Genomic DNA, 60220 nt, shown 5'->3' on the forward strand with positions numbered 1-60220 from the left:
GTTCAAAAGTCGAGTAGCTCTATGAGGTTTATTACCTCCGAAAAATAACAATTCCTGGTGTCCAACCCCCAGCTTTCCATTCCCCAGAATAAACCATTTTCAAAACTTTTTTTAAAGATTTATTTATTTATTTGAAAGTCAGAGTTATGCAGAGAAGGAGAGGCAGAGAGAGAGAGGTTGTCCATCTGCTGGTTTACTCCCCAATTGGCCACAATGGCTGGAGCTGCGCCGATCCGAAGCTAGGAGCCAAGAGCTTCTTTTGGGTCTTCCACGTGGGTACAGGGGCCCAAGGACTTGGGCCATCTTCCATTGCTTTCCCAGGCCATAGCTAGGTCAGAAGTGGAGCAGCCAGGACTTGAACCAGCGCCCATGTGGGATGCCGGCACTGCAGGTGGTGGCTTTACCTGCTACACCACAGTGCCGGCCCTGGGTTCGATACTTTTAACTGTTTCTTTTGGCATTTGTCTCCAGTTCTTTAAATAATTTGTTTATAGAAACCTTTCCTTGCGTTTTGTATTTTAGGAATTATTGGCTGACTTATCAACATGTAATATGATGATGTGGTTCTTTCACCTGCCAACCTCCCCCCCCCCAATCCTTCTAGTACCGTTCTCAAGGGTTTTGGTTACATAACTCCTTGGTGTTTATATTATCAGGTCCATGGCAACATAAATTACTATGTAAAGGTAATTACTATGATTACCTTTCCTTCTCTTTCAATTTTTTTTCCTTAGAGTCAGCAGTCATCTCATCCTACCCCCGTTAGCTTATTTTTTATTACTTTTCCATGGCTCAACACTTCCACCAACTGTCTAAATCCATTTATATGCACAAATGTGTACATAATTGTAGTCATCCTCTGCAGCACTCTTGGAGTCTTTGGTGTGTCCTTCAGCTGCGAAACTGGGCCCTCCATTTTTTAAAAAAAGATTTATTTATTTGAAACGCAGAGTTACAGAGAGAGGTAGAACCAGAGAGAGGTCTTCCATCCATTTGTTCACTCCCCAAGTGACCACAACAGCCAGAGCTGAGCTGATCTAAAGCCAGGAGCCAGGAGCTTCCTCCAGGTCTCCCACACAGATGTAGTATTTGGGCCATTTTCCACTGCTTTCCCAGACCATAGCAGGGAACTGGATCGGAAGTGGAACAGCCAGGACTTGAACCAGTGTGCATATGGTATGCCTTCACTGCAGGCCGGGGCTTTAACCCACTGCGCTACAGTGCCAGCCTCTGGGCCTTCCATTTTTTTTTTTTGACAGCCAGAGTGAGTGGACAGTGAGAGAGAGAGATAGAGAGAAAGGTCTTCCTTTGCCGTTGGTTCACCCCCCAGTGGCTGCTGCGGCTGGTGCGCTGCGCCGATCTGAAGCCAGAAGCCAGGTGCTTCTCCTGGTCTCCCATGTGGGTGCAGGGCCCAAGGAGTTGGGCCATCCTCCGCTGCCTTCCTGGGCCACAGCAGAGAGCTGGACTGGAAGAGGAGCAACTGGGACAGAATCCAGCGCCCCGACCAGTACTAGAACCCGGGGTGCCGGCGCCGCAGGCAGAGGATTAGCCTATTGAGCTGCGGCGCAGGCCTGGGCCTTCCATTTTTAAGTTTTATTTACACATTTATTTATTTGAGAGACAGAGAGAGAAAGAGATACAGACAGACAGGCCTCCCACCTACTGGTTCACTCTCAAATGCCCACAACAGCCAGGGTTGGGCCGTGTGGAAGGCATGCACCTGGCGCTCCATCCAGGTCTCCCAGGTTGGTGTCGGGGACACGAGTACTTGAGCCACTATCGCTGCCTCCCAGGGTGCGCATTAGCAGGGTGCTAGAATCAGAAGCAGAGCTGGGACTTGAACTCAGGCACTCTGATATAGGATGTGGGTGTCCCACAGAGCATCTTAACTGCTGCTTAACTGCTGCACCAAATGCCAGCTGTGACATCTCCTTTTGCCAGATTGGAGATTATCTTTGCCTCTCTCTGGTCCTGGGTTCCCTGCTTGCGAAATCCCGTCTGCACCTTCTAGTTGGGGTACTCCCTGATTTTGGTGGCACACTTTCTCTGGTAGTTTCCAGAGGAAGAATGTAGAGGAGGCAAACTATGGCTTCTTTCAGGTCTGAAGATGTCTGCTCTTTAAATATTTATTTATTACTTGAAAGGCAGAGTTATGGAGAAAGAGGGAGTGACAGAGGGAGAGGTCTTCCATCCAATGGTTCACTCCCCAAATGGCTGCAATCACCAGGGCTAGGCCAGGCCTAAGTCAGGAGCCAGGAGCTTCATCCGGGTTTCCCAAATGGGTGCAGGGGCCATCTTCTGCTCTCCAGGGAGCTGAATCAGAAGTGGAGCAGCTAAGACTCGAACCGGCATTCATATGGTGTGCCAGTATCACAGGCAGTGGCTCAATGCACTGCACCACAGTGCTGGTCCCTGAAAATGTCTTTAGCCTAACCGGATAGTTGACAACTTGAGTGTAGAATTCTAGGTTGGAAAATTACTTTTCCCTTAGAAGTTCCAAGGCATTACTTCATTGTGCCCCTGTGGTTGCTGTTTGAAAAGTCTGAAGACATTCTGGGTTCTGATTCTTTGAATGTGACCAGTTTGTTTCTTCCCAACAGTCATTCTCTCAGCATATGGAAGGTATTATACAACTGTCTTCTGCATTTCCTCGATGCTATTGAGGAGTCAGCTTGTATTCTGGAAGTCATGGTTTTAAAGGTAATTGGCATTCTTTCTCTAGCTGCTCTTAAGCTCTTGTGTGGACCTATTTTTGTTTTTCCCACGTGGGATGTATTGGGCTACTTGAATTTGTGGATTTGTGTCTTTCACCAGTTCTCGAAAGTTCTTAGGGATTATCTCGTAAAATATTGCTCCTGGGGAAGGCATTTGGCTTAGAGTTTAAAATGATGCTTAAGACACCCACATCTAGGGCTGGCATTGTGGTATAGTGGTCAAAGTTGCTGCCTGAGCATCCCATATGGGCACTGGTTTGAGTCTGGCTACTGCACTGCTGATCCAGCTCCCTGCTAATGTGCCTAGGAAAACAGCAGAAGATGGCCCAAGTGCTTGGGCCCCTGCACCAGCATGAGAGATACAGAACAAGCTCCTGGCTCCTGGCTTTGGCCTGGCCCAGCCCTGGTCATTGTGGCCATTTGGATAGTGAACCAGCAGATGGAAGACCCCTCTCTCTGTCTCTTCCTCTTTCTCTCTTTCTCTAACTTCATTTTTCAAATAAAATAAATCTTTAAAAAATAAAATAAAAAGACACCCACATTCCACGTCAGACTGCTTGGGTTTGATCTCTCCCTCTAGCTCCTGAGTCCAGTTTCCTGCTAATGCAGACCCTGGGAGGCAACGGTGATGGCTCAAAGTAGTTTGGTTCCTGCCACACACGTGGGAGACCTAAGCTGAGTTCCTAGCTCCCAGCTTTAGCCTTAGCCCAACCCCAGCCATTACAGGCATTTGGTGAGTGAACCAGCAGATGGAAGCTCGCTCTCACACTCTAACAAATAGTAAATAAAGACATAAATAAATATGAGATTCTCTCTGCTGTCTCTGACACAGTAATTAGAGTTTTGTTATACCTTCTCATGCTTTTTCAAATTTTTGGTTTCTTTGTGCCCCTTTGCTGCATTCTGGGCATGTAGTCCATTTCTGTTTCTTTTTTCTTTTCTCTTTTTTTTTGACAGGCAGAGTTAGACAGTGAGAGAGAGAGAGAGAGAGAGAGAGAGAGAGAAAGGTCTTCATTCCATTGGTTCACTCCCAAAATGGCCACTACAGCCGGAGCTGCGTCGATCCAAAGCCAGGAGCCAGGTGCTTCCTCCTGGTCTCCCATGCAGGTGCAGGGGCCAAGCACTTGGGCCATCCTCCACTGCACTCCTGGGCCACAGCAGAGAGCTGGACTGGAAGAGGAGCAACTGGGACTAGAACTCAGTGCCCATATGGGATGCTGGCACCGCAGGCAGAGGATTAACGAAGTGAGCCACGGCGCCGGCCCCCTCTGTTGAACATTTTAAAACTTTCTAAAATGCTGAAATCTAGCATATGTATACAAAGGTGCAGAAAACATCAACATGTATTTTTTTAAAGGATGAGTTTTTTTTTAAAATATTTATTTTGAAAGAGTTATATGCAGAGAGAAGGAGAGGCAGAGAGAGAAATGTCGTCCATCCACTGGTTCACTCCCCAGTTGGCCACAGCGGCTGGAGCTGTGCTGATCCGAAGCCAAGAGCCAGGAGCTTCTTCCTGGTCTCCTATGTGGGTGCAGGGGCCCAAGGACTCGGGCCATCTTCTGCTGCTTTCCCAGGTCACAGCAGAGAGCTGGATCAGAAGTGGAGCAGCCAGGACTTGAACCGGCGCCCATATGGGATGCCGGCACTGCAAACAGTGTCTTTATACGCTACACCACAGCACATCAACATGTATTTTAAGGACTAATGAGGGCTGGCTCGGTGGTGCAGTAGTTTAATCCTCTACCTGCGGTGCCAGCATCCCATATGGGTGCCAGTTCTAGTCCTGGCTGCACCTCTTCCAATCCAGCTCTCTGCTATGGCTTAGGAAAGCAATGGAAGATGGCCCAAGTGCCTGGGCCCCTGCACCCACGTGGGAGACTCAGGGGAAGCTCCTGGCTCCTGGCTTCGAGCTCCAGCCATCTCGGCCAACTGGAAAGTGAACCAGTGGTTGGAAGACCTTTCTCTCTGTCTCTCCCTCTCACTGTCTGTAACTCAACCTCTCAGATAAATAATTTTTTTTAAAAAAAGGACAAATGAGAAGGTGAGCACACATTTAACTACTACTAAGCCCAGGTGTCCCAGCCTCCACATGTCCCCTCCCTCCAGCCACACCCTCTCTCTTCCCCCTTGTGGGAACCACCATGCTGACATGTATGCTGCTAATGTGCATACCTTTGTGTAGCTTTGCTACCTGCGAAGGCATCTGTTTGTAATACTATTTAGCATTCCTTGCTCTTGAAATTTATATAAAAGAAATCACGTGGCTTTGTTTTTCTGTGTTTGGTTTATTTTGTCCAGTGTTATGATTATAAAATTCATTCATGTTTTTTCAAGATTTATTTTATTTATTTGAAAGAGTTACAGAGATGTAGACACACAGAGAGAGAGGTCTTCCATCAGCTGGATCACTCCCCAAATGGCCACAACAACTGAGCTGAGCCAATCCGAAGCCAGGAGCCAGGAGTTTCTTTCAGGTCTCCCACGTGGGTGCAGGGGCCCAAGCACTTGGGCCATCTTCCACTGCTTTCCCGGACACATTAGCAGGAAGCTGGATCTTAAGTGGAGCAGCTGGGAGTTGAATCGGTGCCCATATGGGATGCTGGCACTGCAAGCCAGGGCTTTAAACTGCTGCACCACAGCGCCAGCTCCCATTAATGTTTTTTCGAATCTGTTGTTTATTTTCATGGCTGAATAGTAGTGCATTGTTGAATATATTACGCATTCTAATCTTGATGGAGTGGTGAGTTGCTTCCAGTAATGGTTATTGGAACATTAGTGTACCTGTCTCCAGGGGATATTGCCTACAGATGCAATTTCTGGGCCCTTCCACATGCATGTATTCGACTTTGGAATACAATCAAATGCTTTCCCAAAACAGTGGCACCCGTCTACTCTCCCAACCAGTCATGATTGAGAGTTTCTATTGCTCCACATCATTGCCAACATTTATTATTGTTCGCCTAAGTTTTGCAAAGTGTGTAGTGGTATCACATTGTATTTTTTAAGTCAAGGTGTAATTTACATACAATAAAATACACATAACAAAGTTATCTACTTGTATTACCAAGCAAGCACTTTTGAGTTGCCACTGTAAAAGTATTTTCTAATGGCACATCATCGTGAAGGTACTTATACATTCTTTTTTTTTTTTAAGAATACCCATTTATTGATTTTTTTCTAAAGATTTTATTTATTTGAGTGGTAGAGTTACAGACAGAGAGAGGGAGAGACAAAGAGAGAGAGAGAGAGGTCTTCCATCCACTGGTTCACTCCCCAAATGGCTGCAATGGCCAAAGCTGTGCTGATCTGAAGCCAGGAACCAGGAGCTTCTTCCTGGTCTCCCATGGAGGTGCAGGGCCCAAGGACTTGGGCCATCCTCCACTGCTGTCACAGGCCACAGCAGAGAGCTGGATCGGAAGAGGAGCAGCTAGGACTAGAACCAGCACCCATATGGGATGGGATGTATGGGATGCCAGCTCCACAGGCAGAGGCTTAGCCTGCTATGCCACAGTGTCAGCTCCCAAGAGCACTCATACTTTCACAGTAGAAACAGAAAGAGGCTCCACCTGGTTGGCCTATGTTTCTCTCTTCAAGTACCCTGCCTTCCCTCTACCCTGCCTGTGGGTCCCAGCTCCCTTTGGAGGTAAGTGGACAGGGCCTCAGAGGGGTTTATGGACTTGCTCAGGTCTCAGTAGTGGAGCCTGGATTTGAACTTGGCTCTGTCTCAAAGGCATTGCTATCCCTCACTATGTTAGAAACACAGTCTTTTGTGCTACAGTAGCATTTTCCTCTGAGGCAGGAATGAGTCTGGCTGGCCTCCATACCACATGGTGTGTGCTCAGGAAAAATGCATTGAATGCATGATTGGAATGGATGATGCTATAAGCATGCAGATCTCTCTGCCTACTCTTCTGTCTCCCTGGGAGTAACAATATGGCAAGCCAAAAAGGCTCATGGGAATGCATGTGTTCTCTATTTTTAGAAAACATTTATGTATTTATTTATTTGAAAGAGTTACAGAGAGGGAGAGAGAAAGGTCTTCCATTTGCTGGTTCACTCCCCAGTTGGCCGCCATGGGAAGGACTGAGCCAGGTGGAAGCCAGGAGCCAGGAGCTTCCTCCAGGTCTCCCATGTGAGTGGCAGGGGCCCAAGTACGTGGGCCATCTTCCACTGCTTTTCCCAGGCCATAGCAGGGAACTGGAGCAGCTGGGAAATGAACTGGCGTCCACATGGGTTGCTGGTGTCACATGTGACAGCCTCATCTGCAGCATCGGCCGCTGTGTTCTCTGTTTTGTAAGAACAGTTCTTTATAGATGACACCCAAGATTGGTAGTTCTTAGAAGAGAGAATGGGGGGAGAGGGCCAGGAACAGGCTGGGCAGATGTGGAGGGGAGTCTGGCCATCTGTGGGGCACATGGTCAGGTGCACCCATAGAGGAAGGAGTCAGTGCTGAAATGGAGGGGAGGGGGGGTCCACAAGATGAACTCCACTTCCCCAGGCTGTGCTGTGCTGTCTTGAAAGCACCCATGGTGCACACGTGTGTCAGTGTTTATGTGTAAGGCTTTCTGTGGAGCGAAGGGAACACATGCGATTCTCCTACTGTTTGCAGCTTGCAGAACACCTACTTGGGTTTCTTGTTTCCCAATGCAGACAGAGTATACCAAGAGCCCAAGCACAACCCTCCCATCCAGCGTGTCTTCCTGCAGGTCCCTGTCATCCAGCGAGGATGGCCCCAGTGGTCACTCCAGCCTCTTGAACAAGGAGCTTGCCCGAAACTTGCAGGAGAGCGTCAAGCACCGCATCCTCTACCTGTCAGAGCAGCTGCGGGTGGAGAAGACCAGTCGGGATGAGAACACCATGGGCTACCTCAAGCTGGTGTCCAGAGCTGACCGGCACCAGGCCCCGTACATCCGGCAGGCCTTTGAGAAGGTGAACCAGCGCACCTCTGCCACCATCGCGCAGATCGAGCGAAGGCTCCGTCAGTGTCACCAGCAGCTGCGGGAGCTGGAGGAAGGCTGCAGGCCCAAGGACTCAGTGCTGAAGGCAGAGGGCAAGCTGGGCAACAGCTGTGAGTCCCCGACGCAGGACAGGAAGGAGAGCTTGGCCGCCAGCCTGCAGGATGGTGCGGAGAGCTGCTTTGCAGGCTCCCAGCCGGGGAAGTTCCCAGAGCCAAGGTGTGGGGCCCAGCATCGGAACTTGCTGTTGCACCAAGCCAAGGAAGAGCTGAAAGAAGTCAAGCAGCTCCCCTCTAGCCTGCAGGTGTCCTGTCAGAGCCTGAAGCACAAGTATCTGATGGACCTGCAGTTGTCTCTGGAGTCCCTGCAGGAGGAGAAATGCAGGTGAGGCAAGCCTTTCTCACACCGTGGTGTGGGGGACTAAGAGCAGGTGAGGGACAACCCCCAGGCCTCCGCTGTGGGACAGTGGGAGGGAGCGGGCTGCAGAGGCAGGGTGAGGGCACGTGGGAAGGACAGGTTCATGCTTCTGTTAGCCACTTGGCCCTGTGCTGGGCCTGCACCTGCCTTGCCCCTTGCTGGCAAATAAGGATGCAGCTGGGTGGGCCCTGCCAAGGCAGTAAGACAGCAGCTGCCCTTGACCACAGTAGGACAAGTCTGCAGCACCTGGTCCTAGTTAGGGACCTGCTGTGTTCTGGTGCTGTCTGCTGGGAAGCTCTGCCTGCCCCATCTCTCAGCCGTATGCCTCACTGAGCCAGGGCACGAGGTGGAGTATTGGATACTCTTGTCAAAAATGACTGCCTTCTGGTGAATGCTTTCTCTCCACCTCGAAGTGGCTTCATTTTATTCCCCTTACAGCAAGACTAGGGCCCACCGATTAGAAAAAGTGGAGGCATACTTGATCTCTCAGGGGACCCTCCCTACTCCTCTCGGGATCCTTCCTGAGGGCCCCGCGGCCCATCTCGCCACCATCTAGGCATCCTCCCGACAGCCCAGCCAGGGCGGGTGGTGCGGGCGAACCAGCGCTCCTGCCTTGTGCATGAACATGAGAGCTCTGCAGTCCTTTTAGTGTCTACATGTATGCGGACACCTCAGTAAGCTCATGGTGCTGTGGCCTGTGTAGACTGGGCCTCTGCCTGTGGCGCCAGCACCCACGTGGGCACCGGTTCCTGTCCTGGCTCCTCCTCCTCTAGCCCAGCTCCCTGCTAATGACCTGGGGGAGCTGTGTGGGAGTGGCCCGGATGCTTGGGCCCCTGCACCCACATGGAGGACCCAGAAGAGGCTCCTGGCTCCTGGCTTTAGATCAGCCTGGCTTCAGCCATTGCAGCCATTTTGGGGGTGAACCAGTGGATGGAAGACCTCTCTTTCTCTGTCTCTCCCTCTCTCTGTGGCTCTGCCTTTCAGATAAGTGAATAAAATTTTAAAAAAGTTCATGGAAATGGAATTAACAGGCAAGTGTATTCGGGTACAAAAAGTTGTGAAATCTAGCCCTACTTTTTTTTCGTAATATGCACTTTTCCTAAAGATTTATTTTATTTATTTGAAAGGCAGAGTTACAGAGAGGCAGAGGCAGAGAGTGAGCGAGAGCGAGAGCGAGAGCGAGAGAGAGGTCTTCCATCTGCTACTTTACTCCCCAGATGGCTACAGCAGCTGGAGGTCTGCCGATCTGAAGTCAGGAGCCAGGAGCCTCCTCCTGGTCTCCCACATGGGTGCAGGGGCCCAAAGACTTGGGCCAGCTTCTACTGCTTTCCCAGGCCATAGCAGAGAGCTGGATGGGAAGTGAAGCAGCTGGGACTCAACCTGGCACCCATATAGGATGCCGGCACTGCAGGCAGTGGCTTTACCCACTACGCCACAGCACCGGCCCCCTTCATGAACTTTTTTTTTTTTTTGACAGGCAGAGTGGACAGTGAGAGAGAGAGACAGAGAGAAAGGTCTTCCTTTTGCCGTTGGTTCACCCTCCAATGGCCGCCGCGGTAGGCGCGCTGCGGCCAGCGCACCGCGCCGATCCGATGGCAGGAGCCAGGGGCTTATCCTGGTCTCCCATGGGGTACAGGGCCCAAGCACTTGGGCCATCCTCCTCTGCACTCCCTGGCCACAGCAGAGAGCTGGCCTGGAAGAGGGGCAACCGGGACAGGATCGGTGCCCCGACCGGGACTAGAACCCGGTGTGCCGGCGCCGCAAGGCGGAGGATTAGCCTAGTAAGCCGCGGCGCCGGCCATCTTCATGAACTTTTTGAAGACTCCTTGTTTATATGGGTTTCCAAATTTTTAGATCAAAATAAACTTTTTTAGTTCAGTCTTCCATGAGCTTTCTTTTTAAATCATGTTTATTAGGCAATAGTTTGTAATTTATAAAAAATATTATACTGGGGTCAGCACTGTGGCTTAATGGGTAAAGCCGCTGCCTGCAGTGCCAGCATCCCATATGGGTACTAGTTTGAGTCTCGGCTGCTCCACTTCCGATGCAACTCTCTGCTATGGTGTGGGAAAGCAATAGAAGATGGCCCAAGTCCTGCAACCGCGTGGGGAACCCAGAGGATACTCCTGGCTCCTGGCTTCGGTTCATCTCAGCTCCAGCCGTTGTGGCAACTTGGGGAGTGAACCAGCAGATGGAAGACCTCTCTCTTTCTCTCTACCTCTGCCTCTCTGTAACTCTGCCTTTCAAGTGAATAAATAAATCTTTAAAAATAAAAAAATAAAAAATTACCCTGACATACACAAACTTTCCTGAAAATGGTAATTAAAAACAACTGCTACTACCCCCTCACGTTCAATCTAGATTGGTTTAATCTTGAAGTGTAATCTGATAATAATGAGCACCAGGCCGGCGCCGTGGCTTAACAGGCTAATCCTCCGGCTTGCGGCGCCGGCACACTGGGTTCTAGTTCCAGTTGGGGCGCTGGATTCTATCCCGGTTGCCCCTCTTCCAGGCCAGCTCTCTGCTGTGGCCCGGGAGGGCAGTGGAGAATGGCCCAAGTGCTTGGGCCCTGCACCCGCATGGGAGACCAGGAGAAGCACCTGGCTCCTGGCTTCGGATCAGCGCGATGCGCCGGCTGCAGCAGCTGTCCACGGCAAAAGGAAGACCTTTCTCTCTGTCTCTCACTATCCACTCTGCCTGTCAAAAAAAAAAAAAAAAAAAAAAAAAAAAAAAAAAAAAAAAAAAAGAACACCAAAGCTTCAAGTCCTGGACAAGATGAAATATTTGTAAGCCTTCTGGATACTCGGATTGATTGATATTAATAAGGGAACCAGTTTTTGATGTTGTAAAAGAAATGTGTTCATCTCCAATGGCAATTTTAAGCTCCTGCCAGCCCACTCAGTCAGCAGGGGGCTGCAAAGCAACATCTTCTTTGGTCATTTTACCATCATCAATTATTCTCTTCAGCTCCTCCATCTCCCTTTTCTGTACCTAAGCCTCTTTTCCAATCGTGACGTAATTTTTGTAATTTGTTACTGCTGGCATATCTCAGTTTCCTGTTGGGTCGGAACTCAACCTCCAGGAACGCGTGGCCAAACCTGTCCTTGTGATGTACATAGTGGCATAGAGAAGTCACTCTCCATGGCTGGTAAAAAGCAACCAAGAATGAACTTTAGAGCAAACCATACCGCTACAGTCTGCATCCAGCGCTGATGTTTAGCCATGAACTTTCTTTTTTTTTTTTTTTTTTTTGATTTTTGACAGGCAGAGTGGACAGTAGAGGGAGACAGAGAGAAAGGTCTTCCTTTTTGCCATTGGTTCACCCTCCAATGGCCGCCGCAGCTGGCGCGCTGCAGCCAGCGCACCGCGCTGATCCGAAGCCAGGAGCCAGGTGCTTATTCTGGTCTCCAATAGGGTGCAGGGCCCAAGGACTTGGGCCATCCTGCACTGCACTCCCTGGCCACAGCAGAGAGCTGGCCTGGAAGAGGGGCAACCGGGACAGGATCGGTGCCCCGACCGGGACTAGAACCCGGTGTGCTGGCGCCGCAAGGTGGAGGATTAGCCTGTTAAGCCACGGCGCCGACCGAACTTTCTTTTTAATATTTATTTATTTGACGGAGGGAGGGAGGGGAGGAGGGAGAGAGAGAGAGAGAGAGAGAGCGCTTCCCAGTTTGCCAGTTTACTCCAGAAATGCTGGGGGGCTGGGACTGAGTCAGGCCAAACCTGGGAGCTAGGAACTCAACCTAGGTCTCCCATGTAGGTGACAGGAACCCAATTACTTCAGCCGTCATGGCTGCTTCCCAGGGTCTGCATAGGAGGAAACAAGTCAGAGCTAGGAATCAAACCCGGGAACCCTGATGTGGGATGCATGCGTCTTAAGCCATGTCCTAAATGCTAGACTAAACTACACCTGCCCCATCCATGAACTTTTTGAAGTACCCACATATGTAGAATTTGAGTTACTTTTAGGTGGGCTGCAGAATCACCTCTTAACAGTTCCATGTCGTCCCACCTCTTATAGTCCACAGTGGGGTTTAAATTTCAACATGTTTTGGTGGGGATATTCAAACCACATCAGCCCCAAACTGTTGGGAGTCCTAGCTCCCAGTACCTGGGAATGTCATTTATAATATAAGACATCACGTGGAAACAGGGCTGTGGCAGAGGGATGAGCGGCACTGACACGCAGTCATGCTGCAGCCAGGTGGGCCCCGACTCCAGCAGCACTGGTGTCTCAGGAGAAGGGGGCTCTGGACGGCCGTGTGCGTCAGGAGGAAGGCCATAGAACACGAGGGCCGGGAGCGCCGGGAGCGCCGGGAGCCAGCGAGGCCCAGAGCACGTTCACCTCGCAGTCCCCAAGGGGCCCGCCCTGCCGCCCCTGGTTCCCGGACCCCTAGCTGCTGGGAAGGCTGTGGGGTCTCTGGCCTGTTGTTCCCGCAGCCCCTGGACACTCCTGAATTCACCTTGGCCTTGGGCTCTTCTCATCTCTCCTTGAATGGTCTGCCCAAACTACCGTGCTCCATCACGACCTCTCCACTTACTGTTCTGTGAACATTTTTATTGAGGTGCGTTTGCTTACAGTGAAATTCCTTGTAAGCGTGGCTATGCGATATAATGAGCTTTTACCAGAGCCATACTGGGCAAGTCAGATCCCAATAAAGAGCTTCTCTCCCCAGAAAGTTCCCTCATGTACTCTTCCTGTCTTTGCTTCTTCCACTCAGTGTACTTGCTTGGAGATTCATCCAAGTTTCAGAATGTGTGCAGGGCCCACTCAAGAACCGAAAGTTACTTACCCATGAGTTCGCTCCAACTGGAGCTATTGTGAAAGAAGCAGCTGTGAACACTCTTGCATGAGTCTCTAAACATCCGCTTTCCTGTGTGGAGTTGTTGCCTACTAGGCTGAGTGTATGCTTTAGTGTTAAAGAATCTGATAGACCGCTTGTCCAGAGTGGGTATGAAACATCCAGTTGCTGCCCACACTTTCCAGTGTTCAGGGTGGTCAGTTCTTTAGATTTCAGCCTTTCAAGTTCAGCCACAACTTGGTGAACTTAAACTCTAAAATTCTGTCACGCTAACCCACGTTTTCTTAACCTGAGCACTGTAGACATTTTAAACTAAATGATTGTGGTGGGGACTTCCTGTGCATTGGAGGATTAGCCGTGGCCCTGGTCTCTACCCACTGGATGCCAGTAGCACCCTACATTCGTTTCCTACTGCTGCCATTGCAAGTGATCCTCAACTTGGTGGCTGAAAACAGCAGAAATGTAGTCTTTCACAGTTCTGCAGGCCGGAAATCTGGAATCAGTGTCACAGGAGACTCAAGGGGAAAATCCATTCCTTTTCTTGTTCCGCTTCTGCTGGTTACTGCATCCCTTAGTTTGTGGCCACGATCATTCCAATCTTTTTTTTTTAACTTATACACATTAATAAGGATTTAAAAAAAAAATTTGTTGGGACCGGCGCCATGGCTCATTTGGTTAATCCTCCGCCTGTGGCGCCGGCATCCCATATGGGCGCCGGGTTCTGGTCCCGGTTGTTCCTCTTCCAGTCCAGCTCTCTGCTGTGGCCCAGGAAGGCAGTGGAGGATGGCCCAGGTCCTTGGGCCCTGCACCCGCATGGGAGACCAGGAGGAAGCACCTGACTCCTGGCTTCGGATCAGCGCAGCGCCAGCCATAGCGGCTATTTGGGGGTGAACCAATGGGAGGAAGACCTTTCTCTGTCTCTGTCTCTCACTGTCTATACTCTACCTGTCAAATAAAAAAATATTTGTTTACTTGAAAAAAAGAGTTGTAGGGGAGGGGAGATTGAGAGAGAGAGCGAGAGCGAGAGCGAGAGCGAGAGCGAGAGAGAGAGAGAGAGCCATTTCTGCTGCTTTCCCGGGACATTCGCAGGGAGCTGCATCAGAAGTGGAGTAGCCAGGACTCGAACTGGTGACCAAATGAGATGCTGGCACTGCAAGCGGTGGCATAACTAGCCATGCCACAGTGCCGGCCCCTCTAATAATTTTTTTGTAAAGATTTATTTATTTATTTGAAAGGCAGAGTTACACAGAGAGAAGGAGAGGCAGAGAGAGAGAGAGAGAGAGAGAGAGAGAGAGAGAGTCAGAGTCTTCCATCTGCTGGTTCACTCCCCAAATGGCCGCAATGGAAAAAGCTGGGCCAGACCAAAGCCAGGAACCAGGAGCTTCTTCCAGGTCACCCACGCGGGTGCAGGGGCCCAAGCATGGGCCATCTTCTGCTTTCACAGGCCACAGCAGAGAGCTGGATCAGCAGTGGAGCAGCCAAGATTTGAACCGACGCCCATATGGGATGCTGGCACAGCAGGTGGCGGCTTTACCCGATATGCCACAGTGTCAACCTCTTTTTTAAAGATTTATTTATTTATTTGGTAGACAAAATTACAGAGAGGGGAAGAGACAGAAAGAGAGAGATCTTCCATTTGCTGATTCATTCCCCAAATGGCCATGGTAACTGGGGCTGGGCCAGTCCAAGCCAGGAGCTTGGAACGCCATCAGTATCTCTCACATGGGTGGTAGGGACTCAACCACTAGGATCATGTTCAGCTGTTTTCCCATGTGCATTAGCAGGGAGCTGGATAGGAAGTAGAGCAGCCTGGACTCCAAACAGAGCACATACAGAATGCTGGCATCACAGGCAGTGCTTAAACTGTTCCCCCATGATGCAGGCCCCATCATTTCAATATTCAAGGCCACCATCTTCAACTCTCTCTTTGCTCTGTCTAAACATGGTCTTCTTTCTGTGTGTCTAGTCTCCACCACCCCCCACCCCCTCTCATAAGAATACATGTGATTGGGGCTAGCACTGTGGTGTAGCAGGTTAAGTTGCTATCTGCATTGCCAGCCTCCGGATATAGGTGGTAGTTTGGGTCCCAGCTGCTCCACTTCCTATCCAGTTCCCTACTAATGGCCTGGGAAAGCAGCAGAGGATGGCCCAAGTCCTTGGGCCCCTGTGTCCATGTGGGAGACCCGGATGAGGCTTTTGGCTCTTGGCTTCGACCTGACCTAGTCCTGGCTATTTCAGCCATCTGAGGAGTGAACCAACTGATGGAAGATCTCCCTCTCGGTCTCTGTCTCTCCTTCTCTCTCTGAAACTCTAACTTTCAAATAAATAAATAAATCTTTAAAAAAAGAAATATGTGTGATTGCATTTATTTTAATAGACAATTTTTTTCTTTTTAAAAATTATTTGAGAGGCAGAGCTACAAACAGAGAGAGAGACAGACAGAAAGATCTTCCATCTGCTGGTTTACTCCTCAAATGGCCACAGTGGCCAGAGCTGGCTGATCTGAAGCCAGGAGCCAGGAGCCAGGAGCTTTTTCTGGGTCTCCCACATGGGTGCAGGGGCCCAAGGACTTGGGCCATCTTCTGCTGCCTTCCCAGTCCATAAGCAGAGAGCCAGATTGGAAGAGGAGCAGCTAAACACAAACTGGAGCCCATATAGGATGCTGGCGCCGAAGGTGGAGGCTGAAACTAACACACTAGTGATTGCATTTAGCCCCGACAAGGGTAATCCAGAATAATCTCTACAATTCTGTACCCTTTACCTGATCACTTGTGGAAAATCCTTTCTTTGCCATATAAAGTAACATTCACAGTTTCCAGGGATTAGGACGTGGTTATCCTTTGGGGGGGCGGTGCATGTATTAGCCTACCATGTCCTACCTTTGGTCTGTGACAACCAGAGCTGTCTCCAGTCATTGTCAAATGTCCTTTGAGGGGTAGTTCATCAACAGTTGAGAAGCACTGTCCTAGCTCCGTGAAACTAGTGCCTGCAACGTGACGGCCACATCACTGATGACCAGTGATGTTGAGCTCCCTCTAATGTGCTTATTGAGATCCCCAGCCACTCTATCCCTTCCTTCCCTACTTTCTCTTTCCTGGTGCTACTCACCACCTAAAGCGATCTCCATTGTGCACATATTCATTTGCATTGTCTTGTTCTCATAAAAATGTTAGACCATTCAGGGCAGCTACCTTGTTTGAGTCACTGCCAAAAACTTTTTGGTATATGATGGCTGTTCTGTGAGTACCTGCTTCCTGGATGAATCGCAGTGCTTTATTCCTCCCTCAAGCTGACCTAGGTCTCTCTCTGGGCCTGCCACCCCATCCCCAACATGTGCCAACACCACATCTGCTGTGTCTTGGGAATATCAGGGCAAGACCAGGAGGGCTGATTTTGGATTGAGGGCTGGCCCAGCCTCCTCTCCCCGAGGTGTTTCCTGAATGGCCTTAGACGATGGGCCTCCAGTTTGTAATTCTCAGTTTCCACATATGGAAGCTGGAGGGAATATTGATCCTCTTATTGGTGGAACTGTTTGGATAATTAAATTAATCAATTCTTGTGTTTGAGCCCCAAGCAGATGCTCATGAAACTGAATTCGTAACTTTTTTCTGCTTCCTATCTGCAAACTAAGTCCTGAGAGGTTGAAAAAGAAAAATCGTTAATGGTTCTTGATGAATTCAGCAACAGAGTCCCCCAGGTTGAGGAGCTGAAGGCTTTGGCCAAGTTCTTGACCTGATCCTGCCTTCCTCTTCTTTCTCTCAGGCAACACCTGTTGAGTTCCTTATCTTTGCCCCCTTCTCTTCTCCACTAGCATTATGATTCCTCCACCCACCTCATTACTTGGGTTCCTTGTCGTTTTCCAGAAGCTTCTGTAGGCCCGTCTCCACTTAGCTGACAATCTTCTACCATGTCTCCTTCACAAACTGCTGGCAGAGGTTCTGAGACAAGAAGCTGCTCAAGTCACAAAGCAGCTTGCTTTTTGTCAGGGGCTGGGGGACAGGAGAATAGGGAGCTGCTGCTTAATCTGTGCAGGGTTTTCTTTTGGGTTGATGAAAGTGTCTGAGTACTAAGTAGTGGTGGCTGTATCACATTGTGAATATGCTAAGTGCCACTTGTCCACTTTTTTTTTTTGACAGGCAGAGTTAGACAGACAGAGACAGAGAGAAAGGTCTTCCTTTTTCCATTGGTTCACTCCAAAATGGCCGCTACGACCAGTGTGCTGCGGCCGGCGCGCTGTGCCGATCTGAAGCCAGGAGCTAGGTGCTTCTTCCTGGTCTCCCATGTGCGTGCAGGGCCCAAGCACTTGGGCCATCCTCCACTGCACTCTGGGCCACAGCAGAGAGGTGGCCTGGAAGAGGAGCAACCGGGACAGAATCCGGCGTCCCAACCGGGATTAGAACCCGGGGTGCTGGCCTAGTGAGCCACAGCGCTGGCCACTTGTTCACTTTTAAATGGCGAGTTTTATGTGATATGAATTTCCCCCAATAAAGTAAGTTAATTAAATTTGAAAAGAAACTGCTGAAGTACCAAGTGGACAAAAACTTCGTCCTTGCTTTGTATTTCTGGCTGTATTCACAGATCATGTCCATATTGGATCTAAGTTCCCATCAGGCCAAAATTACCCTCAAGTGACCACGACGGGTCTCTGCTTTGCTTTCCCTCCTGGATGCCAGGTCCTTGGGAGCATACAGGTTCTAGTTCCTCTGTGCTAGGAATGCTCTGGAATGATTTGCTTGAAGACAAGATTTGAATAGCAGAGGCTTCACTGTGACTCTGGGAGCTCTTGGCCCTGGATATCCAGTATTGGACTAACTGTCCTCAAGGTGCCCTCAAAGGCCCCTGTGGAAGGCTCATTTCTTCCAGGATGTCAGCCCCTGCAGCTCAAAGCACCCTGTGTCTTTGGATCTCTGAGGAGGCCTTTCCTAGGGTCTGAGCTGCTGTCTGTACTTGTTCCTCTCTTTCCTGTTTTATTGAGGCAAAAGGCAGGTATCCTATCAGTTCATCTGTAAATATTTCAGTGTGGATCTGAAATCAGGATCTTTTTGTCAATGCAACCTAAATGCCACACATAAATGTTTTGAGAACAGTTCTTTACTATTCAATATCCAGCTAGTGTTACCTTATTGCCTCCTGTATGCATACATTCCCTTTTATTTCTAAAGGGTAATTTTGCTGGGTATAGAGTTCTAGGTTAGTACTTACTTCTTTGCAATAAACATTTTGAAAGAAACATTCCCTTCTGATTTCCTTTGCACCTGTTGAAAAGGTGCTGCCAGGCTTCTTTGCCACTTCTTTGAGCATTATCTACCTTACTTCCTCTGGTTCCTGTAGAGATTTTCTTTCTCTTTAGTGGTTAGTGGTTTTGCTATGGTGATACCAACTGTGATCTTTCCATTCATCCTGAGTGGGGTTTACATAGCTCTTTGGATTTGTGGCTTGATGTCTTTAATTACTTTAGGAAATTCACTGAAGTTCAAGAATTGGAATCTTTACAAATATTGCTCCTACTCTATTATCTCTCCCCTTCTAAGACTTCAGTTACATGATGTCAGATCTTCTCAGTCTATCTCCATTTATTCTGGCTTGCTGGCTGTGTTTTCCAGCCTTTTGTCTTCATTCTGAATATTTGCTTCTGAACCATCAGCTTCAGAGTCAAGAAAACTATTTGCCTGGGTCTAATCTGCTCTTAAGCCCATGCCACAATGACAGCCCCTCTACATCTTCCCTCTTGCCAAAAAAAAAAAAAATCAAGAAATCGTTCTATGGGGCAGGTATTTAGCCTAGTGATTAGGATGCTGGCTAAGACACCCATGTCCCACATTGGGAGTACCTGGGATCTACACCCAGCTCCAGTGTCCTGCTAATGTGTACCTGAAAGGCAGTGATGATGGCTCATGTAATTGGATCCCTGTCACCCACGTGGCAGACCTTCTAGGCTCCTGGCTTTGGCCTGGGCCAGGATCAGTTGTTGCAGGCATTTAGGGAGTGAACCAGCAGATGGGAGCTTTCTCTGTGTCTGTCTCTCTCAAATAAACAAATACAATTTAAATATGTTTTTTAAGTTAAAGCAACCAAAAGGGGGCTGGCACTGTGGCGTAGTGTGTTAGGCCACTGCCTGCAGTGCCAGCATCCCATATGGGCACCAGTTCAAGTCCCGGCTGCTCCACTTCTGACCCAGCTCTCTGCTATGGCCTGGGACAGCAGCAGAAGATGGCCCAAGTGCTTGGGCCCCTGCACCCGCATGGGAGACCTGGAGGAAGCTCCTGGTTTCTGGCTTCAGATCGGTGCAGCTCCAGGCATTGCGGCCAATTGGGGAGTGAACCAGCAAATGGAAGACCTCTCTCTCTCTCTCTCTCTGCCTCTCCTTCTCTTTGTGTGTAACTCTGACTTTCAAATAAATAAATAAATATTTTTTTGACAGGCAGAGTGGACAGTGAGAGAGAGACAGAGAGAAAGGTCTTCCTTTTGCCATTGGTTTACCCTCCAATGGTCGGCGCTGCCGGCACGCTGCGGCAGGTGCACCACACTGATCCAAAGGCAGGAGCCAGGTGCTTCTCCTGGTCTCCCATGGGGTTCAGGGCCCAAGCACTTGGGCCATCCTCCACTGCACTCCCTGGCCACAGCAGAGAGCTGGACAGGAAGAGGAGCAACCGGGATAGAATCCAGCACCCCGACCAGGACTAGAACCCTGTGTGCTGGTGCCGCAGGCGGAGGATTAGCCTAGTGAGCCGTGGCGCCGGCCTAATAAGTAAATCTTAAAAAAAAGCAACCAAAAGAACTGTTTCAAGACTCTGCGTCCACCTCCAGCCATTGTTCTCTGCTCCCTATGCCCCATCCCTTCCTTGGCTCTGGCACAGACTGTGGAAGGCATCCATGTTAGGAATACACTTAACCCCGCCAGAGTTTTCCAAATTGTTGATCCTTCCTTTAAAAATAAAACAAAACAAAAACACTGGGGCTGGTGTTGTAGTGTACCAAGTAAAGCTGCCACCTGCAGTGCCAGCATCCCATATGGGCACTGGTTCAAGTTCTGGCTGCTCCACTTCTGATCCAGCTCTCTGCTAATGCACTTGGGAAAGCAGTGGAAGATGGCCCAAGTGCTTGGGCGTCTGAACCTGCATGGGAGACCTGAGTGGAGTTCCAGGCTCCTGGCTTCAGCCTGGCACAGCCCTGGCCACTGCTGCCACTTGGGGAGTGAACCAGCAGGTGGAAGATCTCTTTCTCTCTCTCTCTCTCTCTCTCTCTCTCTCTCTCTCTCTCTCTCTAACTCTGCCTTCCAAGTAAATAAATCAATCTTTAAAAATAAATAAATAAATAAACGTTGCTCATCCTGAGCTTCTGTGGCACCACTGTCCCCTGGCTTTCCTCTCAGGCTCTTGCTGGTTTATCCTCCTCCACTTGACCTTCATATGTGTGTGTGTGTGCCTCAGCCTAGGCCTTTTCCACAGTTTATACCCTTTCCCTAGGGGAACTACCTGTCCATCTCTATCTGCCACTCAGCAAGTCCGTGCTCTACACGTACTATCTGCTTAATACCAAAACAAACATAATGGGTTGATGGTGTTATCATTACTGCTGTTTTGTTAATTCTCTGGAGCGCAGGCTAAATGACATGTTCAAGCAGGTGCCAGAGAGGAGACTTAAACCTGGGGCAACTTGATTCAGAACCAGTGCACTGACTCATTTCCCTTCCATCTACAAGTTTCCTCTTGGCCTCGTGTTCTTCCCTGGACCCTGTGGTTCTCACCTTCAACCTCTCTGACTTCAAGGAGAAAGTAGGGGGAGGCAGTTTCCCAGCACCCCTCATCACCACCACCCAGAATATTTCTCTTTCTTTGGGTCACAGCTTTCATTCCCTGTCACCCTCTTCGGGGACGTTGGAAGTGCTCTCTCTGTCATATGTCTGCCATCCTAGGTGGTTTCTTGGAGTCTTTCTTTCTATGATTAAACATGGTCTTCCCTTCCCAGTCAGACTTTTGTGGAGTTCTTTCCAACTCCTGTCTCCCACTCCACAGGGCTTGCTCACCCCAAGTTCCTGAATGGATTTCATCTCGACAGTCAGTTGTCACTCTGCTTCCCTTACTTTGCTTGACTGTCCAGTTATATTTGATACTGTTCACCATTCTACCTTCAAACATTTGTTACCTTGACTCCCAGGCGGCCCCACTGTTCTGGTGATTTCCTATCACTTGGGCTTTTCCTTGGGTGGCTCAACGCTACTCCCTGGTGCCCCCACTTGCACGTCTGTTCAGGTGAGCTCGCCCATCTCAGAATACCTGCCTGTACCTGTGCTCCTCGAGCCCTCCTGTGCGCATGCCTCCGTCTTCACTTCTCCTCCAGGTTGCCAGCCGTTACGTTCTAGCTTAACTTACTGAAAACCAGTTCTCAGAGATGATCAAGAATATACTGCCAGGGCTGGTGTTGTGGTGCAGTGGGTTCAGCTGCTCCTTGGGACACCTACATCCCATATCACAGTGCCTGGGATCGAGTTCCACGTCTGCTTCCAATCCAGTTTCCTGCTAATACACCAGGGAGGCTGTAGATAATGTCTCTAGTACCTGGGTCCCTGCCACCCACATGGGAGACCTGCATGGAGTTCCTGACTCTTGGTTTCAGCTTGGCCCAGCCCTGGCTGTTTGCGGCCATTTGTGGTGTGAACCAGCAGATGGAAGATTTCCAATCTCTCTCTCCCTCCCTCCCTCCCTTACTCTGTGACTCCCTAAATGCCTGCAACAACTGGCACTGGGCCAGGTGAAAACCTGGAGCTTGGGACTCAATCAAAATCTCCCTTTAAGAAAAAGAATTTACTCCTTTGAAAAAACAGTGAAGTTTAGGACAAGCTGTATGGGAGAGAGTGATCTTAACAGCTTGGGGATATTTGGATATTTGGGGATGTTTTAGTTCACATATAAACATTTTCCAGAGTGTTTCATTTGCCTCTGTGGCTAGAGGTATTGGACAGACAGCGGTCCTCGATCAAAGAAGTGAGAGGGAGGAGTCAGCCATGTTGGAGGGGAAGGACCCAGGGGGCGGAGAGGAGGGGAGGCTGAGGAATGTCTATGAAAATATCGTTGATGAACATCTTTTTTTTTTAAAGATTTATTTATTTATTTGAAAGTGTTACACAGAGAGAGAAGGAGAGGCAGAGACAGATAGATAGATAGAGCTCCCCCATCCACTGGCTCACTCCCCAAATGGTCACAATGACCGGAGCTGCACCGATCCGAAGCCAGGAGCCAGGAGCTTCCTCCGGGTCTCCCATGCTGGTGCAGGGGCCCAAGGACTTGGGCCATCTCTACTGCTTCCCAGACCATAGCAGAGAGCTGGATCGGAAATGGAGCAGCCGGGACTCGCCCATATGGTATGCCGGCACTGCAGGTGGCGGCTTTACCTGCTATACCACAGCACCGGCCCAGATGAACATCTTCTTACTCAATAATCTATTCAGGAATACAGTAATATATTCTTAGATTGGTGCACAACCTATTCTTTGACTACATGAGGAACATTGTCATGAAAATGCACGTGGGCAGAGTCTGTGTGGTGAACATTCTCGGGGCGAGGTCCTTTGTGTTAATGGAAAGACAGTATCGAAGAGTCTGTTTGCGTCCTGGACACCCTGCTGCCTCCCTGTGTCTGTGAGCGGTAGCCCAGGCCCACTTCTCGACAGGGACTCAGGGCAGAGAAAAAGGACACAGTTCTTGCATTGCTATTTGGAAGTGGCTTTTCATGTGTTGGTTTTCCACAAATAAGCGGTGAGCTTATTAGCTAAGTAGGGGACCTCTCCACAGCTTTGTCAGGCAAATCCTGGAAACAGGACTGAAGGGAGGCCCTGGCTTGTCCTCCCTGCCTCTGTGTGAGTACCACCCACGCTGCACCCTCCTCCTGGGCTTCCCTGCCATTCCGTGGGCTCCAAGGCTCCCTGCCTTCCCTCTTTTGCAGTGCCCCGCCCCCCACCAGCTGGTGTCAGACGTGTCTGACCGCTGCCCTAAATGATGGTGCCAGAGACCCCCCCCCCCCAGCCTGGCCCCTGTCCTTCTGACCCGTCCTTCACTGTCCCCAAATATGAATGTGCAAAAGAGTGTGTAGATGATGAAACATTCCAAGCCCCAGCTTTCCCAAGCTTCACATTTGCCAGAGCTTCTATTTCTTAAAGAAATAAGACTGCAGAAGATTCGGTTGAAACTGTTTACTGCTCCCTAACCTCATCTCTGTCCACCACACTGTCTTCACTTGGGTGCTTATATTTTTCATACATTTTTTAAAGATTTATTTATTTATTTGAAAGTCAGAGTCACACAGAGAGAGAAGGAGAGGCAGAGAGAGAGCGGTCTTCCATTCGCTGGTTCACTCCCCAATTGGCTGCAATGGCCGGAGCTGCACCGATCTGAAGCCAGGAGCCAGGAGCCTCCTCCAGGTCTCCCACATGGGTGCAGGGACCCAAGGACTTGGGCCATCCTCTACTGCTTTCCCAGGCCATAGCAGAGAGCTGGATCAGAAGTGGAGCAGTTGGGACTTGAAGCGGTGCCCATGTGGGATACCGGCACTGCAGGTGGCAGCTTTACCAGCTACAGCACAGCACTGGCCCCTTTTTCACACATTTTAAAAAATAATTTTATTAGTCATATATTTCTATGCACAACAAGTGATGATGTTTTGCTTGTGTTTTTTTTTTCACAACTCTGTTGAGATATAATTTACATGTCACAATGTGCTCAACATTAGCTGCATTTCACTGATCTTTATTAAATTTACGGAGTTGTGCAATCATTTCCACAATTCAACTTTTTTGTCCTGCTTCAACCATCACCATTATCTAATCCCACAAGATGTTTACCGTTCCCAGAAGAAACCCTGGCCCCAGCCCCTGGCACCCACTCGTCTGCTCGTGGCTCTACAGAGGGGCCCCTTCTACATTCCGCATGCGCGGAGTCGTGCACTGTGTGGCCCTCTGTAAGTGCATGCTGAACTCTGCTGCTGCATGTTTGTGGAATTCCATAGCAGACACAGATAGTTTAGATTCTCCCTTCTACACCTGCTTTTTGTAAAACTCGTACTAAACAGTAAGTACATAGAAAATATGCCTGAATATGGGTGTGTGTGTGTGTGTGCATGTGGCTGATGGGAGTTTGGGGGACTCCTAGGAGACCCCGGAGGAGGGGGCAGGCCATGCCTGGCCCCAGGGACAGAGGGGGAAGGCGGCATCACACCGTAGTCTAGTGAGGGACGCTCCTGCCGGCGTGGGCTCTGGGCAAGGTACTGAGGGAGGAGCGCTTTCTCTTTTGTTTCTAAGACGAGCAGTGCTGGAAGAACAGGTGAATGAGCACCTGCAGGGGTACCTGGATGAGATTTACCACCTCAAGCAGAACCTGGCCGCCACTGAAGAGAAGATGGCCTATTTGTCCTATGAGAGAGCCAAGGAGATATGGGTGAGATTGTGGGGTGGGCTGCAGGCGCCCTCTGAGGCCAGTGAGAATGATGGAAGAATGAGCGGACCTCTTCTGATAGCCCAGACTGAGGCCAGAGCCACATCCTCCCGCCATCCCCTCTCGAGAGTTCCAGGGCAACACACACTGTTGCCGCAGGGCAGGCAGCGCCCAGCCTCCACCGTGCTCCACTCCGTACCATTCAGCTCAGCTGCTTTGGGAACTTGGGCTGGGCAGGTCTCACAGTCCAGAGCTTTTGCTGGAGCCCAGCCCAGAGTTTGTGACTCCAAGACCTGGGATGGGGACAGAATGCCCGCCTATTATCTGGCTTCCCGCCACCCCACCCCCTGCCAGCCCCATAGCCGTGGGGAGCAGGTCCTCCGGGTCGGGAGACAAGGGATGCTGGCCTCTCAAAGCAGCTCTGAGTCTCCCTGTCTGTCCAAAAAGAGCCAGCGCAGCCGTGCTGCTTGCGCACGCACACACACACACACACACCTGCCACTAGCTCCATTGAGTGGCTGCGCGTTCTGTGCTGCCTTGTGCTAAGCAGCTGCGTTTTTGTCGCCTGCAGGAAGTCATGGAAACTTTCAAGAGCCGAATCTCCAGACTGGAAGCTCTGGAGCGAGTCACTCAGCTGGAGATGACGGAGAACCTCCGAAGCCGCCCCAGGGAGTTTCTGTTCATCTTCATGAGCCTGCTCCTCACGCTGGCCACTGTCCTCCTGGTCCTCGTCTCCACCGTGTGTGCCTGCCCCTTGTCCCTGGTCAACTCCCGCCTGCGCACGTGCACCATCCTCGTCCTGCTCGGGCTCGGGGCGCTGGTGTGGCAGAAGCGGCACGCCATCCCCACCACGGCCTGGCAGGCGTGGATGCCCTCCAGGTGGAGACTGGATGCCAAGGACTCCAAGCCCCCGCCAGGTGGATCTTAAGGGGCCAGGAGCGCCTCCTGCCTGAGAATGCCAAGGCCCTCCCTCCTTGTGGGTGATGAGGCTCCAGTGAGCACGGCCACCCCAGCCACTCAGATTCCATAGCCGCCAGCCCGGTGAGATGGAGGCACGTGCCCACGCCCCACCCCCCGCGCTCCGGTTTGCCTCAGTCCTTCCACGCGCCCTGTAGTCCTGAGGCTTGGGCAAGATTAAAGTCCGTAACGCGCCGCTCTCGTCTCTGGCCCTCTCGAGACCCCGCACCTGAGCACGGCGAGGCCCAGGCAGCCCCGAAGTGCAGTGGCAATGTGGGAGACGTTTTCGGTTTTAGCAAAGAGAAATTACATTTGTTTCACGGGGATGGAGAAGAAGGAGGGGACAGGTGGCCAAAGCCCCGGTGGGTGTGGCAGGTGGGAGGCAGATGTCACGCAGGTGACACTGAAGAGACAGATGACGCCTCTGTTCTGGAGGCGCTGGAGAGCTCAGAGCTATCCTCGACCTTCTTTCCAAAGAGTTGCAAGATGCAGTTTCGAAACTGGGGGGACAGAAAACAGCGTTCAGCAGGGCAGGGAAGGCCGGGACGTTGTGCTACAGGTCAGGCTCCCGCATGCCCGAGTGTCCCCCTGCTGACGTCACACCTTCCTGCTCCCGTCCAGAGCTCTATGAGGGGATGGAGCAAAGCTCCGGCTGTTCCTTGCACATGGTCAGTGTCCATGCTGGTCATCTCATTTAGCGATGCAGATGGTGACTAGTGTGGGTTGAAAAATGGGTCACCCGAAAAGAAAGGTCCGAGTCTTGACCACTGGAGCCCGTGGATGTGTCCTCATTTGGAAATACGAGGGCACTTCAAAAAGTTCATGGAAAATGGAATTAAAAGGTAAGTTTATTTTGGTGCAAAAAGTTTCATACCCCTGGCAGTCGTTTGCAGGGTACACACTTTTCCATGCAGCTTTTGAAGTCCCTTCACTCTGCGGGTGTATGAAGACGTGCAGCAAGGGAAGGTCGGGCCACCGCTAGAGGGAAGAGGAGCAGCTGCACTCAGGCAGAGAGGGAGGCTGAAGGCAGGGATTATCGGGGTACACCTTCGAGTCCAGCAATGGCAAGAATTGCCGGCAGCCAGCAGAAGCCAGGACGAGGCAGGGAACCTGGGGGAGCAGGTGTTGCTGTTGTTTGAAGCCACCCAGTCTGCGGTGGCTTGTTATACGGCAGCCCCAGGACACTTGTACAGGGACCAACAGTGGTGTCAGCTGTGGGACCCACGTGTACAGTGAGTCACCTCGGCGATACACGGCAAGAGGCTCAGAGGCATTGCACCTCAAAGGAGTGTGATTGCCATCTTGTTTCTGGTGCCGGAGTTTTGGCACGAGGTGAGGACTGGGTAAACAGCACTCGAGCCACCTGCCTCCGGTACCAGCGGGGGCTCTGCTCTTTGCTGGTTGACTGCTAGACATCTGGGCCATCTGAATTTCTCAATGTGTATCTTGTATCATCACAAACTAACCACAATGTTTTCAGGACCCAGACCATAGGTGTTGCCTACATATTTTGGGCCTATTCTCAAATATCTCCTACTCCCTCTATCATCAGAATTCTCCAACGACAATAAAGAATTGTTAGCACTAATAACAGTAGGAAAGTTGGCGGCAGCTAAGGCTGAGGAATGTGTTCACCAAAGTCAGCCAGCATCGCCTTCCTGGGCACCCACGGTGTGCCAGACCCTGCCCCAGGGGGTAGAGCAGGGAACAAGAGCCGAGTTCTCCGAGCCTCGGCCAGAATGCACAGCAGATGCTGAGAGAAAACTTCGGAAGGCCTCCCAGTGCAGAGGTTCGCCTAGGAGAGGGGGCTTCGGGAGGGAGAAGGGAAAGAATCAGGTAGACCATGCTTGACAAGATAGCTTTGGTTTCCAGCCAGTGACGCCAGACCTAAAAAGACACCCTTGCCACAGACAGGAAATGGGTACGGGTATGTCAACTACATAGTTCCCAGGAATCAGGGGCAGGACTGGTCCTGCCTACGCTGTTTGGAAATCGCCAGGATGAATGCATGCCTGAGGAACTCCTCAGCCCTCCCAGCTGCTTGGGCAAGTGGGAGCCAGGGTGGGGCAGCCATCAGATGGATGAGCAGAGGGCAGTGGGTTGGGAGGGGTCTGGTGAAATGGGAGGCCCCTGGGGGGCGTCTGCACCTTAACGAAGTGTCCATAGTCAGGAGGTGATGAGCCTCGTGAGGTCACCCAGAACCTACCAGGAGAGTCCCGAAGTCATGGGCGACTCGCTGAGGCCCAAATGCAGGCTAATGATGGTTCCTGTCGGACGGGATCTCGGGCGAGACCACAGTGCCTGCCTGCTGAGCTGACCTGTGGCCATGTGAAAGCCCTTTCTTGACCAGCATAGGCAAGAAGGGACTGTTTTTGTTCTTATAGAAGAACAGACTCAAAAAATTAAGAGTTTGAAAACAGGAAGAAGGTGGTTGAGAGAAGCGTGGAGTCTGTAAACTCTGGAGGATGAGCCCAGGGTACACGCAGACCTGCACACTAAATCCTAGAGCGTGTGTACTCCAGGGGAGCCCCTGGAGCCCCAGAGCAGAGCTCTCCAGCACCAACAGCAGGGAGGTGCACAACACACAGATGTGCTGGGCTGGGATCACCACAGGGTTCCAGATGGCATGCCCAAGCCTTCAGCTAACGGCTGGGGCTGGGTCGCCTTTTCCTGGTGGTTATCAGGCTCCCCCAGATGTTCTGTGGGCTCCTTGTTGGAGATGCGATTCCAAGTGGGAGCCAACCCTGGATTCTTCCAGGCTCTATAATCAAGTTCCATCTCCTGATGGCATTACTTACCTGCCGATTCATGAAGACGTAGATAATGGGGTTGTAGATGGTGGCACTTTTGGCAAAGTAGGATGGTATGGCAGCCACCAGAGGGTGGAAAGAGTAGCCAGGGTGGGCAGTAGCAAAGCATGCGAAGAAGGCGTAGGGGCCCCAGCAGAGGCAGTATGCACAGACCATCACCACCACCATGCGGGTCACCTCCTTCTCAGCCTTCTGGGTGGACTCAGATTCTTTCTGTTGCTTAGCCACCTGGAGAAAGCAGGGACAGTGAGTGGAGCCGTCATCCAGGGCTCTTGTCTGAAGGGACTCCACGCTGCCATCGCTTGGGCAGTGAGGTCAGAGAGGTGGCAAGAGCAGGGCAGCCCAGGAAGAGGGAGTCCTGGGGAGGAGCAGCCAGCGGTCAGCCCCACCCTGACTCAGGTCACAGCCTGCCCCAGGCAGCCGCAGTGGCCCTCAAGGACTGCCTGCCAGCTTTGAGTGGCAAGCAGCTGGCCTGGCCTGAGACTCCCCCTAGACCTGGGCTCAGGGCTGAGCGTGGAGGCCTAAATGGATCACTGGAGAAAGGGCTACGAATGAGAGAGGGGACAAGATGGGAAATGGGGGGCGGGGGTGGCAAGAGCAGTTGGGGTTTCTGGCTCCTCCAGAGAGCAGGCAGGCAGTCCCGGCCCTTCCCATCCTGTGAGCTGAAGACAGGGGACCTGGGGCTGGAACTACCACCGCAGCCAGAAGTGCGGAGTGCGTCCTCGAGGGAACTGCCTGGCCATCACTGGCACTGGGCATTTTCTTCCAGGCGCGGAATCCTCGTATCTGAGGAGCCGCAGGGACTGGCTGGGGACAGGAGAGCACCCTGGGTGAGCCCTTGGGCCAGCCTGGACAGCCCGCCAGGCACGGCTGAGGCCAGTGGGGCACGGGGCTCACCGTGCGGATGGCCATCCACACTTGCAGGTAGCACAGCACGATGACGCTGAGTGGGATGATGCAGCATGTGACCATGAGCACCATCATGTAGGACTGCACGCCGGGGTACGAGGTGCCGCTGAACACGTCCGGGCCGCATGAGGTCTTCAGGCCGTAGGGCCAGTACCTGGCGGGGGGCGGGGGGAGTCAGCAGCCCAGGGCCCCCGACCCAGCGTGTCACTCACGTGGATGGGGTTTGGCTTTGTTTCTTAATGGAGGTGGATTCATATTACATGAATTCCCCGTATGAAAGTGGACAGCTCCGTGGGATCCAGGCCACTGCCAGTGTTGTGTAACCTCCACGTCTACATCCAGAAAGAAAACCCTCGGGCAGCATCTTGGTAAATCCTGGCCCAGGTAAAGGCCTCACGCCTCCCCTGTACAGTTTCCGTGATGACATTCAGTGCGCTCACAATGCTGTGTGGCTGTGACCATGATCTGCTTCCCAGAAGCGTGGAAGCTTCCCCAGGAAAGGGCAGCCTCTCTCCTAACACCGCTCATTCATGTCGTTGTCATATCAGACAGCAAAATGCATTGTCTTCAGCCCGGCCCTCAAACGTGAGCCCTTTGCTTGGAACTTGGTGGTTCTCTGCAAACAAGCAGCTTGGCTAAGATACCGTGCACCTGCAGGCCCACGCATACTTCTAACTGGAGCAGCCTCTGAAAGGGGGGCCCAAAGTGTGCAAGGAGCAGGCCTGGCACAAGGCCGGTGAGAGGGTCCTGTGGTGCCCTGAGTTCCCTTCCGGCCACAACGATGGCCCGGGCTTGTGCTCAGAGGAAGCAGGGCGCATTTCTCTCTGTTGCAGCCAAGTGGAGTCAGACATTCACAGCCATTGCATGCTTTGAGGCCTTGGAGGCCCCGCAACAGGAACTGACGTGCCCAGAAGCCACCAAGTCTGACCGGCCCCGCTCCATCCCAAACCCTTGCATCCTTACCTGCTCCAACCGAAGATGGGAGGGGCCGTCCACACAGCAGCCCAGATCCAGGAGAAGGTGATGCCTGCGATGGCCAGCTTGGCATCGAATCTCACGTTGCCAAAGGGCTTGCAGACCACCAGCCACCTCTCCCAGGAAATGATGGCCAGGGACCAGAGCCCCGTGATCCCTGTGGGGGAGAGCACCCAGGCGAGGGCTTTCAGCTGAGACAAGGAGGACTGGCCCACCAGCATCACCTCTTCCTTCCCTGGCCAGGGGACAGCTTTCACGAGAGATGGCTGTCGCCACAGTGTTTTAGGGTTCAGGGTGATGAACAGGCCTCTCGGGTAGTTGATTTCTTTAACACCTGCTTGTGATTTTTCTTCCCCATCTCATCCTGCCTCTTCTGCCTGCTTCCTCCGTGAGCACTGACCCTAGTGGCCTAGTGTATTCCCCTCCGTTTTCCTACTTTCTTCTTCTGCCTCCCCTCCCCTTCCCTTGCCCCACACTGGAGTGTGTGTGCTTGACACCAGACTGTGGCTGCTGCCTCCAGCTCCCTGGGAGAAGCAGTGATGACGCAAGTACTTGAGTCCCTGCCACCGTCGGGAGACCTGGGCTGAGTTCCCAGCTCCCAGCTTCAGCCTGGCCCACACCTGGCCTTTGGTGGCATTTGGGAAGTAAACCACTAGATGGACGTGCTCTTTCAAATATTTAAGACTTGGGTAACCATCTTTCAGTATAATTGGCAGCCTTTGCAAGCTTATGGATCTCATTCTAAGCATTTACAGACAGGCTTCCCAGGAGGCCAAGGGCGTCCATGGCATCAAAATGGGTGCCGAAGAGGTGGGTGCTTGGTACCAGAGTGACCCAAGGGCGAACCATGAGCAGAGACAAAGCAGAGACAGGGGTCGGCACTGTGGTGTAGCAAGTGAGGCCAATGCCTGCGGTGCCAGCGTTCCACGTGGGCACCGGTTTGAGTCCCAGCTCCTTCACTTCCGATTCAGCTCTCTGCTGTGACCTGGGAGGGCAGTGGAGGATAGCCTGAGCCCTTGGGCCCCTGCACCCACATGGGAGACCCGGAGGAGGCTACTGGTTCCTGGCTTCAGATCAGCGCAGCTCCAGCCATTGCGGCCATTTGGGGAGTGAACCAGCAGATGGAGGTCTCTCTCTCTCTCTCTCTCTCTCTCTCTCTCTCTCTCTCTCTCTCTCTCTTTCTCCCTCTCTCTGCCTCTCCTCTTTCTGGTTAGCTCTGGCCTTCAAATAAATAAATACACCTTTTTAAAAAAAAACAGAGACAGTCTTGGGGGGGACGTGGGGGCCACTTTGGGGAGGAACTTTGTCTGGCCTTCCCCAGTCACTGCACTTGTGTACTGTGGCCAGCAACATCTTCCCCACGACAGGCAGTTCGATGGAGGGAGAGGCCAGTAAGAGTGGCGAGGAGGTGGCGCCAGATGGCATGGCTAGGGTTGCAGTGGCTCTCCCACCTCCAGCCACCTCCTCTCCAGACAAAGTGCCAGCTCCTGAGCATGGCGCCCGAGGCCTCCGAGACCTGGGCCCGCCTGCCTTGCTCAGCTCACTTGCACGCTGCTCCCCTCCTCTGCTTCCCTGGCCGCCACTCGCTCCTGGCCTCTCCTCGGCCGTCCTTTCTGAGAGGACTGATGGCGGTCCCGTGCGGCCACTCCCTGTGTATGCAAGGCCTGGCGTGCTGAGCAGATTCGTGGCGCACAGAAGCATCAATGATGGGGCTGGAGAGAGGGATCCAGACTCTGTTTCAGAATCTGGAACTCTCTACTGGGAATTGCATCTTTCCCCCAGGGGGAGCTGACACAGGTGAGCTGAGAGCGTGTGCATCCCAGATTTGGGGGCAGGGGGTACACATCCTGCCAGAGCCCTAGAGTCCTCCCCTCTCATACTGCTCTGGGATTGTCTGGCTGTGTATGTGTCTCCTCCCATGCCAATCACACAGCCCCAAACTAGCCATGGGACTCCGGGGGTTGGGGGGAGTGGACTCCAGCAACACATGTGCAGCAAGTCGTGCCCACAGAAGCCTCCAGAACCCTGCAAGCCCATCTTGCCGCCCCTCTGGTGACCTTGGCCCAGCTTCACCTTGTAGATCGCACACGCACAGCAGACACACCTCATCCAAGCCTGGGCCCCCAGCAGCTTACCACACAAGGACACAGTGTAGCCCTCCACAACACACAGAGGGTGGCCCAGCACAAAGTAGCCAAAGAACTGGTTCACCACACTGATGGTGCTGGCGATGAGAGTCTCCGCTAGGTCAGCCACTGCCAAGTTCACCAGGATCCAGTTCAGAGGGTGACGCAGCTTCTTGAACCTCATGGTGGCTACCAGCACCAGCCCGTTTGTGAAGACAGATGCAATGACCACGAGGATCATCCAGGCACTGGTGAGATGGTACACCCACCGGGGAGCAATGTGGTAATTCGGGCCTTCGAAGGGGCCTGGAGGCAGGAGGCACAGGGTAGAGAGGGGAGCCAGGCCACAGCGTCACTCACCGGCCCTAGATCTCGATCCCATCTTTCCATGCCCCCTCCCAGGCTTCTGCACCCTGCTGCCGCTCCCCTCACCTTGGCAAGCAGCCCATTCCCTGAAGCCAGGGGCCGGTGCCTGGGGGGTCCCCCGCACTGGCACCTTGAACTTAACGGATGACTCAGGCTTCTGGTCCTGCACGTCTTCCTATTGTGGGAACTTTGGCCAGTGTCTTGGGTCCCTTCCATAGATGAGGTTAGCAGCGGCCTTCCTGAAGCCTTGCCAGCTTCCCCAGGCTCTTGGCTTGCTTCCTCCCAGGAGCCGACACAGTGAGAAGTCAGTGCCCGTGGCCGGGCAGAGAGTCCTCTCCAGACCCCAGCTGTGCCGCACCTAACTCGCAGCCTCCAGAACAGTGACAAATGAGCTCACCGTTTGAAAGCTACCCCGTCTAGGGCCATTTCTTTTTTTTCTTTCTTCTTTTTTTTTTTTTTTTAATTTTTTTGACAGGCAGAGTGGACAGTGAGAGAGAGAGAGACAGAGAGAAAGGTCTTCCTTTTGCCGTTGGTTCACCCTCCAATGGCCGCCGCGGTTGGCGCGCTGCGGCTGGCGCACCGCGCCGATCCGATGGCAGGAGCCAGGGGCTTATCCTGGTCTCCCATGGGGTGCAGGACCCAAGCACTTGGGCCATCCTCCACTGCACTCCCTGGCCACAGCAGAGAGCTGGCCTGGAAGAGGGACAACCGGGACAGAATCCGGTGCCCCAACCGGGACTAGAACCCGGTGTGCCGGCGCCGCAAGGCGGAGGATTAGCCTAGTGAGCCGCGGCACCGGCCGGGCCATTTCTTATTGCAGCCCGCACTATGACCCGGGAGGCCAACTCCTCTTCTTCACAGAGAGCGGTCAGCGTATAGCAGGTGCACAGAGAATGAGTGGATTGCGTATGCCCCCGAGTTCAGATCCTGGAGTTGTACTCTGCAGGCCTCACCGTGTGAGCAGATTTGGAGGCGGAGATACGCACACGGTACGGGCCACGGGACAAGAACGGCAGACATGCTTCCCCGAGCCAAGGAATGCCATGGATCAGCGGAAGCATGGAAGCTGAAGACCGCTGTGGCACGCATTCTCCCTGTGAGCCCCTGAAGGAAGCGCCCTGTCGCCACCTTGACCCCAGACAGCGGGCCCCATACTTGAGAGCCAAGACCTTCCTCTTGTGTGAGGCAGCTGGTATGTGGTGCTGTGTCATGGCAGCCCCCGGAAACCCATGTAGCACAAAGGACGGCTAATGCATCTTGTCATGACACAGTGGCTGTCAACCCATTGTGTTGAAAGGAACTTTCTTGCCACTGCTTGAAAGGGCTGCAAACCCCAGGCTCTGCTGCCTTATAGCACGGTCTCATGGCAAAACCTCAATGCTAACTAACTTAAGAAAAGCAGGGCCGGCGCTGTGGCTTAACAGGCTAATCCTCCGCCTTGCGGCGCCAGCCCACCAGGTTCTAGTCCCGGTCGGGGCGCCGGATTCTATCCCAGTTGCCCCTCTTCCAGGCCAGCTCTCTGCTGTGGCCCAGGAGGGCAGTGGAGGATGGCCCAAGTCCTTGGGCCCTGCACCCCCATGGGAGACCAGGAGAAGCACCTGGCTCCTGGCTTCGGATCAGCGAGATGCGCCGGCCGCAGTGGCCATTGGAGGGTGAACCAATGGCAAAAGGAAGACCTTTCTCTCTGTCTCTCTCTCTCTCTCACTATCCACTCGGCCTGTCTAAATAAATAAATAAATAAAATTAAAAAAAAAAAAGAAAAGCAGATTTCCTATGGCTAGGAGGGAGGTATAAATATTAGCCCAGTGCAGCTGGACCCTGTGATGCCATTCATCCCTCCCAGAACCCTGCACAGGATCTGTGTGAGCAGTAGGGACAGTGAGTTGACAAGTCAAGACTGTGCGTCTCAGCCTCTGTTGCAGACAGGACAGAGCGAATCAATGGGGCTGCTAATGGACCCCAGGTCAGAGAAACCCCAAGCCCCAGGCAGATCTTCCCCGGCAGGTGCAGTAGTTCCTATGTGAGCTGGGCAGCTGAGAGCAGCACTTTGGAGCACTCCCATTTCTAGGCAAGTGCGAGGTGGAGGGGGGGCCAGGAGCTTCCAGCATAGCGACCAGAGGAGCTGTCCCAGCCTGGTGCCCTCCTCTTAAGACCCTGGCTGGGACGCTCACATCCTGTCCCAGAGTGCCTGAGTTTGAGTCTTCGCTCGGCTCTGCTCCCGATCACAGCTCCCTGCTAATGTGCACCCTGGGAGGCAGCAGGTGAGGGCTTAAGTGATTGGGATTCTGCTACCCACGTGGGGAACCTAGATTGAAATCCAAGATCCTGGCCGGCGCCATGGCTTAACAGGCTAATCCTCTGCCGGCACACCGGGTTCTAGTCCCGGTTGGGGCGCCGGATTCTGTCCCGGTTGCCCCTCTTCCAGGCCAGCTCTCTGCTATGGCCCGGGAAGGCAGTGGAGGATGGCCCAAGTGCTTGGGTCCTGCACCCACATGGGAGACCAGGAGAAGCACTTGGCTCCTGGCTTCGGATCAGCGCGATGTGCTGGCTGCAGCGGCCATTGGAGGGTGAACCAGCGGCAAAAAGGAAGACCTTTCTCTGTGTCTCTCTCTCTCTCACTATCCACTCTGCCTATCAAAAAAAAAAAAAAAAAGAAAGAAAGAAAGAAATCCAAGCTCCTGTGTTGGCCTGGCCCAACAGTAACTGTAGTGGGCATTTGGGAAGTGAAGCAGCAGATAGGGATGTACTTGCTCTCTCTCTCTCTCCTTCCCTCCCTTCTTCTCAAATAAATCAAAATAAATAAATAAAGTTAAACATATAAAAGGAGGAAGGAGTGTAGGGAAGGGTGGGCAGAGAATCTAGAATTCTTTCTAGATTATAATTTGGAGCCCTGTATATATTTTGTTACATAATTATGAAGCAAAATTAAATAGAAAGAACAATCCCTGAAAATAAAAAATAAAAACAAATGGACTTAAATGTATTTCTATTCAGAGGGACTACCCTAAGGGACTTGTAAGCACATTGGTTGGACTACACAGCCTAGGATCCTATAAAAATGTTGTGCTGTGGTGATCACATTCGTGGCGGTAGTGTTGGTATCATTATTTTGAGACGTGTGTGTTGAGATAAATTATATGATATTCTCTTTCACTCTACCCAAAGCCCTGGAAAACAGGCGATCTTGCCAAAACACAGCCTGCCTTCGAGCGGGCCTTCAGATCAACTAGCAACCTACAGAAAACTAACAATGAACAAGGTCTGAGGAGCCATGCGTGAAATGTGGGCCAGTCCAGGCACAAGTGACTTGTCTTCTTCAATCGCTCAATCAATCAATAGCAGGGCTAGTGTATGGCCAGCAGCAGGCCATATGACCACTGGCTCAAGTCCCAGCTGCTCCACTTCGGATCCAACTCCCTGCTAATGTGCCTTGGAAAGCGGCAGAAGCTGGTCCAAGCCAAGCCTTGGCTACCCATGTGGGAAACCCAGATGGTCAGGCTCCTGGCTTTGGCTTAGTCCAGCCCTGGTCGTTGTAGCCATTTGGGGAGTGAAGCAGTGAATGGAAGATCTCTGCCTGTCTCTACCAAGTTACAGAACAATGGTAATGAATGAGGTCAGTCTGTCTCTCTGTGTTTCTCTGCCTTCCCGATAAAATGAAAAGCAATGAATAAATGAGTCATTTCCTGAAGATGCCTTGCATTTGGTTCCAAGAATCAGGTGGAAAGGCTTAGCGGAGGGACGCTCAGTGATAGGCGCCAGAGTTCATTGCAACCTACTGTGGGAGATGCTTGAGGTTTTGCAAACAGAAACGCCAACTCTTGGCAAAAGGCATCTCATGCAGCGGTGAAACGGGGGGGTGGGGTGGGGGTGGTCCCTAGGGAGTGTGCTGCTCCCATTCCAGCAAGGAAAGCTGGGGCACTGCAGCGTGTCAGCCAGGTTGGCCCAAGCTGCTTGTTGCTAAGCAGCACTTGGCCCAGGCTGCACTCCGCCCTCCCCAAGAGATACTGCCAACTCAAGGAGCGAGTGTGGCTCTGAGGAGGGCCCCCCACCAGGTGCCAGGTGCCTGGGTGGAGGTGGGGGTGGGGGGCTGAGCAGCGTCCTGACCGGCAGCTCCCCATGGGGCAGACCCTGGGCTGTCCTGTTGAGCTTCCAGATTTCTGCTGGGCCTAAGTGCTCTCTCCCAGGGCCGCTCAAAATGGAGAGGCTGCCCTGGGCCCCAAGCGAGCCTCTTCGCCCCCACAGCTGTGCAGCCAACTGGGCACAGCTGGGCGAGATGACGGGTACAGTCTCATCCAACCTGAAGGCTCTGGAAATCGCTCACCCTCCACGGGGGCACACTCTCCTGCCTGTCAGGGTCTCAAGGTGAGTTGGTACAGGCAGGCGGATGGGACCAGGGTTCCATGCCATGGGCGCTCAGCACTGGTGGAGGGGTCCCAAAGACAGAGCTAACGGACTCTCCCTGGAACACAGGTTCTCCGAGGGCCTTGGAGCCCGTGTGGTTTGTATTTGGAAAGAACCCTCCCCCTTCATGTCATCACCAAACCTAAGGGAGACCCTCTCGGCTGCTGGGCTGTGCAGAAAAGACACTGCCCTGGCCTGCCTGCTCACCTCTGGTGGAGTTGCTGTTGGTGTAGGTAAAGATGCTCGCCTGGGTGCTGTCCTCATGGCTCTCCTGCGGCTGCCCGCCAGCCAGCATTTGGGGGCCCCACGGCTGGGTCATGGCTGTGCAGAGCCCTGTCCCTGCCACCGCCAGCCCTGGCACACTGCTGGGGGTCATGGCGCTTTATACCAGCCCGCGGGATCAGCCGGGGCCTCCTCACCTTAGAAGCTCCCAAACATGTCGCCATCTGATTGATCTCTTAATTGGGCTGGGACTTAGACCTCCTCCTCCTCCTCCCACCCGTTGCTTCCCTGCTCCTAAGGTCAGCCTGCAGGGGCAGCTCAGATGGATTTGCTGGGCACCAAACTTGGAAACTTCCCATTTGGTTCAGAGAGGTGCCTGTGGGAGCCACCATGGCCCTCGCTCCTGTCTGTGTCATCTGTCCCCTCCACCTCTCCAATGCCTGCTCTCGGGGGGGTTCAGGTCTGGAACGTGAGCCAGCTTGTAGGACACGCCAGCTCAATGGGCCCAAGGGTACAGTTGGTGGCCCTGGCGCTCCTCCCTCGGCTTCTTCCGGCCATCCCCTCATCCTGGCTCAGAGGAGCTGCAGCTGCTTCAGCCACCAGGGGGCTCATGCAGGCATCGCAGCAGCCCTGGGCAGCTCCTGGCAGCTCAAGTCTCCCTTGGTCTCCCGGACCGCCCCTTGGCAGAGGCACTGACGTGCTACGTGCGCAGTTCCGGAGCCTTAGCTCCATGCGATGAACTGACCAAGAACCCCTGATCTCCCTCCACAGTCCTTACTTAGGGAGCACATCCTCCCTCCTGGCGTCCACCTGCTCCCCTCTACTCAGAACCGAACTGCAGCTCCTTCTGGCTTTGCCTTTGCATTGGCCTGTGACACTCCACAGAGACAGGACGTGGGCTGGTGGCCTTTACGGCCACTTTGGCACTGTAGGCTCCACGCTCAAGGCTCCTAGCAATACAGCCTCTCCCACAGGCTCTGGGGAAGCCTTAGCTACCAAGCTGAAGGCTGGAGCCATGTGGAGCTCCAGCTTGGCTACCCAGAGCAAGAATGGCTCTTAGCATCGCTTGGTGCCTGCCATGTGCTGGGTGTCAGGTGAGGGGTTGCAGGTGCAGTGGAAGCAAAGTCTGGGCCATGCCCTGACAGAGCCCACCAGCAGCCATTGCTGTCCAAGCCCCCTCCCCCCAGTCCCTTCCGGTGCACCTAGCACTTCTCCAAATCCCAAAGAATCAAAAACAGGCATTCCAGGGGCCAGGGCTGTGGCATAGTGGGTAAGGCCGCCGCCTGCGATGCCAGCATTCCATGTGGGCACTGGGCTGAGTCCCGGCTGCTCCCCTTCCCATCCAGCTCTCTGCTATGGCCTGGGAAAGTGGAGGATGGCCCAGGTCCTTGGGCCCCTGCACCTGCATGGGAGATCCGGAGGAGGCTCCTGGCTCCTGACTTTGGATTGGCGCAGCTCTGGCCATTGCAGCCAACTGGGGAGAGAACCAGCGAATGGAAGACCACTCCCCCTCTGCTTCTCCTTCTCTCTCTGTGTAACTCTTTCAAATAAATAAATAAATCTTTAAAAAATAAATATTTTAAAAAACGGGCATTCCCACAAAAACATATGTGTAAATTTTCATGGTAGAATTCATCAAGATAGCCATAGGAGGCAACAACCCCAAAGCCCATCAACAGCCACAATGCGGTCTAGCCAAGGAACGAAGTGCTGGGCCACACTAGCGTGTGAATGAAGGGGAGAAACACCAAGCCACAGCCGATAGCACACCTGGTGTGACTCCACTGTACAGTGTCCAGAGCGGGCCAGTCCATACAGAGAGTGCGCTAGGGCTCGGCAGGCATGGGGAGCAGCTGCTTAATGGGTGACGAAAGCATTCGGAAATCACATTGTGATGATACAGTCACTGTGCAAAACAGTGTGCTGCTCTCCAGAGAAATGAAACACCCTGAGCCGGGCATCCAGGCTGGCAGCTGGGGCCACGGATGAGATGTCTGCGCTCCAAGTCAGAATGCCCAGGCTTTGTTGCCTGGCTCTGGCTCCGGGCTTCAGCTTCCTGTTGTTGCAGACCCTGGCTCTAGCAGTTGTGTTCCTGCCAACCATGTGGGGACCCAAATTGTCTTCCCAGCTCGCAGCTTTGGCTTGGCCCAGCCCTGGGTTGTTGTGGGCATTTGATAAATGAATTAGTGGATGGAAAATGCTCGCTCTCTCTCTTTCTCTTCCTCTCTCCCTCTCTCCCCCTCCCTCTCTCTTTCTCTTAAAATAATCTTAGAAATTTCTAATTAAACAGAATTACCATATGACCCAGCATTTCAACGTCTGAATATTTACCCAAATGAATTTTTAAAAAGGATTTATTTATTTATTTGAAAGGCAGAGATACTGGAAGGGAAGGGAAGGGAAGGGAAGGGAAGGGAAGGGAACCTTCAATCTGCTGGTTCACTCTCCCAATGGCCACCCTGGCTGAAGCAAGGAGCCAGGAATTTCTTCCGGGTCTCCCAGGTGGGTGCCAGAGCCCAAGCACTTGGGCCATCTTCTGCTACCTTCCCAGGGGCATTAGCAGGGAGCTGGATCAGAACTGGAGAGGGGCCAGTGCTATGGCGCAGCAGGTTAACACCTTGGCCTGAAGCGCCGGCATCCCATATGGGCACCGGTTCTAGTCCTGGCTGCTCCACTTCCGATCCAGCTCTCTGCTATGGCATGAGAAAGCAGTAGAAGATGGCCCAAGTCCTTGGGCCCCTGCACCCACGTGGGAGACCTGGAAGAAGCTCCTGGCTCCTGGTTTCAGATCGACGCAGCTCCAGCTGTTGCAGCCATCTGGGGAGTGAACCAGCACATGGAAGACCTCTCTCTGTCTCTACCTCTCTATGTATCTCTGTCTTTCAAATAAATAAAATAAAATCTTTAAAAAAAAAAAAGAACTGGAGCAGCTGGGACTCTAACTGGTGCCCACATGGGACGCCAGCACTGCAGGTGGAGCCTCAGCCTTCCACCTGCCACAGCACCAGCCCCTACCCAAATGACTGGGAAGCAGCATTTTGAAGAGTTACGCGTACACTCATGTTTACAGCAGAATCATTCCCAGCAACCGAGAGGCTGAAGCATCCCAAGTGCCCACCGATGAACAAATGGGTAAGATGTGGCAGAACACAGTGGCACACTATTCGGCCTTCAGAAGGAAGGGGCTTGGGACCCGTGCTCCAACATGGATGACCCTCAAAGACATGATGCTCAGTGGGAGAAACCAGGCACGGAAGAACAAATTGTGTCTGGCTCCCCTAGAGGAGTCACGTTCTTAGAAAGTAGAGTGGTAGGGGCCAGGGCTGATGGGATTGCAATCAGGGAAGATGAGAAAGTTCTGGAAAAGGATGCTGGCAATGGTTGCAGAACAAAGTGAATGTGCTGAACGCCCCTCAATTAGAATATTAGGTACAAATATTAAAAACTTCAAAGGCAAACGGCCAAACAGCTCCTTCCTTGTCCTGTATCGGTAGCAGTCACCAGCGGTTAAGGACAGAGCCCCCCGTCCGCTGGACAGAGCTGAGAGCTGAGTGAAGATGACAAGTCGCCGAAGAAGCCCTAATCAGCTCTCCTTCACCAAGTCCCTGAGCAGGAGTCGGCTTAGAGACTAATAGTGATGATGGCTGCGTGGCTCTGGGGAGAAAGCAAGTCCCGGTAAAGCCCTTCCTCTTATTGTCTTTCTGGGCCCAGGCACGTCCCCCTGCAGAAAGAGGCCCAGGGCAACCCTGGCCCTTGGGCCCCTGCTCTGAAGTTCCCCTGTGGCCACACTCTGCGGCCATGGCTGCCCGGAGGCTTGGGAAACGTTGGCTGTGCATCTTCTGGGCTCCCTTTGCACTGGCTGTGAGCCCCTGAGTCTCTCACAGTGGCTTACGTGGGACTAAGCCCAGCGTGGACACACAGTGCAGACTGCATGACAAGGCTGTCGCCCACCTACTGGAAATGCCCAGCCACGTGGCTCCCACCTCCCTCCACCAGGATCTTCGTGAGCTGACAGGGTGGCTACTATGCGTGTCCCCCCAGCCCCTTGCAAGGTAGACATCTGGTGGTCATCTTTCACCATGTCCAAGGCCATGGGCCTCACGTAGCAGCTGGGTTGATGGAACAAGGTCAAATCCCTGGAGTGCAACCTCAGGTCATTGTCACTTCTAAGTCCATAGTTCTCCCTCCTGCAGGGTCCTAGTGTGCTTTGCATGCCCGTCCCCAGCAGGGTTGAAGGAGAACCAGAGGGTTCCAGAATGCAAGACCCAGAAGTGGGCCTCCTCTGAGACACCCACCCTACTGGGTCCCTCCTTGTCCCGGGTCTGCCACGGACTGGCCAATGACCCTTCTCTCCTGGTGCCCGCTGCCTCTGTGTAGAGCGAGGAAGCAGTTCTGCCGGTGCTCTCCCCCAATGGGGGTCCAGCGGAGGAGCCGTGGGGAGTGTGCAGGAAGCCTCCCGCCTGCCCTTGTCTGGGGCCAGACACACATCCGCCCTAAGATGCTCAGGAAGGAGATGGGGGGGTGGCAGAGGCCAGCGAGGTGGCAGGTTCCGGACCGTCACTCCCCCCCACCTCCCTGCACAGCAGGGTGCTAATTGATGATTAGGGCTAACAGAAGATCAAGTCCCATTTTAGCCTAAAGCAGATTACTGCCCTAGAAAGTCGCCCAGCACCTGGAAGGGCACACGGCCCCCGCCCCCTCCCCCCAGTGGAAGCTTATTCCGGGGCCCACACTCTGGCAGGACGGTGGGGGAGGCAGGTGGGGCATCTAGAGAGGCGGGCCCAGAACAGGACTGGGGGGGGGGGCGCAATAGAGTCAGGGCTCCTCCCCTGCCCCAGCGGGACCAGCTCACTGGGAGGAGAGGGGCTGGCAAAAGACCAGGCCGCCAAGCCATGAGGACGCGCGGCGCCCTCGGCTCTGCCCTCGCTGGCAGGAGGCTGGGAGATTAGATGTCAGGCTAGTCTCTGGGCCGCCGCCGCCTAAGGGCCTTGGTGAGGGAGAGCTGATTAGGGCTTCTGGGGTTGCCTGTCACCTTCACTCAGCTCGCAGCTCCAGCCAGCGAGCAGGAGCTTTTGTCCTTAAGCGCCAGTGGTGCTATGGCCACAGGACAAGAGAGCAGTCACCAGCGCCCTCCGTCTCCATGTTCTGCTCCTCTGGGATTTGTAAACACTTGCCATATATATATCAAGTCGGAGTATTTTGTCACTTTTACGAATGTCTTGCTGTGTCCCATGTCACTCAGCTCAGAGCAACAACAGTCAGGATCTCTCCTCACCCCTGTGGCTCTTGGATGCCCCAGACTTGCCGATCTTCCCTCCGTGTTCTCAGTTTGGTCCGCTGTTCTAGCCCCCTGTATGAGTAAGCAAGCAGGGCTGGGTAGGATGGAGAAGGAGGAAAGGAGGCGGGATGTGGAGGTTAGGGTTCCAGGAGTGCTCATTTGCATAGGGCTTTACAGTGGGCCTTTCCAAGGAAGGATCCTTGAACAAAGACTTACAAGAGGGAGGGACGTAGGAAGGGAGCCAAGGCCCTGGGGCTGGAGTAGAGTGGGAACGGGTGTGCAGGGCAAAGAAAGCGTGGCGAGAATGGAGGTCACATCATCTGAATGAACGAGGGACAGCACTGTGTGGTGCGGTTTTGAGTGAAGCCTCGCGCGCTCTGACTTCGATTCAAATACATTCTCTCTGGGCATGGGTCTGAGCGTTGTCAGAATCAGGCGCTGCTCCAGGGGAGAGATCATGACAGTGCCCACTAGAGGGGGCGGAAGGTGCCGAGGGCCATGAGAAGGCATGGCCACAGGCGGTGCTGCTTTGCCCATTGCCTGAGGCTTGCACACACAAACAAAAGTGAATATTTTGAACAATGTCATCCCAAGCACTGTGAAGATCTGGAAAAAAATGCACAAACTCTTAGAAAACCGCAACCAACCAAAAGGCGCTGCACCAGAAACCGAAGAGCTGCCAAAGACACTGAAGCCAGTGTTTCCAACCTGTCCACCAAGGAAAGGTCTCTGGTGCATCTCTGATGCACACCAAGGTGCAAGCTCACTTCCAGGCCTTTTTGGATCACTTCCTGTGTGTCTTCATTCCCACACAGAACCAGCAACTAAGAGCTAGCAAGCCTGGGTGCAAATAGCTGAAATGCAGACGGCTGAAACTTGGCTGCCTGCTCTCCCTCCCCCATTCTGCTTACTGTGGCAACTACATGGCCACCACAGAGGAGAAGCACAGACTTTTCCTTTTAGTGGAGAAAGTGCTGTGTTTCTAAATCTGAAGCACGTTTGCAATAAAGTTCACGCCGAATCCCCACTGTGATGCAGCTGTTTCGTGTTCAGTTAGAAAGAGCCCTCAAAAGGAGGTCTTCTCCAAAGCCAGTCCCCAAAGGCAAATGGACAATTCCACTCTTATGAGAGAACTCCAAAAAGTTGGTGGAAAACAGAATTTGAAGATACATTTGGGGGGCCAGCGCTGTGGCGCAGCGGGTTAAAGCCCTGGCCTGAAGCACTGGCATCCCAAATGGGTGCCGATTCCAGACCCGTCTGCTCCTCTTCTAATCCAGCTCTCTGCTGTGGCCTGGGAAAGCAGTGGAAGATGGCCTAAGTCCTTGGGCCCCTGCACCCGCGTGGAAGACCTGGAAGAAGCTCCTGGCTCCTGGCTTCAGATCGGCACAGCTCTGGCCATTGCGGCCATCTGGGGAGTGAACCAGCGGATGGAAGACCTCTGTGTCTCTACCTCTCTCTGTAACTCTGTCTTTCAAAGAAATAAAATAAATCTTAAAAAAAAAAAAAGATACACTTGGGGGACTGGTGCTGTGATGTATCAGGTAAAGCCACTGCTTACAGGCGCCAGTTCTAGTCCCGGCTGCTCCACTTCTGATCCAGCTCTCTGCTGTGGCCTAGGAAAGCAGTGAAAGGTGGCCCAAGTGCTTGGGCCCCTGAACCCACATGGGAGACCCGGAAGAAGCTCCTGGTTCCTGGCTTCGATTGTCCCAGCTTTGGCTGTTGCAGCCATTTGAGGAGTGAACCAGCGGATGGAAGACTTTCTCTCTCTTTCTCTGTTTCTCTGCCTTTCGAAAGCAATCTTTTTTTTTTTTTTTAATGGATGCATTTGGGGGCTGGCCTTGTGGTGCAGTGGGTTAAGCTGCCCTTTGGGATGCCTGCATTCCTATTCAATGGCAGGTCTAGTCCTAACATCTTCATTTCCAATCCAGTTTTCTTTTGTAAGATGTATTTATTTATTTGAAAGTCAGAGTTACACAGAGAGAAGAGAGGCTGAGAGAGAGCGAGAGCGAGAGAGAGAGAGAGAGGTCTTCTATCCACTGGCTCACTCCTCAATTGGCCACAACGGCCAGAGCTGAGCGATCTGAAGCCAGGACCTAGGAGCTTCTTCCAGGTCTCCCACGCGAGTGCAGGGGCCCAAGGACTTGGGCCATCTTCTACTGCTTTCCCAGGCCACAGCAGAGAGCTGGATTGGAAGTGGAACAGCTGGGACTCAAACCGGCGCCCATATGGGACGCTGGCACTGCAGGTGACAGCTTTACCTGCTAGCCACAGCGCCGGGCCCCCACTAAGACATCCAAGAAGGAAGCAGAAGATGGCCCACATGTTTGGGCCCCTGCTACTCACATGGGAGACCAGGATGGAGTTTAAGGCTCCTGGATATTGTAGATATTTGGGGAGTGAACAAGCAGATGGAAAAATCTCTCTCTCTGTCACCCTACATTTCAAGTAGATGAAAATAAATAAACATTTAAAAAGGAAAAATCAAACTTATTTTGATGCAAAAATTTTGAAATGCATGTATAGTATCTTTTTAAAAAGATCTGTTTATTTATATGAAAGGCAGAGTTACAGACAGAGGGAAAGAGATCTTCCATCCAGTAGTTCACTTCCCCAAAAGACTGCAATGGCCGGAGCTGCGCCGATCCGAAGCCAGGAACCAGGAACTCCATGCAGGTCTCCCACATGAGTGCAGGGGACAATGCACTTGGGCCATCTTCCACTGCTTTCCCAGGTGCATTAGCAGGGTTCTGGACAGGAAGTGGAGCAGCTGGGGCTCAAGCCGGTATTAATACGGGATGCTGGTGCTGCAGATTGCGGCTTAATCTGCTGGGCCTCAACAACCAGGTCCCAGGAACTTTTTGAAGACGCTGTCATATGAGGTTCCTGGAGGAGTCCACCTCCTGGAGACAGCAGCAGCATGGTGGCGGCCAGGAGCTGGGGGTGAGGGAAACACCAGCTCCCCGGCACTCGGCACTCCCTCCACATTCACATCGCTGTGATGATGCCCATGAGAGCCTGCCGCTGGGAACGTTCTACATGTGAAGACAATGGCGTGCGCCTATGCTGCTGCTGCTGCTGCTGCTGCGACCTTCCGCTTGGCGGTTTTGCTTCTTTGTGCGAGCGCAGCACTTTGACTTCCGTCGACTTTGCTTTTCCTGCTGTTCCTCAATCGCCGGGGTTAGCCGAGGGGGCCCCCCGGGCAAGCGGCCCGGCCTGGGCGGGCGCCGCTTCCTCGGCCCCCGCGCGCCCTCTGCCGGCAGCACCTGCTGCACGCACTTGTACCGGCCTCGGCGGCAGCCGGAACCGCTTTCACTTTCTTCGTAGTTTGTGTCTTTTCCCTGCCGGGGCACCGCCCTGGGCCCGCTCCGATCTGCCCGTACGTGTGCCTACGCAGCATCAAGCCGTGGCCGGCACGGCTGCAGCCTGGTCGGTGCGTCCCGGGGACCAACGCGACCTTTCGTCCCGCCCCGCTGCCTTGCCACACCCTAATGGTTTCCGACCACACACATTCTTCTGGCTTCCTCTGCCCCCACCCCCATCTGGTTCCTGGGCCTTGGTGGGGTGTCTCGGCCGCCTGGGTTCCCAAAGAAGTAAATTGCGCAGGGTTAGGGCTGGAGACTCTTGACTCTTGTTGTGTTAGTCTGGTTTTCAGGAGTAGTGGGGAAATTCGGGATTGCCCTGCCTTGCTACAGTTCCTGGACTCAGAAACCTCACTTGTTATTTTTTAAAAATTTTACAAATAGTTGGAAAATACATATAAAGTCAACTTTGGCAGCTTAGCTTTTTATTAAAAAAATATTTATTAGAAAGCCAGAGTTCCAGACACAGGCAGAGAGAGAGAAACCTTCCACCTGCTGGTTCACTCCCCACATGGCCGCAACAGCCAGGCCTGAGCCAGTCAGGAACCAGGAGGCAGGAGCTTCATCCGGGTCCCCCATGCAGGTGCAGGGGCCGAAGAACTTGGACCATCCTTCCCTGCCTGTCCAGGCCATAGCAGGGAGCTGGATCGCAAGTGGAGCAGCCAGGACTCAAACTGATATCATCCTGCATAATAATAATAATTTTCAATATTTATAACCCTGGGGGTTCTTGCCAGTTATTCAGAGAAGAATCCTGAATACTGGCTCAAGTAGCCCAGACAGCATGGTAAGTTTTTAAGCTTTTTATTCAGTGAGAGAAATGTGTAGGAAAGTGAGTGCTTTATTTAGGAAACAAAGAGAGGTCTAGGAGCTAAGTTGGGTGCATACCAGGCAGGGAGCAGGCCAGGAGCGAGCCACGTGGAGCCAGTATATGGTTAGGAGCAGCCACAGGTAGCTTAGCGTGGCAGCAAAGCAATGGCAGCGAGCAGGCCACGAGCCACGAGGAGCACAAGCACACAGGCAGGAGAGCGGGCAGCCGGAAGGCCACAAGGGAAGGGCCCATTGTGGTCCAGGCCTTTTATTTACTCCCAAAGGGGGCATGGTTACATAGTCTCATTGGCAGGTGGGCGTGCAGATGCGCTCAGATAGGGGCTTGAGTTCACACAGGGGACGCGGTCTTCCAGCTCACAAACCTAATTGATTTTATCCTATCTGCCTGTGTATATCAAAACTGGCACTCACATACAGAATACAGCATCACAAGTTGTGGCTTAACCTGCTGTGCTGAACAGGGGCCAGCGCTGTGGCGTAGCAGGTAGAGCCGCCACCTGCGATGCCGCCATCCCATGTAGGCGCTGGTTTTAGTCCTGGCTGCTCCACTTCTGATCCAGCTCTCTGCTACGGCCTGGGAAAGCAGTGGAAGTTGGCCCAAGTCCTTGGGCCCCTGCACACCCACATAGGAGACCTGCAAGAAACTCCTGGCTCCTGGCTCCTGGCTCCTGGCTTCAGATCTGCGCAGCTCCAGCCTTTGCAGCCATCTGGGGAGTGAACCAGCAGATGGAAAACTTTCTCTCTCTCTCTCTCTCTCTCTCTCTCTCTCTCTCTCTGCTTCTCCTTCTCTCTGTGTGTAACTCTGACTTTCAAATAAATGAATAAATAAATCTTTTTTAAAAAACAATGTACCGTTCAGTGACAATAAATTTGCACCATCTTCATTTAAAAATTTTTTTTAAAATTTATTTGACAGAGTTAGTAAGAGAGAGAGACAGAGAGAAAGGCCTTCCTTCCATTGGTTCACTCTCCAAATGGCCACTATGGCTAGGGCTGCAACGATCTGAAGCCAGGAGCCAGGTGCTTCCTGCTGGTCTCCCACGTGGGTGCAGGGGCCCAAGCACCTGGGCCATCCTCCACTGCCTTCCCGGGCCACAGCAGAGAGCTGGACTGGAAGAGGAGCAACCGGGACTAGAACCCGGCGCCCATATGGGATGCGGGCGCCGCAGGCGGAGGATTAACCAAGTGAGCTACGGCGCCAGCCCTGCACCATCTTCATTTTTTTATATTATACCTCATCGTGTTTTTTTTTTCATCTTAACTGTCAGATGGTGGAAATCAGAAGCTTGATTTACACATCATATTCAGTTGAAATAATCAACAAGATGTATATGTACAATGATGTGAAGGCAAATCCATTTGAACAGCGGCTCCTTCCTGGCATGCAGGGACCCAGGTGTTTTGCTGTGTGTACTCCCTCTATCTGTCCCACGTTTGGTGCACAAGGCAACACGGCATATGTTTTGTTTCCATCATGCTAGATGTGTTTTTACTGCCTTTGATTCAGAGAGAAGCACGGCACACAATTTGGCACCGCACTGCTCAGGGACAAGCTAAACCAAAGCAAGCACATTGGTCAGGTCCCCCACCAACTTGTCATGAAATTCTACCTGCAATGAATGTATTAGAATTTGCATAGAGGCTGGCACTGTGGCATAGCAGGTAAAGCCACCACCTGCAGTGCCGGCATCCCATATGGGCGCCGGTTCCAGTCCCAGCTGCTCCACTTCCGATCCAGCTCTCTGCTATGGCCTGGGAAAGCAGCAGAAGATGGCCCAAGTCCTTGGGCCCCTGCATCCGTGTGGGAGACCTGGAAGAAGCTCCTGGCTCCTGGCTTCAGATCAGTTCAGCTGTGGCCATTGCGGCCATCTGGGGAGTGAACCAGCGGATGGAAGACCTCTCACTCTGCCTCTGCCTCTGCCTCTCTGTAACGCTCCCTTTCAGGTAAATAAATGAATCTTAAGAGCAGAATTTGCATGAGAAATCCCAGTCAATACTCTCTGGCCCCATACAGCCTTCTATCAGAAGACAGTGGTGCTTTCCTGATGCTTAACCCATTGGTTAGGCAAGCGCTGTCTGAACTTCCATCTGTAGTGACTGTCTCCGGATTTTCTTTTTCTTTTTTTTTCTTTTGCAAGGCAGAGTGGATAGTGAGAGAGAGAGACAGAGAGAAAAGGTCTTCCTTTTTGCCGTTGGTTCACCCTCCAATAGCCGCTGTGGCCGGCGCATCTCGCTGATCCAAAGCCAGGAGCCAGGTGCCTCTCCTGGTCTCCCTTACGGGTGCAGGGCCCAAGGACTTGGGCCATCCTCCACTGCCTTCCCGGGCCACAGCAGAGAGCTGGCCTGGAAGAGGGGCAACCGGGATAGAATCCGGCACCCCAACTGGGACTAGAACCCGGTGTGCCGGTGCCGCAAGGCAGAGGATTAGCCTGTTAAGCCATGGCGCTGGCCTGTCTCCGGATTTTCTAGAAAGCTTTCTATAGACAGATACGTTCCCCTTACTGTGATGGCTTCTAGGAATCTAAGGTGGCCCTGCATGTCAGAGTCCAGGTCTAACCTGTTACGTGGAGAAACAGAGGAAAAGCAAGAGCAGAAGTGTTTGTTGAATGACTAGTCGAGGTGGAACACCAAGGACAATGCCGAAAAAATGGTCCATGACTGGTAATAGCTGGCCCTGGAGGGTCCCTGAAGGTCCTTGGTAACGCGTTCATGTTCCCCTGCATCCAAACGGGATGTGTACGGAGGCTGGCAGCATTTGGGGTGGGGCAGGGCGGGGCAAGGGAAGGCAGCACTCGGCCTTTTGGTCTGGATCCTGAGTGTGGTGCCGCCTCAAACCTTGGCCGGTTCCCACACGACCTCGTGTGACATCCCGGGAGCTTCTGCACCAACTGATCTCTGAGGGAGTGCTTCTCCTGTCCCCCGCGTGTGGCTGGGGGTCATGTGACTTTCTCATCTCCACGTTCTCCTCCCCACGCCACCTCTCAACCCGCAAAGCCCCTCCTGGCCTGCACCGAGAAGGCACTCAGCAGCGTCACTCTGCCACATTCTGCGAGGCAGAACGAATCACATGGCCAGTCCTGGCTCGAGAGAGCCGTCCCCTCATCGAGGAGAAAGGCTCAGGGATACATGGAAGTTTCTGTACAGTTGGCACTGGGGCCCTGACAGGCAGAGTGTACGTCGCTGACAGCAGCATTGCCACTTCCGAAACACTGGGATCCACGTTATCACGAACCAGCAACCCTAATTCTATGAGCAAGTGAGGAGACTGCAAGCCTCAGAACACTGTACGATCTCTTTTTTCAAGGGAAAGTCAGGTTGCTGGGGGCTGGCACTGTGGCATAGAGTGTTAAGCCACCGCCTGAAACACCCACATCCGGTATGGGCACGGATTTGAGTTCCGGCTGCTCCACTTCCGATCCAATTCCTTGCTAATGCACCTGGAAAAGCAGCAGAAGCTGGCCCAAGTGCTTGGGCCCCTGCACACACGTGGGAGACCCGGAAGAAACTCCTGGCTTCAGCCTGGCCCAGCCCTGGTCATCGCAGCCACCTGCAGAGGGAACCAATACGTAGAAGTTTTCTCTCTCTGTCTCTCCCTCTCTCTCTGTAATCGCTCTCTACCTTTCAAACAAATAAAAAAAAGTCAGGGTGCTGAGGATGCTTGTGCTAGCCTTTGCCCCCCCACAAAAGGAGCATTGTTATGTTCTTCTCAAAAAGCTATGCGATGACCAAAATATATTGTTTTTTTTTTTAAAGATTTATTTATTCATTTGAAAGTTAGAGTTACACAGAGAGAGAAGAGGCAGAAAGGGAGAGAGGTTTTCCATCCGCTGGTCTACTCCCCAACTGGCCACAATGGTTGGAACTGAGCTGATCCTAAGCCATGAGTTTCTTCCAGGTCTCCCATGCAGGTGCAGGGGCCCAAGGACTTGGTGCATCTTCCACTGCTTTCCCAGGCCATAGCAGAGAACTGGATCGGAAGTGGAGCAGCCAGGACTCGAACTGGCACCCATATGAGATGCTGGCACTGCAGGCGGTGGCTTCACCCACTATGCCGTAGCACCGGCTCCATATATTGTGGGTTTTGATTGAAGTGAAATTCCCACAGCATACAAGTGATCTTCTGAAACTGTAAAACCCAGTGGCATTCACAACCGTGCCCACCACCCAGCTCCAGAACATGTTCATGATCCCAAGCAGAAATGCTATATCCATGGGGCCGGCGCTGTGGTGCAGTGGGTTAAAGCCCCAACCTGCAGTGCCGGCATCCCATATGGGCGCCAGTTCGAGTTCCTGCTGCCCGTCTTCCAATCCAGCTCTCTGCTATGACCTGGGAAAGCAGTGAAAGATGGCCCAAGTCCTTGGGCCTCTGCACCTGTGTGGGAGATCCAGCAGGAGCTCCTGGCTCCTGGCTTCGGATCGGCGCAGCTCTGGCCATTGCAGTCATTTGGGGAGAGAACCAGCGGACGGAAGACCTCTCTCTCTGTGTCTCTACCTCTCTCTGTAACTCTTTCAAAAAGAAATAAAATAATTCTTAAAAAAATAATAAATGCTATATCCATGAGCTTGCTCCCTGTTCCTCGCAATCCCCAGCTCCTGGCAACCCCTAATCTGCTCTCTGTATCTGTGCATTGACCTTCGCTGGATATTTCATGTCAAAGCAATCAGATAACATTAACTTTTTGTGTCTGGCTTCTTTCAGGTACATGATGTTTTTGACATGCATCCAAATCCTAGCCTGCACCGAAACAGAGCTGAATCAAAGACATTTTCATAAATATCCTTTTATCATCCCTCTGAGCCGTTCACAATAAATGTGCCTCATTATTCGCGACACCCCCTCTTAATTCGGGTGTTTGGCAAATCAGCAGACCATGGTGCTCCCCAGCAGCCGTCCAGGAGAGGGGCGGTGCGAAGCCCCTCGTCGGCATTGGGCAGGCACTTGAGATCAGAGCACAGGCGGCTGAGAACGAGGCCTGCGGCCTTGACACTGTAACCAGAGTCCCAGTGTTTGACGACAACCGCAGCAGGAAGAAACACGATAAGCAGGAGGAATCCTCGCTCCTCCGCGGAGGAGGAGCTTCTGCTCTTTCTTTTGGTGCATAGCTTGTTTTCTTATAATTGGCCACAGTTGTGAAACAAGCGTGCCCAGGGCCAGCATAAAAGCAGCTCTGTTAGCAGAATGCGGGCAGCTGCAAGTCCCCAGGAGGGGAGGGAAAAGCCTGGCTCCGGGCAGAGTACCTGGTGCAGACAAAACACGCGCTATTGCTCCCGGGCACCCACGGCTCTCCATCATACAGAAGCTTTTAAAACATTTATTGACTTACACCTTTATCAGTATTTACGTGAATCTGCACACTAACAGTAAACCATGCAAAAGACAATTGTACTGCTTACAGCCATCAGGCTGTAGAATTTCAAGTACATTTTAAAACATCAGTGATTTGGGGGCCGGTGCTGTGGCGTAGCAGGTTAAGCCGCCGCCGACACCAGATCCCATGTGGGCACCAGTTCAAGTCCCAGCTGCTCCACTTCTGATCCAGCTCCCTGCTAATGCGCCTGGGAAAGCACTGACACATGGCCCAAGTGCTTGGGCCCCTGCACCCACCTGGGAGACCCGAATGGAGTTCCAGCCTCCTGGCTTTGGCCTGGCTCATCTGTTGTGGCCATTTGGCAAATGAACCAGCAGATGGAAGATTCATTCTCTCTCTCTCTCTCTCTCTCTCTCTAACTGTGCCTTTCAAATAAATAAATCTTTTTCAAAACATGAGCAGGGCCCTCATTGTGGCACAGCTAATTAAGCCATGGCTTGCCATGCTGGCATCTCGTATCAGAACACCAGTTCAAGTCTCAGCTACTCCATTTCTGATCCAGTTCCCTGTTGTGTGCCTGGAAAAGCAGTGGAAAATGGCCCAGGTCCCTGGCCCCCTGTCTCCCATGCGGGAGGCCCAGATGGAGTTCCAGGTTCCTGGCTTTGGCCCAACGCAGCCATTGCAGCCATTTGGGGAGTGACTCAGTGGACGGAAGAGCCCCCCCCCCTGTACTTTTGCACTTCCTGTCTCCATAAATTTTCATCCCTTTGGAGATGGTCCAGATAAAGATTATGCACTAATTACCTCACTTTATTATTCACCAAGGTCACAAAGTCAAAATTAGAGTAGATTGACATTGAAGAACTTCACAATGACAGTTGATGGGTAAAAATCTGACAGAGATACATGACACTTTAAAACTTTAATCACTTTACAAAATGGAGTAACTTGGCAGGGCTACATAATTGCTGCTAGGGATGGAAGTTTGAAAGGATCAATTTTTCAAATAAGGGCAATAGTTATTATAACTCAATCTGGTTCAACTGGTGGATTTACAATTATATGACCTGAACTATTTAGTGTAAGAAAAGAGTTTAAGGGGCGGTGCTGTGGCAGAGCAGGTAAAGGTGCCACCACAGTACCTGCATCCCACACGGTGCCAGTTCATTTCATATCCCAGCTGCTCTGCTTCCCATCCAGCTCTCTGCTATGGCCTGGGAAAGCAGCGGAAGATGGCCCAAGTGCTTGGGCCGCTGTACCCACGTGGGAGACCCGCAGGAAGCTCCTGGCTCCTGACTTTGAATCGGACACTCACTGGTTGTTGTAGTCATTTGGGAATGAACCAGCGGATGGAAGATCTCCCCCCCCCCCCCTCTCTCTCTCTCTCTCTGCCTCCCCCTCTCTGTGTCTCCTCTCTCTCTGTAACTGCCTTACAAATCAATAAATCTTAAAAAAAAAAGAGTTTAAGAAGTGCAATTCAACAGTTTCTTGTGAGATACTAACAATAAATACATCTTGATTTTTGCAAAAGGAAAAGTGTAACCCGTGCTATATTTCACACTGTGATAGTGGGGAAGAAGGCAGCAAGGTATCTTTTAAAGGAAAAGTCCACAAAGCAGTTTCATTTATTCAAGGGTTTGCCTTGTGAAGAAGTACTGAAGGAACCTGGCTGTTTGATCACTAAAAAGGACTGGCTGCGTGATTTGGCAATGACTGTGACGAACACGGCCTTACCACCCAAAGCCTTACATGTCCAGGACTCCTGGGAGCTGGTGCAATCTCCCAGACTGACAGTGTCCACCCATTGGCCCAGTGGAAGTGGGAGGGCTGGGACTATCCTTAGGGGACAGAGGACTGCCTCTTTGCTTTCTAATTCCCATCAAGGTCGCAGGCAGCCTCTCCATTTGTCTCTCCTATGTTGTTAAAGCCCTTTAAATATCAGTAAGCATGAGTCCCTCAAAGAGCCTGTGGAGAGGCCGGCGTTGTGGCATAGCAGGTTAAGCTGCCGCCTGCAATGCTGGCATCCCATCCGGGGATCGATCTGAGTCCGGGTTGCTCTTCTTCCTGTCCAGCTCCCTGCTGATGCGTGCGAAAGCAGCGGAGGATGGCCCAGGTACTTGGGTTTCTACCACCCATGTGGGAGACCCGAATGGAGCTCCAGGCTCCTGGCTGTTGTGGGCATTTGTGGAGTGAATCAGCAGATGGAAGATCTCTCTCCCTCTCCCTCTCTCACTCTGCCTTTCAGATAAATAGTTTTTTTAAAAAAAGATAGCTTTATCTTGGTGCCAAAGGTTTTGAAATGCAGGCATATGAGGGGCCTTGAAAACGTTTACGGACGTGCATATTACGAAGACACTGTGCGTGTAGAAACTATGCACTCCACTCAACCACCATGCCAAATGCCCACCCTGCTTATTTTTTCACATTCTCAGTTTAATTTTTAGAGTGTTAATGACAAAAACTTCGATAATTTGATCTATTTTTCACTTTTCCCATTTCAGCATTTAGAAATTACATTTCAAAAAAAATAATAAAAACTATTTGAGGGGTCAGCGCAGTGGCGCAGCAGGTTAAAGCCCTGGCCTGCAGTGCCTGCATCCCATATGGGCGCTGGTTCAAGACCCAGCTGCTCCACTTCCAATCCAGCTCTCTGCTATGGCCTGGGAAAGCAGTAGAAGATGGCCCAAGTCCTTGGGTCCCTGCACCTGCGTGGGAGACCCAGAAGAAGCTCCTGGCTCCTGGCTTCCGATTGGCAAAGCTCTGGCCATTGCGGTCATCCAGGGAGTGAACCAGAGGCTGGAAGACCTCTCTCTCTCTGCCTCTGCCTCTGCCTCTCTGTAACTGTGCCTTTCAAACAAATAAAATAAATCTTTCAAAAAATCATTTGGCAGCAATTAAGAGAGTGACAGACAGCACATACACATACACAAACACAGAGACCTTCCATCCCCAAATATTCACAACACCTGCAGCTGGGCCAGGCTGAAGCCAAGAACTGGGAACTCTGTCTGTGTCTCCCATGTGGGTTGCAGGGACTCAAGTACTTGAGCCAGCACCTGCTGCTCCCCAGGGTGCACTAGCAGGAAGCTGGAAGGGAACCGGAGGAGCAGGAAATCAAACCCAGGCACTCTGGTATAGCATCTGGGCATCCCAAGCAGTGTCCTAACTGCTGCACCAAATGTGCACGCCCAGAAATTACCTTTATGCATAGAAAAAAAAAGCATGATGTTTTTGTCCCTACAAGACCAATTTATTTAAAATATCTAAACAAGTTACCGTGTATACAGGAGGACAGGTCCATATTGTATGGGGACCAAAAGCTATATCGTTTGGGGTCTGTCTTTAAGAGAAAGAATGCAGAGCTTGGTGTTCGAGTCCTGGCTGCTCCACTTCCCATCCAGCTCTCTGCTGCGGCCTGGGGAAGCAGAGGAAGATGGCCCGTCCTTGGGCTCCTGCACCCGCATGGGAGACCCAGATGGATATCCCAGACTGTTGCAGCCATTTAGGGAGTGAAGCACGGATGGATGATAGCTCTCTCTTCTCTCTCTCTGTCTCTCTGTCTCTCTCTCTGTAACTGCATTTCAAGGAAATAAATCTTTTAAAAAAGAAAAAGAATGCAAAATTAGTTGCAAAATTGTAGATTTATATGGAAGAAAAACCACAAGTTATAACATTTAAAAACCTGACAAATGCCATGAAAATCACACAAGCCAGCCAAATACTATTGTTGTCGTCACTGTTATTTTTCTGCTTGACCCACCCCATTGACACTGTGGCCGCGTGTTCTGTGGCCGCGTCTCCTCCCACAAGGCTCGTTTCTCTCTCGAGGGAGCCGGAAGCCAAGGCCGTCAGGGGTGTATTGGTGCGCTGTATTGGTGCAGTCTCTTTCCGCCTCTTGTCCTCCCCAGGGAAGTCGCTGCAGCAACTGCCTCTGTGGCTTCTTGCTCTGGCCGGGGGACCAGCTCTTGGGGTGTGGCCTGAGGTCTGGCCTAGCCATACGCTGGGGACTCTGCCTGTCTCGCCCTGGGGGCTGGGGAGCCACGTCACTGCTCTCGCCGTCCCCAGTTCTGTCCATTCCAGGACCATCCTAACGACCTTGAAGCCAGCTCAGAGCCCCCTACCCTGCGGAGTGGCTCTCCTCTGTTTACCCTCCTGGAAATCAAGGGGAAGTCAGGCTACTTGGAGAGGCCCACAGGGTTTGTTAAGGAAACCTGCCAGGGCTCCCCACCCTGCTGTGGCTTCTTGTCAGCTTTTTTTTTTTTTTTTAAGATTTATTTATTTATTTGAGAGGTAGAGTTACAGAGAGGAAAAGACAAAAAGAGAGGTCTTCCATCTGCTGGTTCACTCCCCAAATGGCCATAATGGCGGGAACTGAGCCGATCCGAAGCCAGGAGCCAGGAGCTTCTTGCGGGTCTCCCATGGGGTTGCAGGGGCCCAAGGACTTGGGCCATCTTCCACTGCCTTCCCAGGCCATAGCAGAGAGCTGGATTGGAAGTGGGAGCAGCCAGGTATACGAACCAGCATCCATATGGGCTGCCACTGCCACAGGCAAAGGCTTAGCCTACTGCGCCACAGCGCGGGCCCCTGGCAGCTTCTCTTAAGGGGCCAGTACTCTCATAGCCTCGGGCATCTGGGCTCACATTTTCAACTGTTTTCTTCCTGGGAGTCTTTGAAACCAGTTGGAGTTGGAATTCCAGCAGCTCTCAGAGCCTGGGTACCCTCCTTCATTCATCCCCTCCACAAGTGGCCCACGGCACCTTTCTTGTTTTTTGTTTTTTTTGTTTTTTTTTTTGGTTTGTAATTCTCATGTATTCAAAAGACAGAGAGATAGAGATAACTTCCATCCACTGGTTCACTCTCCAAATGGCCACAATGGCCGAGACTGATTTGGGCTGAAGCCACAAGCTGGGAACTCCATCCGGGTCTCCCACGTGCATGAGCTGTTAGCTACTACCTTGCAAGGTGCGCCTTAGCAGGAAGCTGGATCGGAAGCAGAATCAGGCGCTCTGACTAGATGAAGACTCTTGAGCGGCCTCTTAACCACTGCACCGAACACCCAATCCAGGGTACCTTGCAAAGGCAACGCCTGTCTACGTACTGCTACCGTCACACCGACAGGTGTAAAGAGAAAGCGAGCCCCGCCATTATGTTGAGTGAAATAAGCCAGGCCCGGAAAGACAAACATTCCATTGCGTCTGTCATAATGTGGAAGTCCGAAACCGTGGATCTGAAGTTCAGATACTGACTGAGAAAGGCGGGGGTGGCTGGGGACAGGGAAGCACAGTCTTGTGGAAGTAGCAAGTTCTGGTGTTCCCCAGCACAGTGGGAGCAGCTGTAGTTCACAATGCTGTAGTCTGCATTTTGTGAAGGACTACAATGCTCCAAGCATAAAGAAACGATAGGGCCAGCGCCGTGGTGTAGCCGCTAAACCACTGCCTGCCACACCAACATCCACACAAGCTCCGGTTCAAGTCCTGGCTGCTCCGTTCCCACCCAGCTCCCTCCTGATGGCTTGGGAAAGCAGCAGCAGGTGTTTCCCAAGGGTTTGGGTCCCTGCCACACACGTGGGAGGCCCAGAGGAAACTCCTGGCTCCTGGCTTTGTTGCAGCCATCAGCGGAGTGAGCCAGAGGACAGGGGACCTCTCTCCCGCTCGCTCTCCCCCCCTCCCTCCTTGTCTCTCACTCTAACTCTGCCTTTCAGGTAAATAATCTTTTTTAAAGATTTATTTAGGGAGAGAGAGAGAGAAAAAAACCTCCCATCTGCTGGCTCACTGCTCAAATGGCCAAAACAGCCAGAGTTGGGCTGACTGCAGCTTCACCCGGGGCCCTATGGATAAATAGTATTAAAAAAAAAAAAGGAATGATAAGATGGAGATGCTAAGCACTGATTTGATCAGTGCTGTCTACATGTGCTGAAATATCAGACTGCACCCCATGAAAATGTATAATGATTATATGTGAATCAGAAAGTGTATGAAACCATTGTGGAACACATGCACAAAATTAAAATTCTTTTTTAAGAAAGAATCTTATCAAACCCTCAGGCATGCTGGTGACTGTCACCGACTCGTCCTCTGAGACCATGAGGCCCTCCCTCGGCACCGTGTGCAGACAGCTACAGTCTGTGGGCTCGGGCAGGTGGACGGGCTGCCCCCAGCGAAGCACTACACACAGCGAGGTGCTCCACTGGGCTGCGGAGGGGAGCCGGGACCCATTGCTGAGGGTTGAAGGCAGCCTTGGCCCAGTTTCTGTGGTTTCTTGGGCTCCCTCCGGCTGTTCAGAGTGGGCAGATAGCTGGAGGCGCTCACTCACTGCCCCTCCTTTACAGGACCCCCACAGCGTGCTCAGACGTTGTAGATGTGGTAGGACCACCCCAGGCTGCTCTCCAGTTTCCCAGCGGTTTGTATCTCTCCTGGAAGACGCAGACATGAGGGACGACATGGCAGGAGACAGGCAGGAGCAGCTGGCCGGCCATTGCTAGGGGACCCTGGCCCCAGAGCCAGGCCTAGCACAAAGCACTGGTTCTGAGCGAAGGTGCCCTGGGCTCAGACCGGAAGCTCAGAGAACACACCTGGGGCGGGGCTGCAGGTGGGACTTCCGTGTGGGAGCCAGGACGCCTCACCCAGGCTTCAGGTTTCTCACCTGGAAGCCAGATTTCCGGAGGGGTCTTGTCAGTTCTGAGTCCGGGAGCACAGCCAAGACTCCCTGAAACAGGACTCCTGCAAGACAGGAGGAAGTCACAAAACAGCGTGGTCCCGGGGAGCAAGGCCCAACTCCGCCATCAGCAGCAGAAAGACGAGCTCCCAGAGGATGCTGGGACTGGACTTCCCAGGCCCCGGCTCTGCTATCCTGACGCTAGGGACCCTGGGGAAAGAACTCTCGAACCCGTGAAGGCAGCAACCTCACTCAAGCAGCTGATGAGCACGTGCCCGGGAGCAGCCCGGCAGTGAGCAAAGAGAGAGCTGGCTGAGGTGCGGTTTGCAGGGACAGAAGCTTCAAGATGCTCTTGGGGAGGTGCGACGAGGTTAGTTTCCCGAGGGCTAAAGCCTGCCGCGTCTTTGTGAATGGGGTGGATTCAGCCTGGGTCATGTTGTCCTAGCCACGTCTCCAAGAAGCGCCTGCTGCGGGGATCTTAATTATAAATAATGAGCAGCATGGCTGGGAGCTTCAACCAAGTGCTGCTTAAGCTGGCGAAAACGTGCTTGCTGTGAAGTTCGGCAGAACTAGTGAGAGTTGCAAACCTCGGCAAGCGAAGCAGGAGAAAAGAGTTTAGGGGGCAGTCCCTGCTCCCCTCCTGACTCCCAGCTCCGTGCTGATGTGCGCCCTGGGAGGCGGCAGTGAGGGCTGGCGTTTGGGGCCCCTGCCACCCACGGGGGAGACTTGATGGAGTCTTCAACAGCCTGGCCCAGATCCTGCCGCTATGGGCAAATGGAAGATCTCTGTCTCCAGTGCTCCCACGCATGCTCACTCGCTCGCTCGCTCACTCTCTCTCCTGTCTGCCTTTCCAAGAAAATAAATAAATAATTGTTTAAGATAATGGATGTTGTGAATGACTTTATGACAACACATTTGAAAATACACTTGAAATGAACAAATTGCTAGAAAAACAAATTGCCACTAATTCTAATTTTTCATGCATCCCTTCAGAGAATTAAGAAAGGGGATACAGTCCTGTCACAAAGCAAACAGTGGGCCGGCGCTGTTGCATAGCGCGTAAACTGCCACCTGCAGTGCCGGCATCCCATATGGGAGCCGGTTCGAGTCCTGGCTTCTCCAATTCCAGTCCAGCTCCCTGCTGTGGCCTGGGAAAGCAGCAGAGCATGGCCCAAGAGCTTGGACCCCTGCACCCCCGTGGGAGGCCCCAAGTAGGCTCCTGCCTCCTGACTTTGGCCTGGCCCAGCCCCAACCATTGTGGCCATTTGGGGAGTGAACCAGCAGATGGAAGATCTCTCTCTCCTTCTCTCCCTCTCTCTCTCTGTAACTCTGCCTTTCAAATAAATAAATAAATATTAAATAAAAGAAAAAGCATCCATTCCTGATGAAAATGACAATTTAAGAATTGCTCCTCAGTATTTTGACCAAGACAGATTGTAGTATCTGCGCTTTTCAGCTAAAAACAGAGTTTAGAGGCCTAGGAATAAAATGCACTTTTTAAAAAAGATTTATATATTTGAAAGTTAGAGTTACAGAGAGAGAAGGAGAAGGCGGGGGGGGGCCTTCTATCTGTTGATTCACTCCCCAAATTGGCCGCAATGGCTGGAGCTGAGCTGATCCGAAGCCAGGATCCAGGAGCTTCTTCTGAGTCTCTCACGCAGGTGCAGGGGCCCAAGCACTTGGGCCATCTTCTACTGCTTTCCCAGGCC

The 60220-nt window shown here is 52.4% G+C and overlaps 2 protein-coding genes across 2 annotated transcripts; one reads left to right on the forward strand and one right to left on the reverse strand.

Annotated features, from left to right (window-relative positions):
- Positions 1-2688: 2688 nt before the first annotated feature.
- Positions 2689-25242, forward strand: TEX28 (testis expressed 28). Its single transcript, XM_062184357.1, has 4 exons — positions 2689-2700; positions 7365-8053; positions 24182-24317; positions 24886-25242. The coding sequence occupies exons 1-4, from the start codon at positions 2689-2691 to the stop codon at positions 25240-25242; spliced, it is 1194 nt and encodes a 397-aa protein (XP_062040341.1).
- Positions 25243-25660: 418 nt separating this feature from the next.
- On the reverse strand, positions 25661-37177 carry OPN1MW3 (opsin 1, medium wave sensitive 3). The gene is made up of 6 exons (XM_062184386.1): positions 37066-37177; positions 32101-32397; positions 29954-30122; positions 28979-29144; positions 28070-28309; positions 25661-25771 (listed from the first exon to the last, which is right to left on the reverse strand). Exons 1-6 carry the CDS (start codon positions 37175-37177, stop codon positions 25661-25663), a joined length of 1095 nt encoding a protein of 364 aa, XP_062040370.1.
- Positions 37178-60220: the final 23043 nt, after the last annotated feature.

The sequence above is a fragment of the Lepus europaeus genome, chromosome X, assembly GCF_033115175.1.
Source record: "Lepus europaeus isolate LE1 chromosome X, mLepTim1.pri, whole genome shotgun sequence".
Lineage (NCBI taxonomy): Eukaryota > Metazoa > Chordata > Mammalia > Lagomorpha > Leporidae > Lepus > Lepus europaeus.

Bases quoted from the DNA above. Each gene is read 5' to 3' on its own strand.
- OPN1MW3 (XM_062184386.1), bottom strand. From the start codon at position 37,177: ATGACCCAGCCGTGGGGCCCCCAAATGCTGGCTGGCGGGCAGCCGCAG. The intron at 30,123-32,100 runs GTAAGCTGCTGG...TCTCCCCCACAG, and splicing joins CTACACTGTGTCCTTGTGTG to GGATCACGGGGCTCTGGTCC. The intron at 25,772-28,069 runs GTAAGTAATGCC...CTGTCCCCCCAG, and splicing joins ACGTCTTCATGAATCGGCAG to TTTCGAAACTGCATCTTGCA.
- TEX28 (XM_062184357.1), top strand. The intron at 8,054-24,181 runs GTGAGGCAAGCC...TTTGTTTCTAAG, and splicing joins CTGCAGGAGGAGAAATGCAG to ACGAGCAGTGCTGGAAGAAC. The intron at 24,318-24,885 runs GTGAGATTGTGG...TGTCGCCTGCAG, and splicing joins AGAGAGCCAAGGAGATATGG to GAAGTCATGGAAACTTTCAA.